The following is a 71,516-nucleotide window of genomic DNA, read 5'->3' as shown; positions in this document are numbered from 1 at the left end:
TTTGTGGGAAAGAAACTATAAATTGACAATGTTAGCCTCCTATGAAGAAAACCTATACAATATGTTTTATAGATGGTACTTGCCACCAACAAGATTAGCAAAAATGTTTAAAAATAGATCAGAGAAATGTTGGAAATGTAAGCATAAACCAGATACTTATCATATATGACGGACATATGTTAAAGCAAGGAGATATTGGACAACAATTCACTGTTAGAAAAATGTTAGAGAAACACATAGACCACAGGTCGGCAACCCACGACTCTGGAGCCACATGCGGCTCTTTGAGCCTTCTTCTGTAACTCCCAGCCTCCTCTGCCATTTGCAGAGAGACACAGAAACAGAGAGAGGCACTTGCACTTGCACTTGCACTTGCACTTCCCTTCTCTCTCTCTCTCTCTCTCTCTCTCTCCCTCCCTCCCTCCCTCCCTCTCTCTCTCTCTCTCTCTCTCTCTCTCTCTCTCTCTCTCTCTCTCTCTCTCTCTCTCTGTAAAAAAGAGAGTGGCCTCACGCTGTTCTCCGACTAGCTGAAAGCTTATTGGGTGGGGCTCCTGCCTTGGCTGTGTCTCTGCAGGAATCAGAAAGCAGGAAGGGCAGGAGAGAGCCAGCCCAATAAGAATGTGTGTCAGCTTGTTGGAGAACAGCTTGAAGCCAGCTTGCCAGGTGAGCAGAAGATGAGAGAGAGGGAGAGAGAGGGGGAAGAGAGAGAAAGAGAGAGAGAGAGAGAGAGAGAGAGAGAGAGAGAGGAAAGAGAGACAGAGAAAGAGAGGGAGAGAAAGAGGGAGGGAGAGAGAAAGCGAGGGAGAGATAGAGAGGGAGAAATAAAAAGAGGGGGAGAGAGAGAGAGGGAGAGAGAAAGAGAGAAAAAGGGAGAGCGAGGGAGAGGAAAGAGAGGGAGAGAAAGAGAGAAAGAGGGAGAGAAAAAGAGAGAGAGAAAGAGAGGAAAGAGAAAAAGAGAGGGAGAAGAAAGAGAAAGAGAGAGAGAGGAAAGAGAGAGGAAAGAGAGAGGGAGAGGAGAGAGAGGGAGAGAGAGAAAGAGGGAGAGAGGGAGAGAGAGAAAGAGAGAGGAAAGAGAAAGAGAGAGGAAAGAGAGAAAGGGAGAGGAGATAGATAGATAGATAGATAGATAGATAGAGAGAGAGAGAGAGAGAGAGATAGATAGATAGATAGATAGATAGATAGATAGATAGATAGAGAGAGAGAGAGAGAGAGAGAGAGAGAGAGAGAGAGAGAGAGAGATCATGCACAACAGCCTCTATTTCTTTTTAATTAAACTCTTCCATCAAGCTTCCCCCCTTGTGCGCGCGCATGCGCACACAGGTTTTGTGGCTCCCAGTGTTTTCTTTTCTCTGGGAAACGGGTCCAAGTGGCTCTTTGAGTGTTTAAGTTTGCAGACCCCTGGACTAGACCTAAATATAAATAACTAAAATGGAGAATATAAATGGACTAAACTCCCCATCAAAAAGAAACAATTTTTTTAGAAAACTACAGAAATTAAATATAGATATAATTTGTTTGCAAGAGACACATATAAAAAGACAATATCATAAGCTGTTGGAATACCCCAAAATTGGGAAACTTTACTATGCATCAGCACAAAAGAAAAAAAGAGGTGTTGCTGTATATATTAAAGAGACAATATATTCTAAAATGATTTATTCAGATGAAGAAGGAAGAATTGTGATGGTAGAAATATACTTACATCAAAAACAAACATTGTTGGTAGTAATTTACGCACCAAATAATAACCAGGAAGAATTCTATCAAAATCTCCATAGAAAAATAATAGAAATGTAGTACCAAAATATTTGTTTAGTAGGAGACTTTAATGTGATAGTGGATGGGACATTAGACTATAAAAGTAGTAAAACAGGAAAAACTGGAAGAGAAAGATTAACTAAGACCATTTTTAATATGATAGAAAAAATTGGAGTACAAGATGTTTGGAGGGAAATCAATCTAGGAAAATTACAATACACATTTTATTCAAACAGTCAAAAATCCTGGTCCAGAATTGACATGATCTGAATGACATCTGAACCAAATATGCAGGAAATTGAAATAGAACCAGGTACATGGGCAGATCACAACCCTTTAAAAGTGACATGGAGAGGAATACAAAAAAAATTAAGATGGACTTTGAACCAATGTATATTAAAAGAAAGAATTTGTAGAACTAGCAAAAAAAGAAATGGAGTTTTTCTTCAAAGAAAACAAAAAAGAATATACAACATTACAAAATTTGTGAGATACATTCAAAGCATACTTTAGAGGTATAGCTATAACATACATGGCAAAAAAACAAACAAATAGAAAAGAGAGCAATATATACTATTAAAAGAAAAATTTGAAAAACTAGAATCAGAACTGCAAATGAACCTGCAAAAGAAGATTCTGAAAAGAGAAATGGAAACAATAAAACACAAATTAAATCTGTTGGATTCAGGAAAATTGGCACAGCAAATAAAAAGAGCAAAGCAAAACTTTTTTGAAAATGCAAATAAACCAGGAAGATGGTTAGCTTATAAACTTAAAAAAATAGAAGGAGAAGAAAATGATAAATAATTTAGTAGATGAAAAAGGTTGCCTACAATTTAAAAATGAAGAAATAAAAAAGATAATTAAAGAATATTACAAGAAACTGTATGACAGAGAAAAAATTCCAAGAGAGAGAATGAGCCAATGTCTGGAAGAAAATAGTCTTCCAAAATTTCAGAAACCTGTAAGATTATGTTAGAGGAAAAAATAACAATGATGGAAATAACAGAGGTCATAAGAAGACAAAAAAAATGAGAAAACATTGGGGCCAGATGGACTACCGGTGGAGTTATATAAAGCTTTACAAGATATACTAAGTGAATCACTGAAAGACATTTGCAATGACTCAGATTTGACACAGATAAAAAATTATAGATCAATATCGTTACTAAATGTGGATTATAAAAATTTTACTTCAATAATGGCAGAGAGACTGAAAAGATTTTAACTGAATTTATAGATTCAGACCAAAATGTTTTTTTTGCCAAGGAGACAAATTAAAAATAGTTTAAGAGTGATAGTGGATGTATTGGAATATTTGTGATTCAGCAATTAAAAATAATGGACTTTGGACAGAACTTTATAAACATGATAAAAAACAATATACAATAAACAAACAATGAAAGTGATTGTGAATGGAGACTATACTGAGAACTTTGAGATAAGAAAAGGCACAAGGCAAGGATGTCCATTATCTCCATTGTTATTTATTTTCACCTTGAAAGTTCTAAATAGAAATATTAGACAAGATATAGGAATTAAAGGACTAGAAATAAAAGGCAAAACATATAAATTACAAGCATTTGCTGATGATTTGGTATTTATTTTAGAAGAACCTTTGGAGATGATTCCTAAACTATTGGGAAAGATAGAACAATACAGAGAAATGGCAGGACTGAAAATAAACAGAGGAAAAACCAAAGTAATAGTTAAAAACCTTACAGATAAGCAAAAAACCCAAATGTCAGAAAAAACAGAATTGCAAATAGTTAAAAAGGTCTAATATTTGGGAATATATTTAACAGCAAGATGTTCAACAATAAGATAATTATACGAAACTATAGAATCAAATAAGACTGAATTTGGAAAAATGGAAAAACTTGCAATTGCCAATATTAGGAAGAATTGCTACAGTGAAAATGAACATACTACCGAAAATCTTATTCTTATTCCAAACAATACCTATAAAACTTGAGAAAAATTCTTTGAAGGCTTAAATTTATTAATCTTGAAATTTATTTGGCAAGGAAAGAAAGCTAGAATTAAGATGAAAATGTTACAAGATGCCAAGGAAAATGGAGGTCTTGGTTTACCAGAGTGGGTTTTATATTATCACGCATCTGCATTAACATAGGTAAAAGAATGGATAACTCTTAGAAATAAAAGGCTGTTATATCTGGAGGGGCATGATTTACAATTGGGTGGCACACTTTTTTATGGTATGGGAAAAATAAAGTTCATAAATTTCCAAAATCACTATATAAGAAATGCATTATTAACAACATGGGAAAAATAAAATGTAAAATATATTTGAAAATTCCAGGGTGGTTGTCAACCATGGAAGCATTTGTACATCCAAATTTAGTGAACTTTGAAAAAATCTGGACATATAGAGATATTCTAAACTCTGAAGAGAATTTTAAATCTAAACAAGAAATGGAAAATCAGGGTATCAATTTATCATGGTGGGCACATTTACAAATGCAAGCTAGATATCATAAAGATGTTAAACTGTATGGATTTTATAAGGAACAAACTGTGTTTGATAAGACTTTGTTAACTTCTGATGAGAAACTAATTAAGAAAATGTATAATTTTCTATTAACTTTGAAAATGGAAAGTGAACAAGTTAAAGAAACAATGATAAGATGGGCAAAACATTTTGAATACAATATAGAATTAGAAAAATGGCAAAATTTATGGGAAAGAAATTACAAACTGACAATGTCAACTTCCTACAAAGAAAAATTATATAAAATGTTTTATAGATGGCACTTGCCACCAGCAAGGCTAGCAAAAATGTTCAAAAACATGTTAGATAGATGTTGGAAATGTAAACATAAGTCAGGCACTCATTATCATGTTTAGTGGACTTGTGACAAAATAAAGAGTTATTGGAAAAATATACATGTCTGGCTAGAAAAGATGTTGGGAGAACATGTAGATTTTAAACCTGAACTTTTTAAATTAGGTATAATGCCAGAAAAGACTAACAAACAAAGCATATATTTGATTTTGCATGTCACAACAGTGGCAAGAATTATATTTGCGCAATACTGGAAAAATGAAGGAATACCATCAGATGAAGAAATAATTAAAAAAAATACTAGAATGCGCAGAGATGGATAGACTGACTATGAGACTGAAAGAAAAAGAAGAAACAGAATATTATCAAACTTGGGACCTATTTTATCAATGGTTAGAGAAAAGATTTAGGGATTAGGAATTTAATTTGTATTATTAATAATAATAATAATAATAATAATAATAATAATAATAATAATAATAATAATAATAATAATAATAATAATAATAAAAATAAAGTTGGAAGGGACCTTGGAGGTCATCGAGTCCAACCCCCTGCTCAGGCAGGAACCCTACACCATTTCAGACAAATGGCTGTCCAGTCTCTTCTTAAAAACTTCCAATGTTGGAGCATTCATAGCTTCTGGAGGCAGGTTGTTCTATTGGTTAATTGTTCTAACTGTCAGGAAGTTTCTCCTTAGTTCTAAGTTGCTTCTCTCCTTGATCAGTTTCCATCTGTTGCTTCTCGTCCTGCCTTCAGGCGCCTTGGAGAATAGCTTGACTCCCTCTTCTTTGTGGCAGCCCCTGAGATATTGGAACACTGCTATCATGTCCCCCCTCGTCCTTCTCTTTGTTAAACTNCCAGTCCCCTAATCATCTTTGTTGCTCTTCTCTGTACTCTTTCTAGAGTCTCAGCATCTTTTTTACATCGTGGTGACCAAAACTGGATGCAGTATTCCAAGTGTGGCCTTACTAAGGCATTGTAAAGTGATATTAATACTTCACGTGATCTTGATTCTATCCCTCTGTTAATGCAGCCCAGCACTGTGTTGGCTTTTTTGGCAGCTGCAGCACACACTGCTGGCTCATATTTATCCACTAGGACTCCGAGATCCCTCTCACAGTTACTACTATTGAGCAACGTACCCCCTATACTATATCTGTACATTTGGTTTTTCTTGCCTAAATGTAGAACCTTATTTTTTTCACCATTGAATTTCATTTTGTTAGATAGCACCCAGTGTTCAAATCTGTCCAGGTCCTCCTGTATCTTAAGCCTGTCTTCTGGAGTGTTGGCTATTCCTGCCAGCTTGGTGTCATCCGCAAATTTGATGAGTTCCCCATCTATCCCCTCGTCCAAATCATTGATGAAGATGTTGAAGAGCACTGGGCTTAGAACAGAGCCCTGGGGCACCCCACTACACACTTCCCTCCATGTAGATGCAGTTCCATTGAGGACCACACGCTGGGCTGGCCGGTCAGCCAGCTACGAATCCATCTGGTGGTGATGCTGTCTAACCCACATTTTTCTATCTTATCGAGTAGTAGGTTGTGATCTACTTTATCAAATGCCTTACTGAAGTCCAAGTAAATTATATCCACAGCATTCCTCTGATCCACTAATTTTGTCACTTGGTCAAAGAATGCAAAAAGGTTTGTCTGGCATGATCTGTTTTTGACAAACCCATGTTGGCTTTTAGTAATGACTTTGTTTGCATCTAGGTGTTCGCTAATTCATTGTTTGATTATCTTTTCCAGAATCTTCCCAGGTATTGAGGTCAGGCTGATAGGCTGATCCATTTTTTCCCTTTTTTGAAAATGGGAACTACATCAGCTCTTTTCCAGTCCTCTAGTAGTTCCCCAGTGCTCCAGGATCTTTGAAAAATATAGTTCAGTGGTTCTGAGATCACATCTGCCAGTTCCTTGAGAACCTTGGGGTGTAATCCATCTGGTCCTGGTGATTTGAACTCGTCTAGGCTGGACAGGTGCTCACTTACCATTTTCTTGCCTATCTTAACTTGTGTTTCTATACTGTTTTTTATGGCACTATTTTTGATAGGTTGGTCTGTTTTTTCCTTTTGTGTAAAGACAGATGCAAAAAACGAGTTAAATAGTTCTGCTTTCTCCCTATTGCTAGTCACCTTCTTACCACTTTCACCCACTAATGCAGGGCTTTTCAACCTTTTCACCCATTGTACCACTTTTAGGATATGGCAACATCCGAGTACCACCAGTCGCCTAGCAAGGTGTCAAAAGCTTGATGACCCCTCCCAAAAGGAAAAAACTGATGAAGTACAGGTAGTCCTCGACTTACAACAATTCGCTTAGTGACTGCTCGAAGTTACAATGGCACTGAAAAAAGTGTCCCCCAAGCCACAGCCGAGCAAGACACCTGCCTGCCCACCCGGCGGCGCTCTTCCTCCTGTCTGAGGTTTTCATTGTTGTGAGCATTTCTGTTGAGGATTGGCAGCGGGGGTGGGGTGGGGGTGTTTGGTTTTTATTCCCCCCATCTGCTGGGTGGTTGCAGCAGGTTTTGGTCACTTCACATGACCCTGGGACACTGTGACCGTCATAAATATGAATCAGTTGCCAAACATCTGAATGTAAATCACAAGACCCTGGAGAGGCTGCAACATTCCAGCTGATCTTCTTCTGGGCTGGAGCTGGAGCCTGGCGCCAATCCTGGCGCTTCCGCTGAGCCCTGACAGCCCTGCAGCTCCAGCCATCTCTCACTCAGGCTTGTGCGGTGCTGCCACCGGTTCAACTCATTCCCCTCCCCCGCTATCACTTTTCTAGAATGGTCGCGTACCACCTGCCAGGTGCCAATGTACTACAGGTGGTACCCGTACCACTGGTTGAAAAGCCTTGCACTAATGGACCAATCCTTTCCTTCACTTTTTTCTTGTTTTTTACATGTTGAAAGAAGCTTTTTTTGTTATTTTTGACTTTGGTCGCAAGCTTTAGTTCATTTTGAACCTTGACTTTCCTCCCTTCATCTTTGCAGACTCGGGCTATTTGTTGATATTCTGATTTAGTTATGTGCCCCTCTTTCCACTTTCTATACTTGTCCTTTTTATCTTTCAATTTGTCAGAGAGTTCTTTATGCAGCCATGCTGGTTTCTTTTGAGAGCTATTATTTTTCCTCTTTGTTGGTATTATGCTAGACTGGGCTTTTATTATCTTGCTTTTCAGAATTTCCCAAGCTTCTTGAGTTGTTTTCCCCTTGAGGATTCTCATCCATCAAGTCCTTCCCAAGCCCTCTCTAAGTTTATTGAAATTAGCTCTCTTGAAGTCCAAGACTCTAGTTTGACTGTGTTCTATTGCTTGTGCTTCCATAATGTTGAATTCCAATATTGCATGATCACTTTCTCCCAAGGTTCCTGTGGCTTCAACACCTTCTATCATTTAATCTCTGTTAGTGAGAATTAGATCCAAAATGGCTAATCCCCTAGTTCCCTTCTCTACTGTTTGGGAGACAAAGTTGTCTGCTAGGTTTGTCAGGAATCTGATCTTCCACTTGGTGCAGAGTTTGTCTCCCAGTTGATGTCAGGGTAGTTAAAGTCCCCCATTACTATTGTGATGTGCTTCCTACATACCTTAGTTAGCTGACTAGCAAAAAGTTCATCTATTTCCTGTGTTTGGTTGGGTGGCCTATAGTATACACCTATGGCAATGTCATTTTTTCTCCCTTTTATATTGACCCAAATGCATTCAAGACAGTTTTCGTCATTGTTGTGCTCTATTTCTGTGGAGATGTAGTTATTTCTTATATAGAGAGCAACTCCACCTCCTCTTTTATTTGATCTGTTTCTTTTAAATAATTTAAATCCCTCTAGCTGTGTGTTCCATTTGTGGGTTTCATCCCACCATGTTTCTGTAATGGCAACAATATCATATCTGCCCTCATTGACCTGAATTTCTAGTTCACCCTGTTTGTTGTTCATACTCTGTGCATTGGTGTATAGACATTTGAGTCCTTTATGACCGACCCTGTGTTTACTTTCTACATAACCTGAGTGGTGCCTGAGTTCCCCTATTGTCTTACTATCTATTTGGTTAATGCACTTTGTGTGGCACTCATTATTAAAAGCTTGATTTTGCTTGACAGCAAGGTTGGTATTTTTGTCCACACACATATCTATGTTACATGCATTGATAGCCCTATTGTTTTTAGATTGCCGGGGACAGGGATGCTCTGTATCGATTAACTCACTGTCCCCGCTGTTTAGTTTAAATATTCCTCCAGAAAATCTGTGAATTTATAGCCGAATAATTCAGTCCCTTTCTTTGATGGATGCAAACCATCTCTTTTGTACATTTTTTCATGGGACCAACTACTGACATCATGACTAATATATCCAAAGCCTTCACCTTTACACCACTCCTTTAGCCACATATTGAATTGTGCTATACGCTGGCTTTTTCCATTTTGTTCTTTATACACTGGTAAAACCTCTGAAAAAGTTAGCCTACAGCCTATTTTGCTAAGTTCCTGCCCCAAGCTCTGGAAATCGTTCTGCACAGAGAGTACATCTTTTTGGGACAGATCGTTAGTTCCAAGATGTACAATAGCCTCCACATCACAGTCCTTGCTGGTATTCTTAATTATTTTAGAAATACGCTTCTTGTCCCTACTGGTAGTAGCACCTGGGAGACATCTGACCTCTTTTGAAACCTCTGTGTCCTTTCCTAAATTTACATCCCTTATAATTGAATCACCAACCAAAAGGTGGCTTCTCTTTTTGGATGCCTTTCTGTTCTTGCATGACTGAATAAGATATTCAGACAACACGTTTTGTTGAATAATTACCATTGAATTCTGTTAAAAAAATTAATCAATAAAATTTTATAAAAAAGATAGAAATGGTATTGGTCATGTTTTTGAATGATCTCTGGCTGGGGCAGGATGGGGGTAGTATATTCATCCTGGCTCTACCTCATCTCTTGGCCGTCCTCAATACCATCAACTATGGTATCTTTCTGGAATGGCTATGTGGACTGGGAGTGGGTGGCACTGTATTGTGCTGGTTCTCTTTTATGGGGCAGACACTGGTTGGTGTTGATTGGGAATGAGAGTCCCTTTATTATGTGGAACGACACTGGGTTTGGTACTTTCTCCATTCCTGTTTAACATCTACATGAAGCTGTGGGGGAATTATATATTTCTACCCCGGCAAACTAAGAAATGCTATTGATGTCCTATGTCAATGCCTGGAAGCTGGGTATATCTGAATGGGAAACAATAGGCTTCAACTCAACCTTGGAAAGACTGAGTCGTTTGGGGTTTTAGGGCCTTCTAGATTTGGGACTTTACCATCTTTGCTAACAGAGGGATAGCACTGCCCCAAATAGACATGGTGCACAATCTGGCGGGGGGGGGATCCTTTTGGGATGCACAGATCCTGCTTGAAGAGCAGGTGGCAGTCATGGATAGGAGGAACTTTGCACAGCTTTGTGTTGTGTGCCAGTTGTGCCCATTCCTGGATGGTGTTTATAGATACTCATGCCCTCATTACCTCTTGAATGCTGACCAAATGGACTATTGTAATGCACTCCAGAAAAGGCTGACCTTGAAGAAACATCTGGAAGCTTCAACTGGTACAAAATGTGATGGTGCAGGCAGTTATGTGTACTCCCAAGAATGGCACATGTTACACCTTTGCTCTGCAAGCTGCATTGGTTGCTGGTTTGCTTTCTTGTTCAATTGAAGATGCTGGCTTTGACTTCTAAAATCCCACAGGCATGAACCCAGGTTACTTGAGGGACTGACTTTCCCCAGTTACATATATCTGTCCCATCAGGCCTGGTAGGAGAGGCATGTTATGGGTATTGTGGATATTGTCTGCTAAGAAGGAAGGCCTTTTCTGCTTTGGCATCCGTTCTTTGGAATGTCAATCTCCCTGAGGTGATATTAGCCCCAATCCTACTGGCATTTATGAAATCCCTCTTCAGCAGCACTGGGGACCCCAAAGAAATGGGGATCTTATGAGATAGTTACACTGTATATCAAATGCTGATCCATTTCTCCCATGTTGTTATTTTAATTTTTATTTAATTGTTTTAAGCTATTGAGTCACATTTGTGAGATAGGTAGCTATACAAACTTGAGAATATACTCTTCCCCCTCCCCGTGTGCGCACACAAACACACACACATACTGTATATAAAATCTTTTCTCACAGGAAACCTCTATCTCGTAGGAGTTTTGCTGACACTTTTTGTATCTTTTAAGCTCTGTAATGTCCTTTTTAATAAAAATTATATCTAGTACTTCAAGAATGTGCTCACCATGGATTTGTGTCAGAACAATTTCATGCTGGCATTTCTGTTTTCAGTGAAGAAAGAGTTTAGTCATAAACGGAATCATCCTGAGATGGCTAAGCAGAGTCAGATTGGGTTAGTAGTTGGATGGGAAGACATGAAAAACTTCTAGGGCTAGGTTGAACAAGACTGGGAAATTAAAAACACATAGAAGGTGACAACACAAGGTCATTTCCATATGTTGGCAAGCAAATCATATAGACATAGCTCCACTGTCACTAGGTCTAACCAGTGGTGGGATTCAAATATGTGAACAACCGGTTCTCTGTGTGGATGCCACTTCCGGAAGTCCATTCTGCGTCTGGACAACAAAAAATTAGCTACTGGTTCTGCTGAACGGGTGCAAACTGGCTGAATCTCACCACTAAGTCTAACAACAGGGTGATTTTACCTTTCATGTTTGTTTCGAAATGATATTGAATTTGTGATGTTTAAACTCTGCATTACAAGGTGGGTTTTTTATGTAACTATTTTTGTTTTAAGTAGAAAACTACTAAAAATTATCCAGAAGATTCACAGCACTGAGGAAGACTTTGTTTAAAATGTCTGGTTTAAGAGTGCCATCAGGGATATTAGACTGCTTTATGAAGGTTACCTTTTTATAATATTTTGATAGATGATATATCAAATTACAAACACACACAAACAGACATATAGATACATATACACAATACATTGACCAATCAATAAGGCATTTTGCTCTTCTACAGAATTTATTTATTTGTTTGCTTATTTAATTATTTATTACATTTATAAAGCTGCCCATCTTTCAATCAACTCTGGGTGGCTCCCAATCAAAAATTAAAAATCATATAAAATCATATCAAATTATGAACCATACCCAATTAAAACATTAAAAACACCAAATCCTGGCATATATTTTGCATGAATGGCATCAGATCAGTTCTAGATTAGTTTTAATATAAGCATTTAAGAAATCCTTGTGGTATAGTTGGAGTGCAAAGAATTTTGGTGATGTTATTTTCAGGCCTTCAGTATTTTCTTTTAATCAACTTTTTTTGATGCTACATAGGCTTGTGATTTTTCCTGTGACCCTTTGAACTTACAGTTTTTATCCCTAGCCTCTACTCCTGCTGATGTTTCCCTTAGGCATTTATAGGACATTCATGCAAAGTATATGAAATCAAATGTCAAGTAAGAATTTGCTGATACTAAAAGATGCCATGATTTTAAGATATTTCCGGCAAAAATAAAAAATATTGAATGGGAAGCCCACTATATTATTTTATTTTGGCAGAAGCAAGAAGCAGGGCATTTTGTCTTCATATTATTATCCTGGCAGCTACTTTGTTGGACCAAACTATTGCAGTTCGAGTACGTATTTTCTTGTGTGCAAGGATTTGCTGAAAATTTTAAAAAGAGAAAAACGTAAATAAAAGTGAGACATCACCAAAAGTACAACTTGCTAGGGACTCTTTTACAATTTTATGCGTTGTTTTAGAGCTCAACATCAAACTTATTTTTTTTCTTAAGGGGTGGATTCAAAGCTGAAGATTTTTAAAAATGAAAATAGTACTTAGAGTAATTATTTAGAGTATATATTAGAATAATTATATGCAGCTGCTGAATTATTACTTTCATCAATAGTCCTGAACAAAATCCAACAAAAAGCTGGTACGGATTTTAAGTTCTTCCTAAGCTGAAATGGATTGATATCGTCCTCGTCTTCCCTGATTCAATTACCTGGGCTCATCAACCACTAGTGTGGGAGCATATAGAAGCACCATTGAGGCAACTCTGGATGTCTGATTATCCCACGATAGCATGCTTCATGTATGTGGTGATCCAGATGTCTTGCCTAGGCCTATCTTACTGGATAGTTGGCTATCTTCCATTAAACCTGTTATTCTACCTAGAGACGATTAGCTCCTCATATGAAATCTGTTCTTTGCTGACATGACCTTTAAAAATGTTGGTTTAATAATTGACTTAAAAAAAAACTTACTGCATAGTCCATTGTCACAATCCGAAGGACAATCCCCACAAGGTGGCCCTGATGTATATGGAGTAGCAGTTTTACCTATCATGTTTCCTCTGGAATGAAAAAGATGACCGGAAAGTAAATTACTTTTAAGGATAGCATTAGGAAATTATATTCTTTCAAAGTGGCAAGGTCAGTAAATGATTTGGGAGATTTTTCATTGCTTCAATTTCATATTCTACCATCAGCCAACTTCAAATGCAGATTTAGAAAAATCACCTACATAGAAAGGATTTGTCCATATGCTTCAGGCCCATTGCTTAGAACTCTTAGAAATTATTTGTTGGAACCCCTATTTCAGGTAATCCTTGGTGTCCTGATATGTTTCATCTTCAATATCTTATATTGAACAAATACCCTCTCCAAAAACTCACATACAATGGCTAAACTTGAATTATTAGCATGCAAAACATATTGCAGTTAGCTAACATATAAGTCTATCTAGGGGTAGCCATATTTTACTGCTACACTCACATTTATTTTGTTCTTTTTATCATACCCTGCTTTATATTTTGTTTGAGTGTAAGATAGTAAACAACATTTGATTTAAGCCCATTGTTTTCTTTTCCAGGGCAATCAGAATCATTCTAATTAGACTTGCTGTAAATGTGACAAATAAAGAAATCATAGTTTATACATACGCTGGGCAGTACTGACAAACATAGAAGTATCTGTATTTTGATGAAGGACAATAGGCAGCAGCACAACCACCACGGTAACTTTTGTACCAAACTATCTGTAGATACAAAAATATGCACACAGGTTAACATGCTAGTAGCTTAATATTGATAATAAGCATACGGATTGTATAGGGGCATGTAAAGAAAATTGCATAAGGGATGTAAGAAAATGCACTATATATAATTGCCTGCTCCTAGCCAGTGAAGTGGGATACCACAATAACAATAACAATGAGTATACAATGAACATTTCCAATCATTTTCTTTCTCTGAATTAAAAAGTGTGTTCATTTCTATAGTTTGCAGAAGCAAAGAAATATTAGAACAAATGAGGCTTCATCCCCTGTGCCTTAAATGTATGTATTTAAAATGTAAAATATGAAAATGCTCCATCCTGAACTTTATAGACCATCTCTTTCTAAAGTGCCCCATCACATCCAAAGCAAGCTGAGTAACTTGCTATTACCAGCAAGTTAGTTCTTCCTTCCTAGCTGCATGAAAGCCAAGATCTGAGGCACTATATGTGAATAACAAATAACAGATTTAGTATGTTTGCAATCCTTTATTTACACTATATCAGAACTTAAAAACAAAACAGTACAACCTAGTCTAGTTTTCTCTTTCCTTAACATGCATTGGGACTATGGCTCTTAGCCAAGATGCTCCTGTGCTCATGTTTATGAAATTACTTAGCGATTGTAAGGACACAGTTGCTTGGTTTTCATGGCCACAGCAACACACATATTTTGCTATTATCTTTTTGTGGGGTGTTTTCTCAATTTTCCAGTCTACCTTCAAGCCATGGCTTTCCTGTGCAGCAGCCAGGCCTGGCTTAGCTCAGTGATTCAGGATCAGCCAAGGACTTGAACTTGATTCAAGGGAGTCTACCTTTTTATCTTATTCATTTTTGTGGGTTTATACCTGTGAACATAGAAATGGCAAAGATATGAAAAAGTACTACCTGAGTGTAATGGCCAGTAACAGCATTTGATGGGACTGCTCCAACGCCATACTTGAAATCTTTGTATTCACCATGCCAAGCGTGAATAATGTCAGTCCATTTCGCAGGATAAGGTGACATATATATATTTTCACCACATTTTATTCCTCCTAAAAGTGGGGAGGGTTAAAAAAAAGCAACAGCAAGAAAACACAGGTGAATACATGTTTTGAAAGAAGCGAAGGACAGCAAAAAAGAGATAACTGAGCATTTCTTATCTCTCCAGAAGCACTGACACATTCGTCTTGCTAAACTATTGGGAAGGAAATGAACATTTTGCACCCAGATTTTTTTTTCTGTGGTGCTTTTCCAGAACCTTTAATTGTGCAAGTTGATAATCATTTGTTTTCTGATGAACATAAAATAATATAGTTTATTTGGAAGGAAATTAGAGCCCAAATGTTAATACATAGTGTGGTACTGAGATTAGGGAGATTAAGGTTTAATTCTCCACTTGACCATGGAAATCTCTGAACATCTTTGAGCTCAGCATCTACCATCACAAACAGCTGTGGTGAGGACAATCTCTTTAACATCATGGGGGGAAGGTGGGCTATAAATGTAGTAATATATAATATTTAAAAAATGAAAAAAATCACTGTTCAAATACTATTTCTCTTGCAAACTAACGGGGGGGGGGGGAAGAAAGGAAAATTAAGAAAATTATTACCTTCTCAATTCTTCTACCCCCCAATTAGAAAAGAAAAAAAAGAAAAGAAGAAATAGGGGTGACATAATAGTAGTATTCCAGTATTTGAGAGGCTGCCACAAAGAAGGGGGGTAAAATTATTCTCCAAAGCACCAGAGGACAAGACAAGAAACAATGGTTGGAAACTGATCAAAGAGAGAAGCAACCTGGAATTAAGGAGAAACTTCCTAACAGTGAGGACAATTAATCAGTGGAACAGCTTGCCTTCAGAAATCGTGGGCGCTCCATCACTGGAGATTTTTAAGAAGAGACTGGATAGTCACTTGTCTGAGATGGTGTAGGTTCTCCTGCTTGAGCAGGGGGTTGGACTAGAAGACCTCCAAGGTCCCTTCCAACTCAATATTCTATTCTATTCTATTCTATTCTATTCTATTCTATTCTATTCTATTCTATTCTATTCTATTCTAATTATCTACATGGGAGTGGCAACTATAGAGTGATTCATAGGTATTACTCTTGCTGCTAATATTGATGAATAAGATTGATTGTAACTGATATTTAATGTGAAATATACTATTAATCCTCTAACCAGTTATAGCCATACTATGCTTTTAGATTGACTTACCAATAACTCTTGAATCGCGTGAACTGTGACTCTCAATACATCTGTACGCCCAACGTTCTGCATTAGCAGCAGCTTCAGGATACCATTCCTGAATAGAATAGAAATCAACAGCAACAATCAATCAATGAAAGAGGCATAATTTAAAATTGCAGAAAATATTTAATCCTTTTTTACTTCCTTTTGGCTTCCTTCAACTCTTGTAGTTAAGAACTCAGAAGTTACAGCAATATTCACTAAAACATCCTTTGAATAGTTGGAGTGGGATTGTATGGCTTCCTTCCCACCCTTTTTGACACCAAATGCAAGCAACCCATGTTGCACCCTGATGAATGCCATTAATGTTTCCTTCTGACCAGCAGTGTTAAAATTCTGATTAAGATGGAGTTCTCTAATGAGTGTATGTTGAATGCTCCTGCATGCAGAAGCCAAAGAAAAAAATATGATATTTTCCAATCCAAGAAAAAATAAGGTTAAGAGATGATAATTATGGTTGGAACCTTTCAACCATTATTATTGTAGCTTGCTTATTTATATTTATATTTCAAATATATATAGCTGTCCATCTCACAAAACTCTGGTGGTGTGCATAAATCATTACATTTGGGCTTTTTATTCTGTTTTCTGGTGATACTGCCATGTGAATCAAAGATCTACCTGGGCCATTTGCTTTGCCAATATGCATTGTTATTTTAATGGGTAAAATACTTTGTAAAACTGGTTTTACTTTTGAAAAAAGCTAATCAAGTTTTTTCATAAAATAAAGAAAAATCAGATTGTACAAAACAGTACAGAAAACTGGTATTATCCTTTTCAAGAACAGACTGGACAGCCATTTTGTCTGGAATGGTATATAGGATCTCCTACCATGGTCAGGCGGTTGGACCAGAGACCACCAAGATCCCTTCCAACCCTATTATTTTATGTTTGATGGCAATTGAAACCACAGTGCATGAATGTAACTGGCAGTATTTTAACTGATTTTCATGTAAAAGAAGGAAAATCCAGATGTCATAGGTATTGTACTATGCTTGTTGTTGTTAATTGCGAAGTCGTGTCCAACCCATTGTGACCCCCCGGACAATGTTCCTCCAGGCCTTCCTGCCCTTTACCATCTTCTGGAGTCCATTTAAGCTCACGCCTACTGCTTCAATGACTCCATCCAGCCACCTCATTCTCTGTCGTCCCCTTCTTCTATTGCCTTCAGTCAATTAGGCCCTTCTCCAGTGAGTCCTATGCTATTTAGGTGCAATTATGTATGTATGTATGTATGTATGTATGCAGCGTAGGTATAATTACTAGAGCACGTGCTATTGATTTCCATGGAATTTATATCAAAGGACTTCACTTGAGACTTCAATTTATGTGAAATGTTCAACTCTGAAAGTCTAGCCTTTGCTGTGATTATGGCAATTAAAGATACAATAGCCAATATTGGAAAAGATATAAAAAATACAGCTATGGGGAGATATTTGATATTGCGGAAGACTCTCTTAATTCCCTCTCAATTTCCTACTTTGATTATATGTTTTCATGATCTTTTTTTTTCATTGTATATTTCTCTGAGTGATATTATAACTGACAGATTCAAATATAAATACAGATGCACCTAAATGCATATGGTCCAAAAAGAGAATCACTCAGTCAATAAATAGTAGGTATGTTCTCTTATCCTATTTGGTAAATCACATAATTTTTATACTAGTAAGAAAATTAAACTTCCAAACTCTCTGACAAATACAATTACATTTAGTTTACCATTTTTAGCATGTTGCTAGCAGTTGGATTCACAGATCTCCTTAAGGAATTGTGCAAGTCAATAATCTCGTTTTGTATTTCTGGTTTCCTGGGTGATTCAGAATCAAAATCAACCTTAAGATAGCAAGCAAAATAAAATAAAAACAATTAAAATTGTATGACTTTAAACAGAACAGGCAACTAGTGGTCTCAGGACTCAGCATCAGTTCTTGTGAATGACTTTGCCTTATCTCTGTCTGTCACCATTCTACTCCGTGCAACTTTCTTCTGATCCCCAGCTATGAAACAGTGGGCCCATTTGTCTTTGTATTTGAAAAGAGACTAGCCATAACATAGGAAAAGGGATCACAGAACCAAGTTAAAATAAATTAATCATTTCCCCCTAATCTATTCTTCAAGGGAATACTGCAATGGTATTTACGTATTTATATAAAGAATTTATATGGATGTCTTTATAATGATCCTAAATGGCTCACAACAGGAATAAAAAAAGAGCCACCCTACCACCAAGTGTCAGACCAAGCAGCCTCATTGAACCCCCATCCTAGCCCAACACTTGGGGAGAGGGGACAGAACCAGGTCTTCACTGCCCTCTGGAAGGCTTTAAAGGGTAGGGATCCCTCAAATCTCAGTTGTGGGGGTGCTATTCCAGCAGATTGGGACTTGAGTTCTGTTATAGACCACAGGAATTAAAATTATTCTTTTCATTAAATCTGTCAGTTTTAATTATATTTGACTGCCCTGTTCAGCATGATTGTGTTTTGCTTTGTGTGTTCAGCTCTGTAATATATTTATGAATTAAAATGAACAGTTAGACTGACCAAGCTTCACTGACCAGTGTTACAGCAAGAGTCTTGAAAGTCTGAGTGCATTTTTCCCAGCCTTCATCTTATTGAGAGCTAAGAGTGGTCTTGTCTGAGAAGCTTTCTCAAATTACATTTCTGCACTGGATTCAGATTTAACTGACTGTTGTCTCAGCTACATCTCTTCCTCTTGCTCCTCAAGGTTACATGACACACATGGAACAATCCAACACACATTAGGCAGTTTAATAAATGATTAATTGTAAGAGGAGAAAGTTATGTACGGTATATATTAAATCTGCTATACGTGATACAAAATTATTAAACTTACATTTCCAGAAGACTGTTGCAGCACTGCAGCAAGAATTGGCAAAACAATGAAGGCAATCATTTCTAAAAACAAAAGAACATTGAGACATATCAATGTTTCATCTCCTTAATGGGATTTATATCAACTTTCTGTAAGTAGTTCAGATATCTCCTAGACACAAAACTTACTCTATGTGTTTTCTCTTTTATTCCCTTGTACTCCAATAGGCATCCTACATATCCATGGTTCATTCCATGGATATGTAAATCATCTATAAATCCACACTAGTTCCTTAAGTTTTCCCTTATTGATTTGCTACAGTAAAAGATAACTTTCACCCCAGTCATTTCCATAAAAGCCAATCAAAAAATCACACCGATCAAAGATTATTGGATCTAAAGTTCAAGATGTCTGAAGGATCCCAGATTGGTAACAGCTCATTTAGAATATGTTGCTTCTCAATCTTTTGCCTTATATCAAGTATAATCAACTATATCAGCAGATGCAAAAGCTACACACTAACACATTTGGCAATAGTGATTGCTCCTGAGGCAATGCAATCAGAATTTGTTCCTGATTGCAAGAATTTGTCCTGGCAGCCTTTATCTTGAAAGCGTGGAAACAGATTGGATTAACATGATACTTAGTTGACTTCTCAGCATCTCAGTGTGTTAAGAAGTGGTGTGACACCACTGTATGTGGAGTTGGCTTTTCTGTGGTTCTTTTCCATGGCTGTAGCATCTAATGAGAAACTACAGGAAGCAGAAACTGAGATGAACTTTAAAATGCATAGCAGAATGAGCAGCGTATAAATTTAATAATTTTTTTTAAAATTAAAATTGTTCGGTTAGAAGGATAGCACTATGCATAAAATATTTGGGGGCACCAAACCAGCTATTTCCAGAGAATCTTAGAAATGTTAGTTTACTAAGGGAAGATCCCAGGGATGCCTAAAAGGATCACTGGAAAACTAAAAAAAACCAGCAGTGTCAGATTTTTTTAAAAAACAAAGCCATGCTATTTAAGCTAGCATAAAACCTAATGTATTATGGTAATAGATGTAACATATTCTCAAAAATAGAACAAAATAAAACAATTTCATAGAAGTTGCATAAATACTAATTGCCTTTCTCCCCCTAAAGTTATCCAAACTTGTTTAATTACAAACAATGGATTTAAACAACCTGCAGTAAAATAATAAATCTTACCTATTGTTTTGAATAAACGTAAAAATAACTTCTTTGTTGCTTTCAGAAAATCGTGGAAGTCAGACAGTCAGTACCAGGTTTATATACGTACCTTCACTGTTTCCTGTAATTCAGAGTGAGCCTTGTAAGACAGAAGTTTGGATTTGTCTCAAGTTCTTTTTTTCTTCTTGGTTGTCAATCAGTCCCTTAACAACTGATGTAACAACAGACTAAAAATAGTTACTTACAACCCATCATTGAAAATATGACTACTACCTGCCTTCCACCTCGGCAACATGATCATATTTTGAGTACGTGGCAACCAGCTCGAATTTATGTCCAGTTACAGTCATTCTCAGTCACATGACTATGATTTGCAACTTTTTTGCCTTTTTCCAGCATAAAATGGCAAAAAATACACATTGGATATACTGAATTTGCTTAACGACTACATGGTTAGTTTAAGCACAATGACGTATGAGCAAAATTTGGGGTCCATTGTGGTTGTTAAGCAAGGACTACTTATAATGTTATCACCCCTGCAGTTACATTTCAAGATAAGGTAAAAATATTGAAAGTATACAAACTGTAGCTTTGTGATCATTCAAACTCTATACTCATATGCTAATAGTGTAGTATGGAGAATGATAACCTTGATTTACCAAAAAAAGAAGTTTGCAAAAGACAAACTAGAAACAAAACTTAAAATAAGCAAGAAAATGATAACATAACACCTATCTGACCTTGACGAATATAAATCACCAGGACCCGACAGATTACATCCCAGAGTTCTGAAGGAGCTGGCAGATGTTATCTCAGAACCATTGCACCACATCTTTCAAAAATCCTGGAGCACCTGGGAAGTACTTGAGGATTGGAAAAGGGCTGATGTGGTTCCCATCTTCAAAAAAAGGGGGAAAAAAACCAGACCTAGGAAACTACAGACCAATCTGTCTAACATCAATATCTGGGAAGATCCTGGAAAAGATAATAAAAAAGAGATCTGTGAACAACTAGAAGCAAACAAAGTTATAACTAGTAGCCAGCACAGGTTTATTAAAAACAGATCATGCCAGACTTCCAGTTTGCCATCGCGGGGCCATGGACGCTAGAAGACAAGCTTCATTTTTCACATCCGAATTTGTCCCGCTGGGGGATCCTGGAAAGGGTAGAAAGTCGCTCTGTAGGGGTGACGAGCAAGGAGGGCCCCCTTCTGTTTGATCCGGGGAAGCCCTCCAAACCAGCGGGGGAAAGACCAGCCATAGCAATATGGCTTGTCACTAAGCTGCTGACAGTAAAAATCACCACCAAGCACTTTTAAAGCAACATGGATGAGGTGAGATCTGATCCTCTCTTTAAGACTTTAAGTATTTTTTCCTGTAAAAGCTGCCCAAAGTATTTTCCCCCCTGTGAGGAGAGAGGGAAGGGAATTTCTACCCCATGCTCTAAGAAAAGCAGCGACTAACTACCTAGGGGAAACAGAGCAACTATAAGAACAATTTTAATCTAATTGGATGTATATGCTTTTGAAACTTGGGGACTAAAGGTTTTCCTATTCTTACTGGAGACGTTTGTTTTTATCTAAAAAAGAAAATAAGACTTGAAAAACTATCATAAAAAGCTTTAAAAGGTGTCGGTGATAGCTTGTGGCAAAGTATGGTATTACAATTTGTTATTCCTGAAAAATACTTGGCTTGAAGCCCAGACTCCAGAAAAAACTTCTCTGACCTTGACAGTTGCCACCTGTGCAAAACTCAGCTGCAAAGAAGAAACTTCTGGGTGGCGTATCTGGCCTGTTTGAACTATGAATGTAAACTTTTACTGACTTTCAGAGCTATACTTGGAGAATTGCTTTCCTATTTCTTTACATGAGAAGCATATGTTATTATACAAGATGATGGAATACCTTGGACTACAAAAACTTACTTGACAAACAATTTCAACTATAAAGACTACCTATAACATGTGAAATAGATCTCCCTATCTAGCTATAAAAAACTATTTTTATCGTTTGATTCTAAAGTCTTCAACTTAACATACTATCAAGAGAATATATATATGATATGGACCCCCTTTTCATTACCGCCCTCAATGTGTTGCTTTCCATAACAACAGTTCCATGTCCTGCCAGATTCAGCTGTTGTAGTTGGCTCTGTTTTACCCCTTGACAAATACCAGGGATACCTCTCTGGGCTTCCCACATTTACAAACCTGAGGTTCATAAATCAGCTTTACCTGCTAAGGATGTCTATCAGGATTGACTCAAGGAAGTCTGAAGGTGTTTCTGTCAAATTTTAGGCTAGTGATCATTGATCCTCAAACACCCTATATTAGTCTGACTATCTCAACCACATTTAGTCACAGAATGGTCACAGTAACCATCTGTCCTAATATGGACCCCAAATACTTGTAACTATTTGGATACTGCTGTCAAATCTATCCATAGGATATTCATAGTATCTTTTGGTCTCAGTACCATACCAGGGATGCTGCCACATCTTCCATCCCTTCTCACCATGGCCATGCTACAAGATCCAGGCTACACCACTCTTCGGGTCTTTGAGTAAGCTTAAGGCTTACAAATCAGAGCAGGTTTACTTAAAGCTTAAGAAATGACATACATGTCATATAAAATCGAACATCTAATATTTTGTAAATATTTGCAAAGTTCATCATGCTCATTTAAGGGAATGTCATCTTCTTTCCAAATTACATCCTTTTTTTTTTTTTTTTTGCTTCTTCTGACAACCTGAGAAAATCTAGAACCAGTTTTTCCTTGTAAAATATAAGCAAGGACTGGGAGTGAGAAAGGCAAGAAAAAGATCAGGTGTGTGTGTGGGGGCTATGTGCTTTTGCCAAATTATATCAAAATAAAGGAAGACTCAGTGTTTCTCACAGGGCTCCTTTTATTACAACCCAGACAGAATTTCCCCGTTCTGAGAGAGGGCATCACCTGCTGGAGATGTACATAACCATTTCGTGGTTATCTCTAAAGGGCAGTCGTGGGATTTCTCTTACGAATGTTCTACACTAAATTGAATAGGCATAAAGAATCAGATGTTTATCAAGCGACTAGGAGCATCCAGAGGAAAGTGCCCTTTCATTCCCATTCTACTATTGCTCCTCCAGGCTTTTTATTTTTAGAGCCACATTTGGCTGGCAACTTACTTGAATTTTGGGTAGGAATAAAAAGATCTGAACCAAAAGAAAGTTAGCCTTTTCCAACTGTGCAGCAATGCGAGAATTTTAAAGCTACCATTGCTTGCTGGGACTGAAGTAATATTTATGAAATTTGTTCTGTACCACTTTTTTACAAATGTAATGTTACTGAAATATTTTTAAAAGAGTAAACATTAATGCAAGCTAAAAATAAGAGTAAAAAGGAAAAAAGAAACGGGAAAGGGAAGCAATGAAAGAGAAATCTAAAATACAAAAAGAAAAAAGACAGAAGAAAAATAGAAAATAACGAAAAAAGGTAAGTGGCTTCCAATCTGCTTTGTAGCACTTATAAATACAATTATAGATTTACCTCTTTCTCAAAAATTATGTTGTGACTCTCTTCTTTGTGTAATCTATCCCACCTACTTGTCAAAACTATAGTGCGTAAGTATGTTTTTCTGCTTTACACAAAAAGTCCATAAGGTTTCCACTCAGCAATAAATGTAGATAATTGTCTTTTCTCTCATCAAACAGGTCAATTTGGCCATCTCATTCACCAACCACTCCTCTGTATTATCAGTTCTTTCAAGTATTCAATTATTGGTTGAAGAAAGGATCAATACTGTCCCAGTCACAGTTTGTAATAATTTTCCCTATCTTCAGACTTGTTATAATTTTATTTAATAACCTAGCTAGTGTTGCAATGGAAAATTATATTGGGACCAAGTCCAATTCTCCTTAAAAAAATAACTCTCCCTACTTAAAGGATCAGAAAGTGAAAGCAGTGGGAAAAGTTATGCAGTAAGTCATGACTTTATGCACATATTAAAAAGATTGAACAATATTATGTACATCAAGCTTCAAGGAAGTATAGCAAGGTCTTACATACAAATTAAATACTCTGCCAATGTTGTGATATCTTTAGCTACAACACTAAACTTACAACATGTCGGGGTAAATTAGGTTGTCTTCATATAAGAGTTTCTAAATAAGTCTCTTATTTATTTATTTATTTATTTACTTACTTACTTACTTACTTACTTACTTACTTACTTGTTTTTTTTTTGTTTATTTATTTATTGCTGATCTTGACAGTAAAAGCTGTAAAATGGTAAAACATTAATATGTCTAAAAAGAATAAAATAGAATAGAATCACAACGAAAAATAAAATTACAGTTGAAAGATGGGAGCAGGATGTGTGTATGTGTGTGTGTGTGACTTTCTTTTAATCTATCAACTACGGAAGTGTGATACTCCTTCCTTACTTCCCTCTTGTAGACCTCACTGGATAAGCTTTTAAGGACTTCTCAAATTTGTGTGGCCCATTTGCATATGCGTAAATGAGGCCGCTAGTGCCGCACCAGTGCGCGTGGTCCCATTTGTGCCCACACGAACACATACACCAATTTGGAAGCTGCTCTCCTTCCCTCTGGGCTGCGAGCCCGGAACGATTGGAGACCTCTGTTCTAGACAGTCTGCATTAGAGACTAGTTGGAGATCCCTCAGTTCCTTTTAATATTACTGATCATAGGAAGCAGTTTTGAAGCAGTTTTGGTGGGTCTGCTCTCATTTCTCAAATGCTACTGGAAGCACTGCTTAAACCCATTGAGAAGTATCCTGAAAAGTACAAGTACAAGTATCCCCTGTACATCTTTTGATAACATCCATGGTAGCACAGTGGTTAGAATACAGTATTGCAGGCTAATTCTGCCAACTACCAGCAGTTTGATCCTGACCAGCTGAAGGTTGACTCAACCTTCCATCCTTCCAAGATTGGTGAAATGAGGACCCAGATTGTTGGGGGCAATGTGCTGACTCTGCAAGCAGCTTAGAGAGGGCTGTAAACCACTATAAAGTGGTATATAAGTCTGAGTGCTATTGCAATTGTTATAATTTAAAAGAGAGAAAGGCAAGCAAGTGTTGAGTTTCCTAGTCAGTATATGTAAAAGAGGTCACATTACTTTATAAAAAAAAAAATCCAGCAACATTTAATAAAGATTGTGTATATACATAGCTATATTTATTTCAGACATTTACCAGTCTAAAATCACATCAAGAATTACAATCATTTCAATAATAGTAACAGAAACTATGAGATAGCAAAGATCTTAATCACTCTGGTATTTCTTTAGTGTGGTAAGGAGTGGTATAGAACCTATTAGAGTGCATGATGGAAAGCATTTTTTTTTATTTCTTGTGCTTGTACATATCTATACTTTGATACTTCAACCTAGTAAATACACATTTATCTTTGTGTGCTTCTGTTTGGGTTTGTTTGATGAGTGCATGCACCCACACATACAGATACATAAATATGTAGATAGATAAAGATCAGTGTGCAGGAAGGAAAGTGATTGGCTGCTACTTTCCTGATCCACAAAGCTGTGCAAAGGCTTTCCTAGCCACCAGGTCTTCTAGTTGGAATTGCAAGGCCAGGAGAAACCCCAAGTTGCAGAGCAGGTCTGTCTGGGTAGTGCAACCTGTCCAGAACTAAGAATGTTAAAATCCTGGATCTTGAAGCTCTATGCACCCAAAGTCATTTGGTCTTGCCGATGTTCAGCCGAAGTCTGTTACCCCCATCCAGACCCCTGCAGCCTCCAAAAACTGTGAGAGGGCAGCAACTGCATCACTTGGATCACTGGTGTGTGTGTGTGTGTATAAAGTTGAGGATTATCATACTGATGATACCTCAGTCTATGGTGGTGAATGATCTTACCCAGTGGCTTCATGATAAAAAGGAGTAGGGAGAGCACCGAGTCCTATGGCATGCCAAAAAGGAATGGCCGTAGGCTGGACCTCTCACTCCCGATCAAAACTGATTGGGACTAGCCTTGGAAAAAGGAGCCAAACCAGTGCAAGACTGTGCTGCCCAACCCAAACCCTAGAGCAGGTCCAAAAGGATATAATGGTTCATAGTACTGAAGGCTTCTGAGAGGTCAAGGAGAACAAGGATGCTTGCACTACTTCCATTCCACCCTCTGTAGCGATCATCAACAAGTGTGACCAATGCTGTTTCTGTCCCATTACCAGGCCTCAATCCTGACTGGAAGAGGTGTAGATAATCTATTTCATCCAATATCCTCTGAAGCTGCCAAGCAACCACCTTTTCTATCATCTTCCCTAAAAAGGGAAGATAAATAACTGGATGGAAATTGTCCAGGCAGGTGGGATCAAGTGATGTTTTTAAAGGAGGGAGTAAACCAGGGCCTCCTTAAAAGGCCCTAGGAACATCACTTCTACAATGAAGGATTTACCACTGCTTGAACTCACCTGACAGTCACCATTCTGGAAGCTTTCATAACCAAGAGGGACAAGGATCTAATTGACAGGAGGTTGCAGTGATAGCCTTGAGGACCCTGCCCACTTTATCAGATCCAAAGGATCAAACTGTTTCCAGACTTTTCCCCAGGCATCTCACATGGACCTGCATCACACATGATTCCAACTGGAAATGAATCCAAGCAACTTTGTTTGTTAGGTGTTGAACAAATTCCTCTGCATGGCGCTGAAGATGATCACCCAAACCCTCCTGTTCCAGGAGGGACCTGGTGGTCTGGAACTGGGCCTCCAGGTGTAGATGCAACAAGAAATAATGCTGTTTCACTGCTCTTATTGCCATTGATAAGCCTTAATAGCAGCTCTAATATGTTCAGTAGGAATCATCCTTTGTTTTCCTACGGTGGTGCTCTAAGTGTCTCATAACATATTTCAGAACCCACATCTCTTCTGTGATGGATTAAGAGAGGCCACATAGGGGTGATCTTTTTCCAGAGCTCGGCCACCCTTTGATTCCAGGATTATATCAAGGCTTCAGCAGGGTCGTGTGGCAAAGCCCCTGGGATATCCCCCATTTCCCTCTGGAACCCATTTGAGTTCATCAGTTGCTGGGGTGGACCGCTTAAATGGATCTGGCTTCCCTATGAAGGGGTAGTGGTGGTATAGGAGAATCCCAAGGATACCAGGGCATGATCTGATCATGACAGAGGGGATAAGGTTAGATTCCCTTACCAAATCATGTTACCATTGCTCTGACAAAAAGATCATATTTGGTATGTGACCACTGTCCTAAGTTGGATCCAAGATGATCTGGGATAGGCCCATGGCTGCCATGGTGGCTATGAACTTCTGGGCTGCTTCCAAAGCCAAACCAAGAGATGATAGGTTGAAGTCCCCCAGAACCATAAGTCTGGGGAACTCCACTGCCAGCCTCAAGATGGTCTCCAGGAGCTCAAGCAGAGAGGTTGCTGTGCAGCCAGGTGCATTAGCAACAATCCAAACTGATCTCATGAGACTTGAGAAGCAAGGCCCCTGAAGGCCAAGAGAGATTCTGGATGACCACTTTCATCCCACCTCTCCTACCCTGGGGTCCCAGCTGGTGCCAAATCCTAAACCCGCCTAGCCACATCTCTGAAAGGGAAACACCTGCCTTGTTTTGACAAATAAGATGTTCTTTAATAATTATGATCATCAGCAAAAAAAATGCAACAAGTGTTTCTTATTTTGAAATGAATGTCAGGCTGGCTGGGCTAATACATTGCCAAATCAGACAAGCACTTTAATGATGTAATAGTTAATTTTAATTATAATAGTACAATCTTTCTTTTTAAAAAATTAGCAATGATCTTGTTTAGCTTCTTTTTGTGCCTGGGTGAATGTTGCATCAATCTGATGGCAAGATGAGGCATTTGTAAGCTTGTATAAAGTGGGACATACATGGAAAACTGTTTCAAGCTAAACTATATTGATCAGACATAAGTAATGGTTACCAAGGGATGGATAAATACCTCATATCCACCTGCGACATTAGATAAAATCTATTCCTTCCCCTTAATAATCAGGCCTGCCTTTGGAAAGCTTCTCACGGTCAGATTTCCATTTAATGCTTCCAGCTTTTAACAGAAATGAAAAAAACAGTTCATGATGTATAAGAATTTGTGGCTATATACAAACATTTCCAAGAAGTAACCCAGTAAATGTGTAATGTGTGATATCCTTCCTTGAATGCTTTTTTACACCCATTGAAGTTTTATGTATTTCATGTTTTTGACCTGCAATCATTGGAATCAATGCCCTACCTTTCCTTTGCTTTAAACAATTAGCTAAGATCTTGCCAGGTCTTTCACTGTGTTCCCAGGGTCTCTGTCATAAACATGTCAGCATGAATTCTGTCTGATATTATATTATAGCAGCTAATTTGTATTTCTTTTTCTTTATTTTTCTGTACAAAATATGGGCATCTAATCATCTGTGCTCATAAATGCTTCAGTTGCTGTCAAGCAAAATCAAGCTTCTAATAGCGAGTGCCACACAAAGTGTACTAACCAAACAGGTGGTAAGAAAATAGGGGAACTCAGGCACCACACAGGTTATGTCGAAAGTAAACACACGGTCAGTCATGAAGGACTCAAATGTCTATACACCAATGCACAGCATATGAACAGCAAACAGGGTGAACTAGAAATTCAGGTTAATGAGGGCAGATATGATATTGTTGCCATTACAGAAACATGGTGGGATGAAACCCACAAATGGAACACACAGCTAGAGGGATTTAAATTATTTAAAAGAAACAGACCAAATAAAAGAGGAGGTGGAGTTGCTCTCTGTACAAGAAATAACTACATCTCTACAGAAATAGAGCACAACAATGATGAAAACTGTCCTGAATGCATTTGGGTCAATATAAAAGGGGGGGAAATGACATTGCCATAGGTGTATACTATAGGCCACCTAACCAAACAGAGGAAATAGATGAACGTTTTGCTAGTCAGCTAACTAAGGTATGTAGGAAGCACATCACAATAGTAATGGGGGACTTTAACTACCCTGACATCAACTGGAAGATAAACTCTGCACCAAGTGGAAGATCAAACAGATTCCTGTCAAACCTAGCAGACAACTTTGTCACCCAAAAAGTAGAGAAGAGAACTAGGGGATTAGCCATTTTGGATCTAATTCTCACTAAGAGAGACAAAATGATAGAAGGTGTTGAAGCCATAGGAACCTTGGGAGAAAGTGATCATGCAATATTGGAATTCAACATTATAGAAGCACAAGCAATAGGACACAGTCAAACTAGGGTCTTGGATTTTAAGAGAGCTAATTTCAATAAACTTAGAGAGGGCTTGGAAAGGATTCCATGGATGAGAATCTTCAAGGGGAAAACAACTCAAGAAGCTTGGGAAATTTTGAAAAGCGAGATAATAAAAGCCCAGTCTAGCACAATACCAACAAAGAAGAAAAATAATAGCTCTCAAAAGAAACCAGCATGGCTGCATAAAGAACTCTCTGATAAATTGAAAGATTAAAAAAGGACAAATATAGAAAATGGAAAGAGGGGCACATAACGAAGGCAGAATATCAGCAAATAGCCCGAGCCTGCAAAGATGAAGTGAGGAAAGCTAAGGGTCAAAATGAACTAAGGTTTGCGACCAAAGTCAAAAATAACAAAAAAAGCTTCTTTCAACATGTAAAAAACAAAAAAAAAGTGAAGGAAATGATTGGTCCAATAGTGGGGGAAAGTGGCAAGAAGATGACAAGCAACAGGGAGAAAGCAGAACTATTTAATTGATAGATTAAAATTGATAGATTCTTGCTAAACTACCACATAAACATAGGAATACCAAGGTATGTTCTAGTAATTTCCCCATCACTAAAATCAGAATGAAGAGTTTGTAATTCCTTGGGTTATAGAACATAGAATATTAGAATTGGAAGGGACCTGGGAGTTCTTCTAGTCCAATGCCCTGCTCGAGCAGGGGACCCTATACCATTTCAGACAAATGGTTGCCTGATCCCTTTTTGAAAGTCTTCAGTGATGGTCCGAGCACCCACAACTTTTGAAAGCAAGCCATTCCATTGGCTGATTGCTTTCATCATTAGGAAGCTTCTCCTTAGTTCTAAGTTGCTTCTCTCCTTGGTTAGGTTCCATCCATTGTTTCTTGTCTTGCCTTATAGTGGTTTGGAAAATAGTTTGACCCCCTTTTGTCTTTGTAGGAACCCTTCAAATACTGGAACACTACTATCACGTGTCCCCAGTCTTTCTTTCCATTGGACTAGACATATCCAATTCCTGTAACTGTTCTTCATATGTTTTAGCCTCAGCCTCCTGATCATTCTTTTGCTGCTCTTCTCTACACTCTTTCCAGAGTCTCAACTTCTTTTTTATATTATGGTGACCAGAACTGGATACAGTATGTGATCTTACTAAGTCTTTGTAAAGCGGTACGAGAACTTCATATGATCTTCATTCTATCCCTCTATAAATGCAGCCTAGAATTTCATTGGCTTTCTTGGCTGCTGCTGCACACTGTTGGCTCATATTTAAGTGATTGTCCACTAGGACTCGAAGATCCCTCTCACAATTGCAGGCATTAAGCCATGTTTCACCTAATCTGTACCTATACAGTTGGTTTTTTTTTGCCTAAGTGTAAAACCTTACTTTGATCTACACTGAATTTCATTTTATTAGATAAGGCCCACTGTTCAGGTCTGTCAAGATCTTTTTGGATCCTGAGTTTGTCTTCTAGGGTGTGAGTTATTCCTGCCAGCTCAGTGTCATCTGCAAACTTGATGAGTTCCCCTTCTATTCTCTCATCTATATCATTTATGAAGGTACAGCAGAGTACTGGGCCTAAAACGGGTCTTTGGGGTACCCCACTGCTTACTTCCCTCCATGTGTATGTAATTCCATTGAAAGCTACAGATTGAGAACAATTTGTCAGCCAATTACAAACCCATCTGGTGGTGGGTGCTGTCTAACCCACATTGTTTTAGCTTGCCAAGAAGTAGGTTGTGGTCTATTTTATCAAATGCTTTACTGAAATCTAAGTATACTATATCTGCAGCATTTCACTGATCCACTAATTTAGTCACTTTGTCAAAGAATGAACTAAGATTTGTTTGGTGTGATTTTGATGAACCCATGTTGGCTTCTGGTTACAACTGTTTGCTTCTAGGTTTTTTTGCTTGATTATCTTTTCCAAGATCTTCCCAGGTATTGATATCAGGCTGATTGATCTGTAATATCCTGGATTTATTTTTTTTCCTTTTTTGAAGGTGGGAACCACATCAGCTCTTTTCCAGTCTTCAGGTGCTTCAAGAAATTTGAAAGATATGTTTCAATGGTTCTAAATCATGTCTGCCAGTCCCTCTAGAATTCTGGGGTGTAGTCTATTAGAATCCAGTGATCTGAATCTGTCTAAAGCTGACAGGTGTTCTCTCACTTTATTTTTGCATATTTTATTTTGCATTACTAACCTGTCATTTACAGTTCTGTTTTTGGTAAGTTGAGTTGTGTTTTCTTTTTGTGTGAAGAAACATGCAAAGTATGAATTAAGCATTTCTGCTTTGTCCCTATTACCCATTATTTCTTTGTCATCTTCTCCTAATTGTTTCTTTGACTTTTCTCTTGTTTTTTATGTGTTGAAACTTTTTTTTATTGTTTTTGGCATTTGGATCAGAGAGTGGTGTAGAACCCATAAGATGGCTGTATTGTTTTTAAATAGCTATGCTGCCTCAGGGATTGTCCTGTATGCCTTTAATTGTTTGATTATTTTAATTCCTGTATTGTTTGTATGGCTGTTTTATTTTTTATTTTTTGGTACCACTTGTGTTTTGAGTTATGAATGTGAGCTGGACAATTACAGAAATTGATTGATTGAATGAATGAATGAATATTGCTTGACGTCTTCATCTCACTAGCTTTGGGAAAGCCAAGATTAAAAGCAGATAAAGTCTGATGAATTGGAGACTGAGGACTCTTTGGGATTGGGGAGTATATGACAGTTGGATGCTTTTGTCCTTCAATGTACAGAGACTTTTTCAGATTGGATGGCCTTAATGTGTTTTGTTTGACAGCATTTCATTTATTCATAACTTGTACCAAATCATACAGAGATGTCAAAAATACCTTTAAACATTTCCCCATAAATATTATCAAGTCATTATCAAGCCTTTTATTTCTATCTGTTCTAGTGTGAAATGGATCCATCTAAGTTTAAGATGGCTACTTTCTTGATTTGTACATTGAAATCTAAAGAGCAACTACCTACTGTCTACTTAAGAGGACTCAAAATAAAGGTCATCTTCTGTAGGAGAAAAGGCTTTTCTGTTCCATAAAGTTTTGTTTTTGACATTTTACTGAAGCCAGATCCATATATGTTCTGCCACTTGCAAAACAACACATATAATTAATAACAAAAACTACAAGTTTCTATTGTTACAAGTGACATTTTGTGCCTATAGTTCTGTATCAATGGAACTGAATACCCAGGTGTTTGCTTCCATCCGTGAGTTCTGAAGCCAGGCCAATATTAAGAAATGACAATATTTGAAAATCTTGTAATAATAAGGATGTTTTCATAGAAAAAAGATTGATCTGTTTATTTTTTTTTCAGAGATGTCACATCTAGTGGCACTTTTAACTCTGGCTGTTAGCCTATATCAAGTATGAGCTTTGTGACTGAAATCTGGAAGCAGTTTGAAAAGCAGCATCCAGTAGACAGGGATTCCTTTATGGTAGTCTCAAAGAATTGTTCTAAGGAAATGGTTAAGAGATGATATAGGGACACATTCTGCCACTCACACTTTCTACTAAAGTAATTGGCAATCTGAAGCCCCTGGATAATATTTTGGTGGCTTTCAGAACTCCTGACAAACTTATGACAATTGGCTATTTTGAGTGAAGAAATACAAAGAAATTGTTGTAGAAATTTTAATATAAACTCCATAAGTAAACTCTCTTCCCAAACAAATAGTAAAGCCTCAAAATGTCTTCCTTTAAACTCAATAAAAACTGAACATGTTGAACTAGCACATATAATTTGATTCAGTCCTGTCTAAAGCCAAGTCTGGACCTTGTTGAACCTGCCCATCCCTTATTAGTTAGGCACTCTGGAATCAAGAAAGATGGTAGAACAATGAAGCAGAAGCAGCACAGAAACACAAAGCATTGAGTTTAGAGCAATGTAACAGACATGAAGAGGTACTTTAGAACAGGGTCCCCAACCCCTGGTCCATGGACTGGTACCGGGCTGTGACATGCCTGCAACTGGTTCGCACAAACAAGCAAAGTCCCATCTGTGGGATGCAGGCAGCACACAAAACCATGCACTCTCTGGTCTGCGGAAAAACCTTTCTCCACAGAACCGGTCCCTGGTGCCTAAAAGGTTGGGGACATCTGCTTTAGAACATTACCTATAGTCTAGATCAGGGCTTTTCAACTGGTGTACCACTTGTGGTACTTTGCCACATGACAGGTGGTACACGATGGCTAGCCAAGTGTAGCAGGGGAGGGGAATGAGCAGAAGCGAGCCAAGCCTGATGGAGAGGCAGCTGCAGAACTGTCTGGGCTCCGCAGAAGCCCCAGGAACCGGCAGGGCTCCAGCTGATTGGCGCTTCCAGAAGCAGCTTGGAGCTGGAGGTGAACTGAAGGGGGGAAGAGAGGAGAGGCTATAAAAAAATGTGGTTTGGGTGGGGGAAGGGGGAAAAGACAACAGGAAAGGTTTAATCCCTTTAAACAAATGTAATTAGTTTTACCGCCTTTAATTGAGTCTGTGGCTTTTAAAAAGTTTTCTTTGAAGGTAAACTGGCTTAATTTAAAGCTAAAGCGTTTCGCAATTGCCAGAGCCTTTCAGTCTAGGATTGCAACATTGTGACGTATGACACGCCTGAGGCAGCTTAAAGAGGAAAAAAAACGGAGTTTGTGTTTCTTTATTTTCTTGCTTTTCACTTGATTCCTGTGTCTTTAAGGGTACAGGGAAGGGATTGGAGGGGTGCATTCTTACTACACTGTGGAAGAGCTCAGAAGGGCCAACCAGCTAGCTCAGGAGTCTAAATTTAGCAACTTTAAGAGGGCTGAGGAATTCTGGGAGTTGAAATCCACAAGTCTTAAAAGTCCCAAGTTTGAAGACCCCTGAACTAGCTGCTAGTGGTGCATATTAATAAACATGGATAAATTCATCATATATTTGTCAGTGCAAAGGGAAAGTGATTCAGCAAAGGAACAGCCACTGAAGAAATTAAAACTGGTATTTTTTTATTTTTTTCCACAGTTTGTAATATTTTATTAGATTATAGAATAAAATACAAAAATACAAAAGCAAATAGTAAGACACAGTGGGGAAGAAAAAAGGGGGGAAAGTGAGGGGGAGAAGGGGAAAAAGAACATACTTCCTCTGTTGCAGTAGAAGGAAGCATTATTTATTTTTTTATTGAACCTCAACTTTTTGCTTTTCCATAATATTATAAACTAGCCATTTCTATAACAACCAACGAATCTAATCAGTAAAACCCAAAATCCCCCCTTTTTTAGTCATCAAGTTTTTGACACCTTGCTAAGCACTGGTGGTACTCAAATATTGTCATGTCCTAAAAGTGGTACAATCTGTGAAAAGGTTGAAAAGCCCTGCTCTAGATCAGTGATACTGAAACTGTTTGAATCAATTACTCCCTTCCCCAGTTTTTAATAATGCTATTAACCCCTCCCCCAACACTCCCACATAAATTCCGTTCTTCTACCCAAGCAGGTTAGCAGTGGCAGTCTGGAACTGGATTCTTGACTCACAAGCATTTACAAATTATTTCACTATCTCCAACTGCCCAAATTACTCTCTAAATTACTTTCTAAATTAAGATCCACACACTTTCCCTAAATATTGCCATCTGATGGGAGCTAGGAAGCATGCCTTTTCTATGGCAGCCCCTGCCCTACGGAACACTCTACACCCTGAAGTTCAGCAGGCCTCCACCTTTTAGACTTTTATAAGGGTTTGAAAACCTGGTTTTCCCTCCAAGATCTTGGAGAAGGCTAGCACTTTGATTTGGCACCAGGATTTTGTTTTTAATTTTTAATAGGTTTGGTTTTATAGTTTTAATGTGATTTTATGTGTTTTTCAGTCTTTGATTAGAAGCTGCCAAGAATTGATTGAAAGATGGGTGGCCGTATAATGGTTATAAACAAACCAATCAACCATTGATCGAGATTCTCCAATTATCTTCTTCTTTGTACTCACAGTCTACCCTGAGCTCCAATGCAAATGAAGCTAAGACCATTGGTATAATAGGCCAGATCCATGTTACAGACCAAAGCTACTTTCTACCTACTTTCCAAAATATGTAAACCAGGCCACTCATTCTTGATATTGAAACCATCACAGCTGGAACATCAGCTTTTATGGATTTGGTGCTCAGACTTTATGCTGCTTAGTGTATCACACATGCAATTTGCATCTGCAGAAACACTGAGTCTTCCCCACCCTTCCTTCTTCCACCTTCTCCTAATTTACATCCTACACCAGTTTAGCCGCATGATATATCAGGTGCATACCATGCTACTTTTCAAGCTTCTGAGTTTTGGCCATTGTAGAGTAACATGGGTATCCTGTAACAATATCAATCATTGAATGTAGTGATCATACAATTGATTTAATTTTATGCAAATCAATGCAGTTCAGGTAAATAATGTTTTTATTTACAATACCTCCATCTAGACTGCCTATCAAGATTTTCATAGGGAGGTTCATTTCTTATTTCTCTCCTCTATCCCAATCTTCCCCAGCCTGGCCCTTCCAGATATGAGCTGGGGCTTCAGCTCTCACTATTGTACATTAGCTCCTCCTATTTGGCAACCCACAATTTAATTAGATGTAGGGGACTAGTCGTTTTCTCCATACTACTTCCAGTACCCCTTTACCAGACATGAAGATAGTGATTGAGAAGAATTGCAATTTAGCAACATCTGAAGGAGTCCAGATTCTTTACCCTGTTTTGCATTACTGGGAGAAAGTACCGTATGTGGGTGGGTAGGTATAAGCAGGGTTTTTTTTCTCATAGAACGCCCAGAACGGAGTTCCGGCACCTTTTTTGGATGGAACCTTGTAGGGTAGGCAAGGCGGGTTGTATGACGTGTGTGAGTTCTGGCACCTTTTTTTTTTTTTTTTTTTTTTTTTTAGAAAAAAAGCACTGGATATAAGATCTACACTTACTTCAGAGGCTCTAGAGGGTATACAAAATCTTTCTACTCTACCCAGACTTACTGTTGTGAGATGGGCACCCATATAAATTATTTATACATTAAAAAAAATCAAACAGAATGCAAAATACAATAAAAACACAAAAACTGTAGGAGTAGCAGACAATAGTGTTTTGAATCTTTCCTAATTGCTTTTAGTTGATTCTAGGGGTTCCTCTCAAAACTGAGTACACCTTGTTATACAAGTTACTTACTTGTTACTTACACCCTTGTAAGGTCATTGCTTTATGGATTAGTGCTTTAGTGTTTAGTCAAAATTAATAAAATGAGAGAAGCTGAAAATGAAGTTTCCCAATAAAGGTTTACAAAAATCTGGCAATATTATGCTGTGTGATGTTTAAGAACTGCAGTAGGTGGGCACAAAGTCTTTTCCCCTGATCCATCAAGTAAAAACACATGGTGGGGAAAGGTCAAGGGAGCGAAAAGCTCTTTTATTTTACTTTACAAGGCTGTGAGCATTCTAATAATGGAGGCAGGGAAGGAAAATTAAGGAAATAACTTTGGCAATGCAGTGCTGTGGTCTGAAAATACAGGGCTTGAATCCAATTTGGATTCAGATCCTGTTCCCAAGGTTGGGCCCATGCCAGACTTTTCTCTTTGACGTTTTATTCCCCATTCCAAATTAAATAAATATGAAGCTACTCAGGATTAACTATGTCCTGTTACATGTACTCTGAAACCAAACATTTGAGGAATAAATAGGGAATTATATCTGTTAAGCTTTTTTATACTGCTTTTGAAAATTACAGAGCAATGAAAACATGAGTAATTACTACACATTGCCTGCAAAGAGGGAAATGTACTTTTCTTAATATTTTATTAAAGTTTGTTATAGAAATAAAAATGAAAATTAGAAACGTTAAAGAGGAAAGAAGATATGTTCAGAGGAAAAAAAGGAAATAAAAATGTAGTGACTTCAGCAATACAGTACAAAAACAGTTTTAGCCTCAACCTTTTGCTTCACATTTCTGAGTATTTCAAGCTCTTTCTATTACAATACAGTCATTCTAGTCTTAAAAAAAATAAATCAAAGTTTTATGTTTTTTCAGGTACAAGCAGAAAGTGCAGAAAGGGTTTCCAAGTAGCAACAAAACTAGATAAATTCTGCTCTTTAATTAAAACAGTCAATTTTTCCATCTCAGCCAGTTCCACCACCTTCACTGTCCATACTTTCTTCTGAATCAAGATAAAAATCCAATCCCAGAGTATCTTGGCTTTGTCACACGTCCACCAGAGATGATAAAATGTACCCTCTTTACACTTGGCATTTCCAGCATGCATTTGAAACTCCTTTATATATCTTTGACAATTTCTGTGGGCATTAAATACCAAGGATACATGGCCCAAGTCTAATAATCTCTTATTTCTTAGGATCACCAAAAGGTAATTGTAATTACCTTGTAATTAAATAAGCTGTAATTTATCCCACCTTAATAAATCTTTTGCAAGGAAGGAAATGTGTGATTGTCCTAGAAATTGCGGCAATCCAGTAATACAAATGGTATGATTGTGAGGTTCAGTCTATGGATATATTGAGCCATATGACCAAAAATGTATCTATCTATCAAATTTATATAGCTGCCCATCCCACAAAAAGTGATTCTGAGCAGTGTACAACAATTAATTAAAACAAAGTATATATTAAAAAGTCAATATTAAAATGTAAAAAATGGCAAATGCAAGAGAGAGTTATTCACCATGGAACTGTCTCAGGGTTTTAGTCCCCTGGGGATGCCATAGCCAGCAGGGATGCAGCTAGCCGCAGTTCAGGAGGAAGAATGTTCGGGGGGGGGCGGGAACTTGTATGGCAGACAAGGCCCACCTCCTGGGCCCGCCAAATCTAATTTCCTTGCAGACGGGATACACAGCATGCCCTTCCTGCTGGATCTAATGGAACAGGCAGATGTGACTGGGGAGAGGCAGTCCCTCAGAGAAACTAGCCCCATGCCATGAAGGGCTTTAAAGGTTGAAATATTTGACCTTTGTCCCAGACTTTTCTCCTTTATGGTGGAAATGATGCATATAGGTAAGAGGACAAGTCCTGGCTTAAAGGATTTGGGTCACCCACCACTTATTAATAAAGTAAGCTGGGATGGCCTAGAACAAGTTACGGATGGAAAGTAGCATCAGGGGAAAAGGCAGTCAATTTACTGATTGGTGTGTATACAGTATATATATACATAGGGCTGACCAGGCGGAATGAGGCTGATATTTTGTGGAAAGGAAATATCAAGTGTGGGCATCAGTAGCAGCACTTTTCTCAGTGTTGAGTAACTTCACTTGCTTTGAAGCTTTGGATTTTTAAATGCATTCCTTTTTTTATAATATATTTTATTAATTTTTTACAATAACAATCTTTAGTGCTTGGTAAACAACGTGTTGTCTGGATTCATATATTTAACAACAATCAATAATAGTTAATCAACATACTAGTTAATGATACATTTCCATGATCTTCTCTTCTTCCAATAGTATTTTCCTTTTGCCAACATTGAGTAAATACAATTCTTAGTATATTCGATAGTAAACATTTTTCTAGTGTTTATACAAATAACATTAACATCAGTGTATAACATCTTTTCTGATCAGCTTATGTTTCAGATGTATTTGCGAAGAGTCATTTTATTAAATCACTATAGGTCCTGTTTTCAAAGTTCTTATTTAAGTTTAATTTCCTGTAAATATTCAAAACATTCTTATCAGTTATAATTTTCTCAAAATTAATTACATTTAAATGTCCAGACATTTCGTTCACATAAGTCATCCCAGTATTTTTACATTTCTCATATCATAAAAAAGTACTATACTACTTATAAATCACATCCCCATTTATATCCAAAATGTATCTATTCTTTTAACCATATTCAAACAAGTATTTAGTCATATAGTACTCTATCTGGTAAATCAAGTCATCTGATCTTTTGAATTTAACTCTAGCCTTCTTCTTTTGCCAGAGAATTCTTCCTGTATTTTTTATAAATGTTATTAGGAATGGGGAAGATGGATTAGGTGGAGTGTTTTTGAGGAGGCATTTCACCCATTTATAATTGTTAAAGAGCTTCCACTTTCTTCCTCCCTCAATTTCTCTTTTCATTTTTTTGTCTCCCAAACTCTAGTGGTTCTCCTGGCATCTCTATAATCCATTTTGTCAGATCTTCTTTCTTATCCTCTTGTTTATTTTGAAGATAAGATGTCTTTTCCCTTTCCAATATTATAACAGAATCTTGCAGATTTTCCTTTGCCTGTGCTAAGCTGTAATTCCTTTTGTTTGTAGCCTCTATCTTTGGGTCACTTTCCTCTAATTTGTGTTTTATTGTCTGATTTATTTGTTCATATCTTTATCATCATTTTCTGAGAGTTTTTTTACTTGTGAGCTTAGATCAGTGGTTCTCAACCTGTGGGTCAGGACCCCATTTGGGGTCGATCGACCATTTCATGGGGGTCGCCAAGCAAGGCTGTCTGCCATTTTTTTGTCCGCCATTTTTTTTGTCCGCCATTTTCCCCCCCTTTTCTGGCGGGTGCCTTACCTCCCTTGGGCTGGGCCAGCTGGTGGTCGGCCTGCTCCATCTCTGCCACTTGCCAGCTACGCCTCGGCCGGCGCAGGGGGCAGAACCACGCATGTGCGGCACTCCCGGGCAGGGAAAGTCCTCGACTTATGACCGGTTTAGTCCTCGACGTATGACCGGTTCAGTCCTCGACTTACGACTGGTTGGGGTCGCAGCATTAAAAAGGTTGAGAACCACTGGCTTAGATCAGTGGTTCTTAACCTTTTTGAACGAATCGCCCCCTTGAGCCAATGAGGAAGTTGTCATCGCCCCCCTCCCCCAACATAACCTCTCAATCACAACCTAGGAAATAATTCTTCAATTTATGCAAACCCTTTTTTTGTTTTCTTTAAAATTGGCATCAGGACAACATATTGATGCAAATAATTTCTTTCGAGTCTTTTCCTCATATCTCCCATATTCTGGCCAATGGCGCGCCATTGTATGGGTAGAGGCTGCTGCGCAACACGCATGAAGATAAGCTATGTGTATTCACATATGTATGGCGTTCTGTACTGAAGGTAGCTGGAGGAACATTTGAAAACACAATTAATCCGCTAATAGCGAGTGATCTGATGTTTTTGTACAACAGATATACAGCAATTCACTGTACGAAAAAGTCTCAAAAGTGTCCCCAAAACTTCTCGCTCCATCGCCCCCATATCGCCCCCTTTTCATTCCTTCGCCCCCGCATCGCCCCTTTTCATTCCATCGCCCCCCTGAAAAACAAAATCGTCCCCTGGGGGGCGATATCGCCCAGGTTAAGAACCACTGGCTTAGATTAAAGATGTGCTCATTTATGTCATCTAAATTATTTTTAATCTCATCATGATTTGAAACAATTGTCATTTGAATTGAATCAATTTGAATTAGTTGCAACATAGCATGTATTTCCACCTGGAAGATATTTGCCTTATCTTGAAGTATTACTCCTGCAGATCTCTGATGTTCCAGGCTGGGAGCTTCAGAAAAGAATCTTGGGTGTGGTTTCCTACCACTTTTAGTTAGCTATGCAACATCCATTTTATCTCGCCCCTCCAAATAATCTTTCACAGGTACCATAATCCCTGTATATTAGTCTTATCCAACCAACCAATCTTAAGGTCCAAACAAAAATGTCTTGTATAGTTCTTATCCTTATTTATGGCCTTTATAGTCCAATGCATTTCCAATTGTCATCCACCACTAAAAGCAATATTTTATAACAGTTCTTCTGCTCAATCAGCCAAAATTTGCAATCCAAAATGTTCAACCACCTAAGAGCAATTCAGGAGCTTCCCCCCCCCAGAAGAGTAGCCAAATGTCATTAAATGCATTCCTATGTTTTGCTTATTTGGTGTTAAACAGCTGCCGAGTTTCTCCTGATTATACTTTCCTACCAGTTGTCATAAAAGCTGATAATTGGTAGACTGTTGCAATTCTATGGCCTTTTAGAAACTATTTCATTCAGGTTTTGTTCTTCTGTCCCTCAAGGACAATCCCAAAAGCAACAAACAAGCTGAAAGCAAAAACAGCAAGCAAGCAAGCAAGAATACCTTACTGGAAGATCAGGAGAATTTGCCAGATATCAAGAACAAAAACTTTGAAGAAAAAAGTGCACAGAAGACCAAAGTAACTGCAACAAAGGTGTTACTTACAGTCCCTGAAACCCTGCAAGGACGTATAAATAAATAAGAGAAACAGGGTGAAGTGGAGAAACTAAAAATTATATAAAGTGCTGCTGCGAACCACAAAAAACATGAAAAGCATAGTGCTTGAAGCCAGTTCAATTATCTTCTTTTGCTGTTAAGAATAAGATCCCAGTAGTCATGGACCTGCTCACCTATTGGGTATAGTTAGCATCTTTTCAGGGAGGGGGCTGTCTATGTTTACCCAAGGAAAGGACATTCCTCAGGTCCTACTTCATTATGGTTGGAGCTGTAGAAGCCAAGTTCATTGTACTATGTGTAGCTATGATGGCGAGTTGCAGCATGTAGGGTTTGGATGTGTAGCTATGATGGCGAGTTGCAGCATGTAGGGTTTGGAACCTTTTTCTCTAGCCCATTATGTACTTGTTAGGCAGCCACTGATACTGGATCTCCTGTAAAGTAAAGGCTTCTTTGGAGTCCAGTAATGAAGGAAGAGATTTGCTCCTCTTGTTCCCTTTAACGTTGAGTGGATATTTTTACGAGTCAAATGGTGGGTTGGTTAAGGAGAATGGAAACTTTTAGTTTTTCTAGTTTCCAAGATAGGTCTGTCATAGTGGGATATCTTTTCTTCCCTCCCTTTTAGCTCACTGAAGTCCAACTGGAGTTTCCAAGTGTCTCAGCAGAAGTTTTGGATGCTGAAAAAAATGTATGATTACATTAACAAAAGTAATTTTATTTGTAAGGAAAAGGGATAAGTCTATTTAAGGTTCAGGTTGAGAAAGATTGGAAAAATGAAAATTGACAGTGCAAAGCCTAACTTTTGCAGCCCAGACAGGTCTGTGTTTTCTGGAAGAAAATTCCTAATAACCTCTTCAGAGTTGAATTATGCCCACTGAACTTTCATGAATCTGGACTTTCTTTATGGTTTTGATATTTTTTTCCATACCCAGATGGCCTTTGAATATACGAGTTTTCATCTCCCTCAGGGTTACCCTGAATGGTCCACAGCAGTGTAGAGATAGATGCCAGACTGATTGGTCTGTAATAGCAATAGCACTTAGATTATATACCACTTCATAGTGCTTTACAGCCCTCTCTAAACAGTTTACAGAGTCAGCATATTGCCCCCAACAATCTGGGGCCCCATTTTACCAACCTCGGAAGGATGGAAGGCTGAGTCAGCCTTGAGCTGGTGAGGATTGAATTCCTGGCAGTGAGCTGAATTAGCCTGCAATACTGCATTCTAACCACTGCGCCACCATAGCTCCTCCAATAATACATATTAGCATTATATAAGTACTTAAGTGTACATGAATAGAGCTCCTTGAGACCTCCCAGAAGTGCTAGAAGTGAGTTAGGGACAGGATGGATATTAGAGATGAAACCCAACCTCTGTGCTGAGGGTCTGTATGTGCTTCCTCCTATACTCCTAGTGACAATGGTGAAATCATCAATTCATACTGTGTTCAACGCAACTCCTATAGTTTACCAACAAAACTACATGGATAGAAATTATAAAGTGATTGATGATATAAATGATGATATCTTGGTTGGATGGCACTCAACATGCTACTGAGGAAGTGCTGGGGATCTTTCAGAGAACCAATGGTGTTTATGACATGGCTAAACTAGACTCTTCAGGATATCTAGTTGCTGAAGTTGCCATGCAGGAAATGAAAATCCGAAGTAGTGAGAACATGGGATGTAAGGAGCATAAACATGAGAAAGCTCAACACAATAAAGGATGAAATGAATTGACCACACACTAATATTTGATATGGAGAAGAACTGGACACTTTCAGTCAGAAGAGCACATTGTTTGTTACTCAGGATATGAAAAACAGTGAAGGAAAGGCATTGCTTTTATAGTTAAGAAAGATTTAGCAAAAACAATATTGTAGGACAGTGATGGCGAACCTTTTAGAGACTGACTGCCCAAACTGCAACCCAAAACCCACTTACTCATCGTCAAGTGCCGGGTGGGTGTGCCCCATTGGCTGGGTGTGGCTACGGTGGTAATGGCAGACTGGGTGGGACTAAAAAGTTCAATCAATCAATTTCAACTTTGCAAGATCTTTTTTTTTCCCCACGAGAAGTTGAAATTGACTGATTGGACCTTTTTTTTTTTTTTTTGCACACGGCGGCAGAGGCCTAAGGCGAAAAGGTTTTATAAAACCCAGCTGAAGGCCTAGGACTGGGGCAACGGCGCGCATGCCCACAGAGAGGGCTCTGAGTGCCGCCTCTGGCACCCGTGCCATAGGTTCGCCACCACTGTTGTAGGAGATGAAATGTTTGACCCCTCCCTCGGGCTCAGCCTGGTCATCTTCTACAAATACTTGGCTATAATCCAGTCAATCACTAAATAATAATCTATTTTGGACAGTTCTTTAGTATGACGATATACAAATTAATGCTCCAACCACTGATGCAGAAGAACAGGAGTCTGATGAGTTTTGTAATCAAGTTCAATTTGAAATCAACAAACATACTGTGCTGTGTATGTTTAAATGCCATAATTGAAAGTATTAATGAGGAAAATATAGTTTGAGTATATGTTTATGAAACTGAAATGAAGCAGGAGAACAATTTATCAATTTTTGTCAATCCAACAATTTCCTCCTTGCTAATAAAGTCAACATACATGACATCACTCAATGGTGTATGCAGAAAACAAATTGATTATAATCTTGATACAAAAAGGTGGAAATATCTGAATTATAACAAAGGGTAGAGACTGACTATGGAACAGATCATGAACTTCTCACGTGCAGATACAAGTTAAGCTAAAGCAGGACAAAAATGCCAACAATTTCCATGATATATACCCAGGAATATTGTACACTCTCCACTTTTAAGGGGAACATTAGGAATAGCTTTGAAGTCATGAACTTCACTGACAGAGAAACACGGGAATTGGGGAATGAACTTAAATTGTTAGATGAATGTGAGCTGAGACTGCCAAAGATCAAGAAGCAGAAGAAAATATATGTCAGAGCAAGCCATGGAAATTGCCAAGAAGAGAAGAGATGCCAAAGTCAAGAAAGACAAAATCCTCTTAGAAGAGATAAAAAGCAATATTACAACATCCATACAAGGGAGAAGCATTTTCAGAAGTGCAAGATTAATGTCAACTTTTTGAGGGAGTCTGGGCAAGAAGCACCAACCATGAGTATTTACACTACCTATAATGTAAGGTCACAATATAAGAATGCGAAAGTACTTCTACCCTCCCTTACTTTTACTTTCCTGAAAATTAGGGAGGGTCCCTTCTGAGATGCTTTCTCCACCCCATCCCTCCTTCAGACTCAGATTTCATTTGACACACCCTTGACTGGGCTTCAGTTCTTCCTTCTGTCTCCCAAATCATTCCCACGTACCATTACAATACCAAATAATACCAAAAAGATGTCAGCATGTGCTTTATTGATTATAAAAAAGTATTTCATCGTGTCTATCATGTCAACCTGTGGAATGTGCTGAATACTTTATTTCCTCATGTGAAATTTGTACACAGGCCAGGAAGCCAAAGTACAGACAGAACATGATGAAGCAGACTGCCTCCAGGTTGGAAAAGAATCATGGAAGGGACTTCGGTGATCTTCTAATCCAATCCCTTGCCCAAGGGAGCCTTATTCCATAATAACAAATGGTCATCCAATCTTTTCCTGAAAAGCTCCAGCAATGGAGCACAGATAGCTCTAAGAGGCAACCTGCTCCATTGATTGTCACTAATTTCTTCTTAGTTCCAGATTAGATATCTTTTTAACGAGTTTTCATTAACCCTTGTCCTGCCCTGTGCTTTGGAGAATAAGTCCACCCTCTCTTCTTTATGACAGCCCCTCAAATACTGAAATATAGCTATCACGGCACCCCTAGTCCTTCTCTTTAATAGATTAGACATATCTAGTTCCATTACAGACTCCTTATCATTGTTACTCTTCTCTGCACTCTTTCTAGTTTCTCACGTCTTTTTTGTTTTGTGGTGACCAGAACTGGATACAGTATTGCAAGTGTGGTCTTACCTGTGCATTATACAGCAGAACTATCACTTCTTGTGATCTTGATACTATTTCTCTGTTGACGCAACCTAGGACTGTATTAGCTTTTTTGGCAGCTGCACCATACTGCTGGAACATACTTAAATGATGGTCCACTAGATCACCTAGATCCCTCTCACAGTTACTACTGCTGAGTCAGATATCACCTATTTTATAACTGTGCATTTGGTTTTTCTGCCTAGGTTCAGCACCTTACTTTTCTCATGAATTTTAGCCTTATTTATTCAACCTGTATGTGGAATATAAATTCAGGAATGGAAGAAGACGAGTGTAGTTTTAAAATTGGTGAAAGAACCTTCTATATAAACTGCTATGCTGTAACTGACAATGTAAATGATCTGCCAAGTGTAGCAATGAATGTAAGGAGGAGAGAATAACAATAAGATTAAGATTAAATATAAAGAAGGATCAAATTAATGATAACAAATATAGTGATCAGCCTTAAAGAATTTTGATGCTGAAGAAAACTGTTGAGAATGTTTTGGATAGGGAAGAAAATAAACAAATGTATGGCTGAACAAATCAACCCAGAGTTCTAACTCAATGCACACAAAAAATCAAATTATGATTCTTTGTATGCATTAAGTTCTCTGCATAAATCTATAATTCTGGGAATGGTAGAAGAAAAAAGAAGAGCACCAGCAAGGTAGATGAACTCAGTTACAATGGTATGGCAATGGGTATACCCATTGGAAGACCTGAAGGACCAGGTTGGGAACAGATCCCCTGGAGAATATCTGTGTGGTTGCTAAGAGTTAAAAGTGACTTCATGACTCATCATCATCATATGTGAAATACGTCTATTATCTTAGCTACATTTATGATTCCTTAGCTATAAATAAATTACAGTACTCAAAAAGAGTAGCCCAAGTGTCTAATTCTTAATTTGAAGGATAGAAATCGCAAAGTTTGTGTGGTGGGAATTTTACATTTGTGAAGAATGAAATGTTTCATTATGTTAAAAATATGTTTCCTAGCCTGTCAACTGTTTTTTTTCCTAATGCAACAAATGCATTAAGATCGATGCATGTGACTGAGGGATTATATAGTGGAGGAAGACTTCCCTTATCACAAATTATGTCCTATTTTCTTTTTCTTGTTGTGCCATATCCGTTATTGGAGAGATGACCAATGGAGCTTCAAGGCAATTTTGACTATTTTTACACTGTAAATCAGCATGTCACAACACATGCAAAAATAAAAACTAAATTCTTCCAATACTGAATAATTTCTAGCTCTGGGAAAAAGTGTTATCGCTAATAAAACTACCATTTATTTTATTGCACTGTTTTAACACTTAAAAAAAGTAACAATAAAATAAAAACTAGAGCAGTTGACATCTTTTGCACTCTCTGGTATATGATGGAAAAGGTCACTTTCTTTGCCTATGAATGCCAGGGCCCCCTCTAGTGGTAGTTTTCAGGTCCATACGGAGTCTATAGTAAAATTAGACACCCACATATAGATATTAATTTGCACATGGACATAGTGAATAAGAAAGATGATTTTGTTATGGTTCCAGTGATGCTATGATAAATAAATATTTTAAATACGCAATCATGCTTTTTTATGCAGACTTATTCTGTCCGCATACACCATGAAGGTTTTCTTTGTTTCTCCTGTTCAATTGTCTTCAATTTTCAAAGATTACCTGGAGATTTTTTTGGTATTTTCAAAGTGATTTGCTGTTGCCTCCTTCCTAGGGCTGAGATACGTGACTGGCCCAAGGTGGGACTAGAAATCAGAATCTTACTCAAAGCCTGTGCCTGGATTTATCCAGTTCCAGCTGACTGAAGCTTTTAAAATCAGTTGTATGCTGCACTATTTTTTTCCCCTTTCTGGATTATTGAATATAAATTATGTACCTATGCACAGTTGAAGTGAATGCTCAGAAGGAATAATTTAACAATTTGCATGACATAAAATTAAATTGCTTAAGGCAGTACTTTCCCCCTATCTGTTTAAGGTACTATGAAATGTGGAAAAATTGTACAAACCAAGGAATTAATATTTGTAAAAGAGATTCTCCCAAGGAAGGTATGGGAAGTGGCAGAGAATATTGCATAACTCTGAGCTGGTTTCTATCGTACTGTACAAAAACTGATCACAATACATTTTCAAAACTGGTATCTTTCTGAATGCTAGCATAGGGCCCTTTTACTGTGTGCATTCATTAGCAGCCTAACTATGTGCCCAAATATCACATAGGCAGGCTATAAGTTACTGTTTCTAACTTTGCATATATTCTTAGTTCTTATTTTGCTTGCTTTGCAAAATGTTGCTGGCTCCAAAAGATAATAACATGTATGTGTGTGTGTGTGTATTTTTACACATAATTATTCCTAATATTTACATTGTATGCAGAAAGTATTGAGCACTCTTTTACATGCACCTTTTTCAAACTCTTTTTACAGTTTTTTGGGGATTCATATTTTCCAAGTATTCATATTTACCAAGTAAAGTAATTTTTGAGGAGGAAATGATGGATTTTGGGGAATCTGTTCCCTGCTGACAGTACCAGGTGGAATCTGCTCTGACACAGCCACCCAATTTTCTTCCACTGGAACCCATATTGGGAATTTTTTACACTCCTACTCCTCACATCTCTTTATTTGCCTTATTAGAAAATTAACCACAGTTCCACTAAAGGCTAACTTAAAAGAGCATGACTTCAGTTATCAGAGTTGTTCTGACAGCTCTACAACCTATGTAGGCCTCTTAACTTTTCTGCCTACAGAAAAATAAAAGAAGTGATGGGCTGCCATCTAGTGGCTTTTCTTTAATTTTCAGCCACTTGAAGTAAAAGGAGCTGTTCATTTTGTCATATAACATGTCAGAATACAGAAGGTCATATGAGAAAGTAGAAGGGAATCGGAGAAACCGGTACAGCTAATAATTAAAAGTGATGTGGTTCAGTGACTGCCTTACACGTCAGAAAACCTCTAGTTTAAGTCTCATCTCAGGTAAAATTTCTCTATCTTTTAGCAAGATAGCATTTCCTCAGTTTCAGATTCATAGAGAGATCTGCAAAGCCTTGGGTGCAACTGGAAAGTTTAGTGTGGCTTCCTTAAATACCTGATAAGTAATCATATTAATATTTGGTTAATTTTAATCTTATTTGTATTTAATTACATTTAATATTGTTTTAGGCCCACCCACTTCTTTGTTTTCTAACATTTGAAAGTGTGGTTCCTAAAACTGCAACCTCACATACTCTTCTTTTTTCAGTAAATAAAGCCTATTTATTCTTGGTCTGGATTTGTTCAGCTATACCACATGGATTGTGTTCACAGCCAATGGTAAAAGAGAAAGGCTCTCAAAGAAAAAGTTCTTGAATATTTCAATATTTGGCCTATAATACGGTCGCAAATTTTATCATCTGAGAGGCAAGAAATAGAACAGTAAGGATAAGAATCCAAGATAGCTGAGTTAAAAATCTCTCCTTAAATAACAAGTGGAAATGCTGAGTGGTCAATAGGACAATCAAATTATTATAAGGTAATAAAAATGCAGAATATTTTTGGCAAAATAATTCAGATTCCTGAAAGGGATTAGGTAATTTGCAGTAAATAATGTCCTACTCATCTCATAGGATTCTTGCGTGGATATGTTTGCAGAGAATCCAGATATGTTATCTTGAAGTCTTTGGTAGAAATATCTGAAAACCCTCAAATAATTAGAAGGCTTCTAGAACATTTCTTTTTAGCACTAGAATCTTTAACATCCACTCATTTCAGAATTTGTGCTTCAGCGAAATGTTCCTTCTTCAGAAAGGTGTAATAATTCCAGCGTAGCTGCAGTGAAGCCAGAGGAAACTCACTGTCACTCCATTTCTTCTCTCCCTGGAAGTCACTCTTATCATTCTTGAATTGCATTGTGTTTTCCTATCAATTATTGAACAGACCATTATAATTATAGGCTGAATACTTAGTTTTTCATATTTATATATGGACCAGACCTGACCCCCATTTATATTTCCAGATCAACTTGAAATATTAAATTTACTTGATTTGGATGTGTGAATCCATTTGGAACATCAGAAAAAGTGCATGCGTGCACAAAACCTGTCAAATTTCACTCTGGTATTTGAATTTGTTTCAGAGATTCCTTTGGAAATGGAATTAATTCATCAAATTGATGTTATTGCTTTTGAAAACAATTTCCAACTCAAATCTTTACAGACTTATACTCAGTGGTGGGATTCAGCCAGTTCGCACCAGTTCGGCAGAACCGGTAGCTAATTTTTTGTTGCCCAGGCCCAGAATGGACTTCCAGAAATGGCATCCACACAGAGAACCGGTTGTTCACATATTTGAATCCCACCACTGCTTATACTGTTTGTGAAGGTATATCAGTCTTTAAATTAGGATGCTTCTCAAGATACTTGATAGTGAAACAGAAAACTGGAACCAATACACAAGTTTGTTTGCATTGCCTTTTTCCAGTTTTTTTTTTATTCTCAATCTAGGGCCTTTCTCAAAGTAGCTTCTCTTCCTTCATTGTATTTTAGCCTTCTGTAATTACCTTGGGATAGTTCAGTTATAACTTGGTGTCAGCATGTTTCGCAGGAAGACCTTCCTTTCTTCCCTAAATCTGCTCTCTAATTACTGAGCTATCCATGTTAGAAGGTCCAATTTCCTGCCTCTTGCCATTTATCAAGGCACTTCATTCTTCGGTCTTTTTATGTCTTGTACCCAATTTTCTTGCAAATTAATGAGTGGCATATATTTGCTTGAATTCCTTCATAGCCTTTTATTAAAAATATTGTACTTTAGTATGAACTGGGAATACGTATGTCATATCTCGTTGTAGCTTTTCCCCCCAGCAAACATATGTTTTATCTATCTCCTTTAAAATAAATTATAAGTAGGCCTGCTTTTGAATTAGCTTCTTGTTCTTTTATTAGTAGCTTTGTCTACAGTCCTTAAACAGTGATGATAAGGTGAAAATAATAAAAGATTTTACTGCTAATTTCTGCCTATAAAATCTATGAAAATTGCTGAGAAAAGATAAGGTATATGGTTATTATATTTAAGGCAATTGGCCTTATAGAATACAAGAAAACTTTTGTAAAGAATATAAAATTGTATATTCTGATGTTCCCCGTAGAAATGACCACTATACTTACAAATGTAGTAAATATTCCACAAACTATGTGGAACTTGGCTTGCCAACATGATTACAAAATATTGTAATGACTGGTTTTGTGTTTCCATGTATTGGATACAGGTCATTTCTCCAAATTGTAAAATATATATGTGTTTGTGTGTGTGTATACATTGTGTGTGTACACGTACACATACATACAAACACACATACATAATCAGTCATTACAATATTTTGTAATCATGTTGGCAAGCCAAATTCCACATAGTTTGTACATAAATTTGTGGATGTACAGTACTGTATGTGTATGGATTATTTATGCATACAACATATTGTATTGTTATCAACATATTTGCATATGTTGATAACAATAATTCTGTACTCTTAATGACTTGGCCTCTGAGCATTTAGGAGACTACTTCCTTTAGGTTGACTTGACCCATCCAGTGGATTCAGCACTAACTGAAGTTTGAAAGTCCTTGTTATCAAGTGACGAAGGTACATGTTTTTTTGTATAAATTCCATCCCCGTGAAGAGATGCCATACACCTCTATGAATATATGGGTTGTACCAACTCCCTCTGCTATTTAGAAAGGTGGCCAAAACAGACTGGAGATGTTTTATTCAATAATTTTTATTTTATTATGATGTAATCATTGAAATGAGGTTTTTTTTAATTATGAGATCATTGCTGTTGTGATATTTCTAGTTACTGATGTTGTGGCTATGGGCTTTTAAAATGTTTTATGTGTATTTTAACTGCTGAGTGCCCATGTGGAGTAAGCAGTGCACAAAGACTGCAATAAATAAATTCCCAAGGATGGACTTGGGCGTTCCCCACTTTTTAAAGTTATGAGGTAGCCAAGGGTTGTTGGCCTGTGTGTTTCTGAATCTGCAATCTTTTACTGCACAATCAGCATTTAGAAGACAAGGAAGGGAATGCTGGTCTTAAACTTTTCCAAACCAGGAAGCACCAGGAGACAGAGGTTTCAGAATGATGCAACATATATAACAGAAAGCATGAACTTTCTTATTACCAGCTCCAGTGTTATAATAAACTCAAGAATGACCCGGAGAAATTTGAAAGAAATTCTCAAGCACCCGGAGAATAAGTCAGAAAAACAGAAGCTTCTTTCACAGGGTAGGAAAACTTTTGAAAAATTGCCAGGCACAGTTCAGCACACCCTTTCTTCTTTGCTTCACTGAACACATTTCTGACGCACAAGTGTATAACAGACTCTATGCACCATAGTTTGCTAAGAGATTGCTCATCTGACAAGGTTCCTTGCGTCATTACTAAATAATAGTTGCAATGCCTGCATACAGAACAGCAGCTACTATTAGCAGCAGGAGAGGGAAGGGGAGCCAGGCTCATCTCTTCTCAAGGTACATTTGCCCCATGTGCTCTTAACTCTGAAGAGGAGAGGGAGGAAAAGCTCAACTTGTGGGACTCTAACATGCACCCAAGGACACTTAACAAAATGGAAGCATTTCCTGAAGAGGTAAAACAGAGGCAGTGATTTACCAGGAAGAGATATAAAAAAAGCAAGAAGTTACGATGATGCTGAATGCTGTCTTTTAAGATTCCAGGGTTCCACCTTCTGAAAGCCAATCCTTCAGTTCTACAGAGCCCTTTAACCCAATAAGCCATTTCCCCCGTGTGGAGCTCACTACAAAAAGAGCTGCAACTACTAAATTGAAGGCTGTCTCCCAAATTCATGGGAGTGAGACATTTAGCAGCTTTGATGGGAATCTTAGCTTTGGCTTCACAGCTCTAGTCCATTCCCCCCCCCCCACAAGCACAATAATTGTAATAAGGTAGAACTAAAGTACCATCAGAGTAAATATCTAAATAAATGAAGGAAGAATAAATGATCCCTTCCCTCTACTCGCCTCACCATAGATTTGTATAACAGCAATTTCATACTGGCAGTTCTGTTTTCAGTGAGGAAAGAGTTCAGTCATAAATGGGGTCATTCCTGTGCTGGCTAAGCAGAGTCAGACTGGGTTAGTAGATGGATGGGAAGCTGGACATGACTGGGAAGTTAAAAACATACAGAAGGTGGCAATATAAGGCTATTTCCATTTGCTTATTTGTTAAGCAAATCATATATACATATCTCCACTGTCAGTAGGTGTTGAGTCTGACAACAATATTTATTTCCAAATGTTATTGAATTTGTGATGTTTATGCTCTGCATTACAAGGTGGATTTTAATGTAAAAATTCTTGTTTTAAATAGGAAAACCCTAAAAAAACTTATGCAGAAAAAAACATTTACTACAGCGAGGAAGACCTTTGGTTGAATGTCTGGTTTAAGAATGTCATCAGGGATAATAGACTGCTTTATAAAGGTCACATTTTTATAATATTTTGATAGACTGTTACACCAAATTACAAACACACACAAACTCACATATAGATGCATATACATAATACATTGAACAGTCTTTGCTCTTGCACAGAATTTATTTATTTAAAACATTTATAAAACTGCCCATCTTCTAACCAATTCTGGGCAGCTCCCAATCAGAAATTAAAAATCATGTAAAATCATATCAAACTATGAACAATAACCTATTAAAACATTAAAAACACCAAAACCTGGCATATACTTTGCATGAATGGCATCAGATCAGTTCTAGATTAGTTTTAATATAAGCATTTAAGAAATCCTTGTGGTATAGTTGGAGTGCAAAGAATTTTGGTGATGTTATTTTCAGGCCTTCAGTATTTTTTTTTTTTTAATCAACCTTGCATTGTGGCCCTTTTTTGATGCTACATAGGCCTGTGGTTTTTCCTGTGATCCTTTGAACTTACAGTTTTCATCCCTAGCCTCTACTCCTGCTCACATTTCTCTTAGACATTCATAGGACATTCATGCAAAGTATATGAAATCAAATGTAAAGTAAGAATTTCCTGATACTAAAAGATGCCATGATTTTAATAGGAATTTAGATTTTTCAGGCAGAGATAACAAACATTGAATGAGAGATCTGCTATTTTATTTCATTGTGGCAGAAGCAAGAAGCAGGGCAATCTGACTTCATATTATTATTCTGGCAGCCAATTTGTTGCACCAAACTATCGCAGTTTGTGTACCGATCGATATGTTTGCAAGGATTTGCTGAAAATTTTAAAAAGAGAGGAAACATGAATAAAAGTGAGATATCACCAAAAGTACAACTGCTAGGGACTGTTTTACAATTGTATGCAAAGTTTTAGAACTCAGAATCAAATATATGTATTTTTTTAATAGGATGATTTATAGCTGAAGATTTTTTAAAATGAAAATAGTACTTAGATTATTATTTTAGAGTATATATTAGAGTAATTATATGCAGCTACTGAATTATTACTTTCATCAGTCCTGAACAAAATCCAACAAAAAGCTGGTACGGATTTTAAGTTCTTCCTAAGCTGAAATGGACTGCTATTGTCCTCGTTTTCCCTGATTCAGTTGCCTGGCCTCATCAACCACTCGTGTGGGAGCATATAGATTTGAGGCTGGCCATCTTCCATTATGCCTGTTATTCTACCTAGAGATGGTCAGCTTTTCAAATAAAATCTGTTTGGCATAATCTTTACAAATGTTAGTATAATAATTGACTTTAAAAAAAAAACTTACTGCATAGTCCGTTGACACAAGCCGAAGGACAGTCCTCACAAGGTGGGCCGGATTTATATGGAGTAGCAATTTTACCTATGATGTTTCCTCTGGAATGAAAAAGATGAACGGAAAGGTGCCATATATTATTATAGTTACATTTGTGATTCCTGAACCCCCATGCCATATCAATAGATAATTGACTTGGTTGCATTGTCTTGGTCTCTCTGGTTTGGGTCTCTAATTTTGAGAGAGCAGATAACACCACCGTCGGAGGGGAAGACTTGACTCTGAAGTAAACCCTGTCAAGTTCTATGAGAGAGCAAAAAAGGATTTCCCTGGCTTTTTAGAGAGAGAAAGAATTGAGGGAAAATGTGACTTTCTCCTCATGTCTGTTTTCTTTCCCTCTTTCATTTCCCCTCTTTCTTTGTAACATTCTCCTTCTCCTATCTCTCTGTCTTGATGAGACAAATCATAGTTGATACATACGCTGGGCAATAGTGACAAACATAGTAGTAGTTGTATGAGGATGAATGACATCTGGCAGCAGCACAACCAAGAAGGTAACTTCTGTACCAAACTATCTGTAGATATAAAAATATGCACACAGTTGACATGCTAGAAGTGTAATATTGATAATAAGCATATGGACTTCAGAGGAGCATATAAGAAAATAAGCCCAAATGTGAGCATGGTGCAGTATATATAATTGTCTGATCTTAGCCAGTGAAATGGGATACCACTATAGCAATGAATGTACAAAGAACTTTTCCAATAATTTCATATAAAAGTTTGCCGAAGCAAAGAAATATTAGAACAAATGAGGCTTCATCCTCTGTGCTTTAAATGTATATATTTTAAATGTAAAATATGAAACTGTTCCATCCTGAACTTTATAGATCATCCCTTTCTAAAGTGCCCCACCCATCCAAAGCAGTCCACATGTCAAGTGCTATGACAGCAAGCTAGTTCTTCCTTCCTAGCTGCATGAAAGCTATGATCTGCAACTATCTGTGAATAACAAATAACATGTTTAGTATGTTTGCCATCCTTCATTTACACCATCTCAGAACTTAACAACAACAAAAAACATTGCAACACTTTAACCTAGTCTAGCTTTGCCGTTCCTTAACATATCCTGGGATTATGACTCTTAACCAGGATGTTCCTTTGCTCATGTTTATGGAATTACTTAGAGATTGTAAGGACACAGTTGCTTGGTTTTGTTGGCCATAGCACAAAAATGTTTTATTAATATCTTTATGTGGGATGTTTTCTCAATTTTCTAGTCTAACTTCAAGCCATGGCTTTCCTATGTAACAATCAGGCCTGGCTTAGTTTAGCTTAGGATCAGCCAACAACTTGAGCTTGATTCAAGGGAGTCTACCTTTTTCATTTTATTCATTTTTGTGGATTTATACTTGGTGAACATAGAAATGGCAAAGATTACAAAAAAAGTACTACCTGAGTATAATGGCCAATAACAGCATTTGGTGGGTTTGCTCCAACGCCATGCTTGAAATTTTTGTTTTCATCATACCAAGATTGAATGACTCTAGTCCATGGGAAAGGATGACTCGACATAAATAGATTTTCACCACATTTTAATTTTCCTAAAAGTGGGGAAGGTTTAAAAAAAAACAGCAAGAAATCACAGGTGAATACATGTTTCGAAAGAAGCAAAAGGACAGCAGAAAGGAGATAGTTGAGCATTTCTTATCTCTCCAGAAATAATACAATCGTCTTGCTAAAAATTGAAAGGAAATAAACATTTTGCACCCAGATTTCATACTGTGGTGCTTTTCCAAAACCTTTAATTGTGCAAACTGATAATAATTTGTTTTCTGATGAACATCAAATTATATATTTTATTTGGAATAAATTAGAGCCCAGATACCCTAATTTGTGGGGACATCTATACGTTAATACATAGTGTGGTATTGAGATTAGGGAGATTAAGGTTTAATTCTCCACTTGACCATGGAAATCTCTGAACATCTTTGGGCTCAGCATCTACCATCATAAACAGCTGTGGTGAGGATAATATCTTTAGCATCATGGGGGATAGTGGGCTATAAATGTAGTAATAAATATAAAAAAGAAATAAACAAATTCATTGTTCAAATATCATTTCTCCTGCAAACCCATGGGAGGGGGGAGAAATTAAGAAAATTATCAACATTTCAATCCAACCCAATCATCTACGTGGGAGTGGTACAAAGTGATTCATAGATAGTACTCTTGTTGTTAATACTGAAGAGTAAGATTGATTGTAAGTGTTATTTAATGTGAAATGTACTATTAATCCACTAACCAGCTAAAACTGTACTATGATTTTGGACTGACTTACCCACAGTTCTTAAATGTCGTGGACTGTGATCAAAAGAACATCTGTCTGCCCAACGTTTTGCATTTTGAGCAGCATTAAAATTCCATTCCTGAATAGAAGTTGACAGCAACAATCAGTCATTGGAAAAAAAGCATATGTTAGATTTGCAGAAAATATTTCTCTGATCATTGTTTACTACCTTTTGATTCCTTCAAATCTTGTTGTAGTTAAGAATTCCGAAGTTACACCAATATCTAAAACATGCTTTGAATAGTTGGATCTCCCTCCCCATCCCTTATATATACTGTAGCTGCCCTTCTCACAAAACACAAAACTCTGGGTGGTATACAACAAAGTTAAAAAACAGTAATTCACATTAACAGCAAAAGTTATTATTAAAAACATTACCAACTATAAAATATAGCCAAAAGGAAGTGGGACAGGAAGATTAATTGGGGAGAGGTGGTTTCTCCAATAACCTGCTGTGCAAGTGGCAGGTGAGTGTGTGTGTGAGCTCAGCTCTACTCATGTGAGAGGTGGTTGAGCAAGCGGGTACGCAACTCCATTAGTGTGTGGGGTGGGCACTTGAGAAGGCAACTCCCCTCAAGCGAGTGGCAGGTGCTTGTGTTTGTGCATGAAGGTTCATTCTGCCCCTTACACACCAACATCCCCTCTTCCCCCCCACCGCGTTGGGGCACCAAGCCAGAAAGGTTGGGGACCACTGATGTAGGACTTTAAAGGTCAAAATAAGCATTTTGATTTGGGCCTGGAGACAAAGTGGTAGCCAAGGCAACTTGCTCAGCAGAAGTATATTATTTGTTCTATGAAGAACACACATAACTACTCATGCTGTTGTATTTTGCACCAATTGAAGTTTCTGGGTATTCTTCAAAGGCAGCCCCATGTAAAACACATTAAAAAGTCCAACCGGGAGGTGACTGGGGCATGAGAGACTGTGAACAGGGCCCCTCAATCTAGGAAGGGGCACAACTGATATACAATATGAAGTTTATGAAGACCCTCTTAGCCATAACTGCCACCTGCTCCTCAAACAGGAGCTGTGAATCCAGGAGGATCCCCAGATTGTGCACAGAGTCTGCTTAGGGCAGCAAAGATGTCATAGTCCCAGAACTGGAGCGTCCAAAGCCCCAAAGCCACTCACTCTTCGCAGGTTCAGTTGAAGCCTATTGTTCCTCACCCAAACCCTCACAGTCTCCAGACACCACAATAAAACATCTACGACATCACTTAATGTGCCAAGGGCAGACACGTGCAATTGAATATTATCAGCATATGCCAATACCTCATTCCATGGTGAGGGATAAGCTCACCTAGCAATCTCATTTAGCAGTTAAATAGGAGAGGAGAAGCACCAACCCCTTGAGCCCCACACATTAGGTGCCCAGGGCAGATTCTCTCCTCCCCAAACTTATCAAGGTTCCTGCATGATGAGTTCATGTGTGACTCTTCTGTGATAATTTACACAGTAGCACTCACAGGATCTTGTGATGCATGTAGAAAGGGATGAGGCATATATCATGACAGTGTCATTTATGTCACTCTGACATAAACTGGCAAACTCTCTTACAAGGACACAAATACAATTATATTTAGCTTACCATTTGTAGCATGTTTCTAGCAGTTGGTCTCACTGATCTCCGTAAAGCATTGTGCTTGTCAAGAATCTCCTTTTGTGTTTCTCTTTTGTTAGCTGACTCAGAAGCAAAATCAACCTTAAGACAGAAAGCAAAAAGAAAAAAAAGAAAAAGACTTTAAATGGAACAGGCAACTAGTGGCCTCAGGGCTGAACGGAGACCCAAACTTCTTTTCTCCAGGTCCAGGAGGACCTCTCTTACAACCGTTGTTGAAAACTGGTGGCATGATTTCTCACTATTCTGAGACAGGAAGGACACAACTCTCGCATATTCCCTAAAATAGCCCTAATGTAAGTTTAATAGCAGAAATACTGGCTCACGCCTTGTGAATGGACTTTGCCTTATCTCCTTCTATCACCATTCTACTCTCTGCAACTTTCTTCACTTGCCCCAAATGGGAAGTGTGACCCACAACTATGAAACAGTGACCTCATTTGTCTATGTATTTGGAAAGAGACTAGTCAAAACATAGGAAACAGGGGATCACGGAATGAAGTTAAAATGAATTACCGTAATCATTTTTTCCTCATCCATTCTTCAAGGGAATACTGCAGTGACATTCATGCATTTATATAAAGAACTTATGTGGCTGTCTATCTCATATAGTGATCCTAAGCAGATCAAAACAATTGATAGAAACAGGAATAAAAAATCCTACCCACCAAGTGTCAGACCAAGCAGCCTCATTGAACCCCCATCCTAGCCCAACACTTGGGGAGGGGGGCAGAGCCAGGTCTTCACTGCCCTCCGGAAGGCTTAAAAGGGTAGGGATCCCTCAAATCTCAGTTGTGTGGGGGGGGGGCTATTCCAGAGGGCTGGGGCTTGAGTTCTGTTATACAGTACACCATGGACATTAAAATTAGTAAGATTCTTTTCATTAAATGTGCCAGTTTTAATTATATTTATTTGGCTGCCCCATTCAGCATGATTTTGTTTTCTTTGGGTGTTCAGCCCTAGAATATATTTACAAATTAAAGTGAACAGTTAGACTGACCAAGCTTTACTGACCAGACCAAGAAAGCAGAGTAATGAATGCTAATTCCATTTGATTACAATGTTACAGTATCACATCAACAAAATCTTGCAAACCTTCATTTTACTGAGAACTAAGAGTGGTCTTGTCTGAGACTCTTTTTCAAATTATATTTCTGCACTGGATTCAGATTTATCTGACTGTTATCTTGGCTGCCTCTCTTCCTCTTGCTCCTCAATGTTATTTCTACCACCCAGCACACATATGGAACTGTATCTACATGGAGGGAAGTATGCAGTGGGGTATCCCAAGGCTCTGCTTTAGGCCCAGTACTCTTCAATATCTTCACCAATGATTTGGAGGAGGGGATAGATGGGGAACTCATCAAATTTGCAGACGACACCAAGCTGGCAGGAATAGCCAACACTCCAGAAGATAGGCTTAAGATACAAGAGAATCTTGACAGACTTGAACATTGGGCGCTATCTAACAAAATGAAATTCAATAGTAAAAAAGTAAGATTCTATATTTAGGCAAGAATAACAAAATGTACAGGTATAATATAGGTGGTACCTTGCTCAACAGTAGTAACTGTGAGAGGGATCTTGGAGTCCTAGTGGACAATCACTTAAATATGAGCCAGCAGTGTGCTGCAGCTGCCAAAAAAGCTAACACAGTTCTAGGCTGCATTAACAGGAATAGAATCAAGATCATGTTAAATGTTCATACCACTTTATAATGCCTTGGTAAGGCCACACTTGGAATATTGCATCCAGTTTTGGCCATCATGATGTAAAAAAGATGTTGAGACTCTAGAAAGAGTGCAGAAAAGAGCAACAAAGATAATCGGGACTGGAGGCTAAAACATGAACAGTAGCTGGAATTGGCTATATCTAGTTTAATGAAGAGAAGGACTAGGGGTGACATGATAGCAATGTTCCAATATCTCAGGGGTTTCCACAAAAAAGAGGGAGTCAAGCTATTCTCCAAAGCACCTGAGAGCAGGACAAAAAGCAATGGATGGAAATTAATCAAGGAGAAAAGCAAGCTAGAACTGAGGAGAAATTTCCTGACAGTTAGAACAATTAATCAGTGGAACAACCTGCCTCTAGAAGTTGTGAATGCTCCAACAATGGAAGTTTTTAAGAAGAGAGTGGACAGCCATTTGTCTGAAATGGTATAGGGTTTCCTGCCTGAGCAAGGGGTTGGACTAGAAGACCTCTAAGATTCCTTCCAACTATTCTGTTCTGTTCTGTTCTATTCTATGGAACAATCCAACACATTAGGCAGTTTAATGAAGCTTTCTCAAATTACATTCTGCGCTGGATTCAGATTTAACTGACTGTTGACTCAGCTACATTTCTTCCTCTTGCTCCTCAAGGTTACATGACACACATGGAACAATCCAACACATATTAGGCAGTTTAATGAATGATTAATTGTAAGAGGAGAAAGTTATGTACTGTATGTATTAAATCTGTTATATGTGATACAAAATTATGAAACTTACAGTTCCAGAAGATTGTTGCAGCACTGCAGCAAAACATAGCAAGGCAACGAAGGCAATCATTTCTAAAAACAAAAGAACATTGAGACATATCTGTGCTTACCTTGCTTAATGGAATTTGTGCCAACTTTCAGTAAGTAGTTTAGAATGTTTGCAAATGGCTCTCTGAAAATATATATCTCTTAGACTACAAAACTCACTCTAACTCTTATGTGTTTTCTCTCCTTTACTCCTTTGTACTCCAGTATGCAGCCTACATATCCATGGTTCATCAACAAGTCATCAACAAGTAGAGAAAATATGGCACAATAATATTACCAAGAACTTGACATCCCTCCAAAATTGATCAAAAAAAATAAGAAAACTGGTCCAAGAGGCTGCCACGATGCCTACAGCAACATTAAAGGAGCCGCAGGAGTTTCTGGCAAATATTGGTTGTGTACTACATGTGACTAAAATCCCAGCATTATGCTTTGGGGCTGCTTTTCTTTAGCCGGAACTGGGATTTTAGTCAAAGTGGAGGGAAAGATGAACAGTTTCAAATATTGGTCAATTTTGACATAAAACCTTCAGGCCTCTGCTAAAATGCTGAAGATGAAGAAGAATTTTACCTTTCAACATGACAATCCAAAGCATATGTTCAAATCAACAAAAGAATGGCTTCACCAGAAGACCAAATTTTTCGAAGGCCCAGGAAGAGCCCAAATCTGAATCCAACTGACAATCTGTAGGGCAGGGGTGTCAAACTCAATTTCACCGAGGGCCGCATCAGCATTGCGGTTGCCCTTGGGGGTGTGTGTGTGGCCATGGTGGGTGTAGCCTACTTGGTGGGCGTGGATGGAGTGGGTGTGGTCTACTGGGTGGGCATGGCCAGCTCTACATCGTTCGCGTCAAGGGTGCCTGTGGGGGCCTGGGCAGGAGTGGGACAGATCTGAGGGTCTCTGGCAGAAGGGGGTGGGACCAGGGCAAGTACCAAGGCATGGTCCACTGGAGGAGCCTCACTGTTCCTCTCAGGCCAGGTGGAGGGGGGCTGGATGTTGGTGCGGGCTTCCCGGAGCCCTGGGCAGCAGAGGTCAAACACCCAGCCTGGCCCTTGAGCACCCATGGCACCAAGCCCAGCCCCACTTCCCCAAGGGGGCGCCCAGCTGCACTTACCTCCTCCTCAAGGCTGCTGCTGCTGTGCTTGCTCTCCTTAGCCAGGTTGCTCATGATGGGTATGAGGGCAAAGTCAGAGGGAGGCCCATTCCCTCTCCATGGGAGGAGACCCAGCTTTGTATCCAAAAGTTCCTTAGCAATAGGATGGGAAACCCCCAGGATAGGCCAGGAGGAGGGGGCAAGGGGATGGTGAAAGGGCAGCAGGGCAGGACTAAGGCAGGAGTTCCCTCAGACCCTCCCTCTCCTTCTTTCCTTCCTTCCATCCTAAGTACAGAGTGGTGGGAAAATATTTGAGATGAGTGAGGGAGAAAAACAGGCAAGAAACGCAGCTGGGGAGGTGTCACCCTTCGTTAGGAATGAAGAAATGCACCATCACCTGAAAGTGGCCAGCACATGGCCCTCACCTATTTCACATATCTGGCTTGGTGGGCTCTGGGAGAGGGGATGCCATGAGCAATGTGAGAGTCAACATTACCTGCGCAAGGCCGCTCAGCCCCCAGCCTGCCCGGTCTCGGCAGGCAGTGGGGCGCTCACCTCACAGCACCGAGAGGCTGAGCCAGGCGGTGCAAATCCAAAAACAAGCACAAGGCTGCCCAGCCCCCAGCCTGCCCAGCGCTATGAGAAGAGCACCCCGCTACCTGCCGAAACCGGGCAGGCTGGGAGCTGGGCAGCCTCACGCTTCTTTTTGGATTCGCGCCGCCCAGCTCAACCTCTCGGCGCTGTGAGGAGAGCGCCCCGCTGCCTGCTGAAACCCCTCCCCCGGAGCCCATTAAGCCGGATAGGTGAAGTAGATGAGGGCCATTTGCTGGCCACTTCCAGGCGATAGTGCATTTCTTCATTCCTCACAAAGGGTGACACCTCCCCAGCATGCACCCAGGGGTCGGGGCCGACACGGCAAGGGCTGGTTCCTCGCTGTTTCCAGGCGGCCTTGTGGAGCTAAGATTGAATGCGTTTCGGCATAGATGGCCACCACAAAATTGTACATTGGCTCCCGGCCGGTCTGGGCCAGGGCCAAGGCAGAGGGGGCTATTCCCTCACTGTTTCCAGGATGGCTTCACGGGCCACATGAAACCACTCCGTGGGCCGCATCCGGCCCCGGGCCTTGTGTTTGACATGTCTGCTGTAGGATGTCCTGAAGAGGGCTACGCACAGGAGAAGCCCTTGCAATCTGACAGACTTGGAATGCTTTTGCGAGGAAGAGTGGGCAAAGGTCCCAAGGCAAGATGTGCCATACTGATTGGTCAATTGGCTTCTACTCCAAAAGACTGAGTGTTGTCATAAAATAAAAGGGTGCTTCAACAAAACATTAGTTTAAGGGTGTGTACACTTATGCAACCATGTTATTATAAGTTTTTTTTATTTTTCCCCTCTAAAAGATTACAGGTTTTTTTTTCAATTGAATTGTACAGTTTGTATTAAAGGTGGAAAAAATCTGAAGTGATTTATCTTGATCTGATTTTTTTTTATCTCAAAAACCTGGCATTTTAACAGGCTGTGCAGACTTTTTATAACTACTGTATCATTTATATATAAATCTATAAACCTACAATAGTTCCTAAAGTTTACTCTTATTGATTTGCCGCAGTAAAAGATAACTTTCACCCCAGCCCTTTCCATAAAAACCAATTTAAAAAATCACACTGTTCAGAGATTATTGAATCTAAAATTCAACGTGTCTGAAGGACCCCAGGTTGGAAACAGCTTATTTAGAATATATTGCTTCTCAGTCTTTTGCCTTATATCAAATATAATCAACTATGTCAGGAGACGCAAAGGCTACACAGCTTGGCAATAGTGATTCCTCCTGAGACAATGCAATCAGAATTTGTTCCTGATTGCAAGAATTTGTCCTGGCAGCCTTTATCTGAAAGCGTGGAAACAGATTGGATTAACATGATACTTAATTCTCAGTGTCTCAGGTGTACTAGGAAGTGATGTGACACCACTGTGTGTGGAGTTGGCTTTTCTGTGGCCCTTTTCCATGGCTGTAGCATCCAATGAGAAACTACATGAATCAAAAACTGAGATGAACTTTAAAACGGATAGCGGAATGGGCAGCGTATACATTTAATAATAATTTTTTTTTAAAAAAATAAAATTGTTGAGTTACAACTCTAGCACTATGCATAAAATATTGGGGGACACTTAACCAGACTGCCAAAATCCATAATATCAGGGAAGGAGGAAATAGAAAAAATAGCTTACTTTATGAGCTCAGTTTCTCTTAGGGAAAAGTATTAAGCCATCCTGAGTCAAAAAGGAAAAAGGGGTAGGATTAAGTTTAAATGTTTGAGGTCTTATGTATTGCAGTATACATTTACAGACCAGCAGTACAAATGTTTATTTGGAAGTCAGCCCCATTGAGTTCAATTTGCATTTCATTCATATAAATGCACAAAAAGGTCTGTAGCCTTGAAACAGTTTTAATTCAAATTTCCTCTTTTCAGGAAATCTTAGAAATGTTAGTTTACTAAGGGAAGATCCAGGGATGCCTAAAAGGATCACTGGCAAACTCAAAAAATATCAGTGTCAGATTTTTGAAAAGAAAGCCATGCTATTTAAGCTAATATAAAACCTAATGTATTATGGTACTAGATGTAACATTCTCAAAGATAGAACAAAACACAATAACACTGCAGAATGGCATGAATTGTAACTAATCCTAAATTACTTTTTTTCTAAAATGATCTCAGCTTGCTTAATTAGAAACAATGGCTAACCAAGCTACAGTATATAATAAATCTTACCTATTGTTTTGAATAAGCCCCAGTGTAACTCCTTTGTCGCTTTCAGAAAATTGTGGGAGTCAGACAGACAGTACCATGATTATATACCTTCACTGCTTCCTGTATTTCAGAGTGACTCAGTGCTCAACTGTAAATTATATCCGTTAAACCTTGTAAGACAGAAGTTTGGATTTGTCAGAAGTTCTTTTTTCTTTTCTTTCTTCCTCAGGTTCATGACTTCTCAGGTGAAAAACTGCTCCTGAATCTATTTAAAGCTACCTAGTAACTTATATAAAGAAATAAATGGATATTTATCTGAACTGTCTGAACATACCTGGAAGTAAGTTCCAGTTGTGTCAATTAAGTTCCACTTTTAACAATAGAATTTAGCTAAAATGTGTTTACAACTGCAGACAAGTTTCTGTTTCACAGTTGATTGTTCTTAGAAGCTGAAATAAAATGTTCCACTAAACTATTATTTTTGTAGTGCTACGTTGATTGCACAATGTGTTTGCACAAATTTACATATGAGTCCAAGGTAGAAACATGTATTCCTATTTCTCAAGGTCTCTGTGAAATTATGAAAAAGATTTAATTAATATTTATAGATAAATCTATTTGAAGAAAAGTTTTTATTATTTATTTATTTAGGAAAATTTATAGGGCGACCCAAGTCACTCTTAGTGACTATGGGTGGCTTACAAAGATAACAATAAAATATAAAAACAATAAAAAGCAATAACTCCCACTCCCTGCTGACAACAATCAGTCAATCAAATAAGCCATTTGATGGGCTCCATCCCACTCTGGGTTTCCCAGGCCCCCTGGCAAAACCAGGTCTTCAGGGTCTTGCGAGAGAGTGTCAAAGTGGAGGCCAATCTTAACTCTGTGGGGATGGTGTTCCACAGAGAGGGAGCCAGCACAGAGAAGGCCCTTTATCTTGGTCCTGCTAAATATACCTCCTTTGAAGAGAGGATCCATAGCATTCCCTGCCTTCCCACTCTGGTGGATCAGGTAGATGTGACTGGGAAAAGATAGTCCTTTAAATAACCTAGTCCCAAGCCCTGTAGGACTTGAAAAACAACAACCAATGCCTTGAATTGAACCCAGAAACAACTTGGCAGCCAATGCAGCTTCCACAATAGAGATGACATAGGTGCACATCTATGCCTGCACAAAACCATTTTGAACTAATTGAAGCTTCCAGATACTTTCAAGGACAGCCCCATGTAGAATGTATTACAATAGTCAAGACACGAGGTGACCAGGGCGTGAGTGACTGTGAGCAGGTATTGGTGCAGGAAAAAGGCATAACTGACACATAACCCACAGTTGTACAAAGGCCTTCCTCACCATGATTGCCACCTGCTCCTTGAGCAGGAGTTGTGAGTCCAGGAGTCAAGAGTCTAGATTAAACACTGGGTCTATCTGGGGCAGTGGCACCCCATCCAAGACCAGAGATGGCAATTCTCCATGGACCAGAGAACCCCAAACCCAGAGCCATTCCAATTTGCCAGGGTTCAGTTTCAGCCCTTTATAGCCTCCAAGCACTGCAAGAGGGAAGTCATGGCATTGCTTAAGTCACCATATGCTGAAACATATAGCTGGATGTTATCAGGATGTTAATGTGATTACAGTCCATGATGGTGGATGATCTCATCCAGTGGCTTCATGTAGATGTGAAATAGAAGCGGGGAAAGTACCAAGCCCTGTGGGATCCCCCAAACCATGAGGTTGGACCTCATGGTTTGTATCAACATTGACTGAAAGCGACCACAGAGGAAAGAAGTGAACCAAGACATCACAGAAACCCCCCTCCTCAACTCCCAAACCCTAAAGCTGCTCCAGAAGGATACCGTTGTTGATGGTATCAAAGGCCACTGAGAGATCAACTAGAACAAGGATGGATACACTACCCTCATCCCGCTCCCACCAGAGACCATTAAAAAGTGTGACCCATTCGGTTTCCATCCACTTCACAACAACATTCCGCAAAAAGGGAAGATGGGAGACAGGATAAAAATTATCCAGTAGGGTGTAGTCTAGAGATGGCTTCTTAAGAATAGGCAGATCATGGCCTCCTTAAAATGTTGGGGCAACATGCCGTCCCTCAGAGAAACATTAATCACCACCAGAACCCATCCGTATGTTACTTCCTGGGAAATTTTCACAGGCCAGGAGGGGCTTGGTTCTAAAACCCAGGTGCAAACATCCAATGTTTAGTAAATATTTGCAAAGCTCACCATGCTAATCTAAGGGAATGTCGTCTTCTTTCCAAATTACATCCTTCTATCTGTTTGTTTGTTTTTTGCTTCTTCTGACAACTGAGGAAATCTAGAACCAGTTTTTCCTTGTAAAATATAAGCAAGGACTGGGAGTAAGAATGGCAAGAAAAAGATCAGGTGGGGGGGGGACTATGTGCTTTTGCCAAATTATATCAAAATAAAGGAAGACTCAGTGTTTCTCACAGGGCTCCTTTTATTACAACCCAGACAGAATTTCCCCGTTCTCAGAGGGGGCATCACCTGCTGGAGATGTACATAACCATTTCATTGTTATCTCTAAAGGGCAGTCGTGGGATTTCTCTTACGAATGTTTTACACCAGTGGTTCTCAACCTGTGGGTCGGGACCCCATTTGGGGTCGATCAACCATTTCACGGGGGTCGCCAAGCAAGGCTGTCCGCCATATTTTTTGTCCACCATTTTTTTTGTCCACCATTTTTTTCCCCTTTTCCGGCGTGTGCCTTACCTCCCTTGAGCTGGGCCAGCTGGTGGTCGTCCTGCTCCGTCTCTGCCGCTTGCCAGCTACGCCTCGGCCGGCGCAGGGGGCGGAACCACGCATGTGCGGAGTTCCCGGGCAGGGAAAGTCCTCGACTTACGACCGGTTGGGTAGTCCTCGACTTACGACCGGTTTAGTTTTCGACTTACGACCGATTTAGTCCTCGACTCACAACCGGTTTAGTCCTCGGTTTATGACCGGTTGGGGTCACGGCATTAAAAAGGTTGAGAACCACTGTTCTACACTAAACTGAATAGGCATAAAGAATCAGATGTTTATCAAACGACTAGGAGAATCCAGAGGAAAGTGCTTTTTCATTCCCATTCTACTATTCTTCCTCCAGGCTTTTTATTTTTAGAGCCACATTTGGCTGGGAATTTACTTGAATTTTGTGTATGAATAAAAAGATCTAAACCAAAAGAAAGTTAGAAAATTTTGCACATCTATCAAGCATGATAAAATAGCCCTTCTTGTTGTCCACATTCCAATATAGATTTGAAGTACCTTTATGCATTCTAGATAATTTTTCTTCTGTCATATAGCAATAATACACCGTAATTTGTTCTGTACCACATCTGAGAAATCTAAAATGTATAGGTTTTATTTTATGAGTAATAACGTTTTCAAAAAATGCCTTATACTGAAATCTTCCTAGGATTCCATAATTAGAATGAGGATGGAAATGTAATTTCTGCAATTTTTTGTGCTGAATTGTTACTACTACCTACTTTGCTAGATTGGAGATTCATTAGATGGCAGGAATTTATTATGAAAAACAAAATACTAGGATAACCTTATGTTGCAAGGATATAGATATTCTTTGGAATGTTACCAATCTAAAATCCAATTATCAGAATTATTGCTTGAAGAAAAGATCAATACTGCCCCAGTCATAGATTGTAATAAGTTTTCACTGTCTTTAGACTTTATTATAATTTAATTTAATGTAATATCTTAACTAGTGTTGCAATGGAAAATTTTACTGGGATCAAGTCCAATCCAGATGTTAACCCTGTTTTTAAAAAACCCTTTTTACATAAAGGATCAGGAAGTGAAAACAATGGGAAAAGCTATGTAGTAAGTCATGACTTTGTGGACACATTAAGAAGGATGAAGATTATGCAAATCATATTTAATGTATGTTAAAGGTTTATATACAAATTAAATACTCTGTTGGTGTTATGACATCTTCAGTTTTGACAGATAGAACTCTAAACTTATTAATTTAAATTAGGTTGATTTCATAGAAGTGTTTCTAAATAAGGCTCATCCATATTTTTTCATATTGGAAAATACAACTAATTAAGATGGATTTAGAAAGATAACTATTTCCTTTAATGTGGAATTTAGAATAGAATAAAATAGAGCTGGAAGGGACCTGGGAGGTCTACTAGTCCAGCCCCCATTCAAGCAGGAGAACCTATAGCATCTAAGACAAATGTCTGTCCAGTCTCTTCTTAAAAACATCCAGTGATGGAATGCCCACGATTTCTGGAGGCAAGCTGTTCCACTGGTTAATTGTCCTCACTGTCAGGAAGTTTTTCCTTAATTCCAGGTTGCTTCTCTCTTTGATCAGTTTCCAACTATTGTTTCTTGTCCTGCCCTCTGGTGCTTTGGTGAATAACCCCCTCTTCTTTGTGGCAGCCCTTCAAATACCGGAATACTGCTATCATGTGTCCCCTATTTCTTCTTTTCTTTAGACTTGCCAAACCCAAGTCCCGCAGTCATTCTTCGTATGTTTTAGTCTCCAGGCCTTTGATCATCTTAGTTGCTCTTCTCCGAATGTTTTCCAAACTCTCAACATCTTTTTTGTGATATGGTGACCAAAATTGGCTGCAGTATTCCAGTATTTGTTTTGAAGTTACACAAACTAGCCATATGCATTTGAGTCTGGGTTTAGATAATGATATGCTCAGACTGTAGAACTAGTTATGGCTGTTGTTTATTGCTACTGTATGCTTTAAGAGTGTATTAAATGTAGCATGATTATCGCAACAAGCCGTTCAGGTCTTTGAGACATGGAGCAAACATCCATTAAAATCCAGAAACTTTTATGCATGGTAAATATGCTTTCAGTATAATAAGAACAATAACACATTTTAAAACCTCAAATTTACAAGTATTTCCAATTTGTTATTTCTAAATCTAAACTCTGCACTATACCAGAAATAATTAGAAAAAAACAAATGCATTATATCTCTAGAGAGAATCAGTCTGTTGCCATTATTCAAAGTACAACTGGATGGCTAGATGAAGTAAAATGTCCTCATTTAGTTTTTAAAACCTTTCTACACAACAATTTTGAGTACAATTGACATCAAAATTACACACACACACATACACACACACCTACACACACCAAGTATAAAAGTGATAGTCATTTTTCTGTCAACAGGTACCTCTTTTTTTTTTTTTACCAGATTGCCAGAAATGTTGGATGATACATATATATTTGATGTCTGCATGGGTTACTTTTCATGCACCTGGGATACAAACCAACCTGAACAAAGAAACTCCAGAAGGTATGAAGGGGTCACTCATGCCTAAAGAAGAATGTTGTGAGGAGAGGGGCCAACAAGGAGATTTGTTAACCCTTTTCAGTCCTTTCTGCAAAGAGTATGTCTAGCCTAATTGTAAAACTCTGTATTAGCCTGGTGTAGTACACAAAATTAAATGTTTAAATACTTAAATACATAAAGTAAAATTTCAGAAGGTACAGAAAAAAAAGAAAAAACAAGAAAAAGAAAAAGGCAACAAAGTCAATAAATGACAGACACTTTATTTCAATCATTGGCCAATAAAAATACATTCAATAAAGCAAACAAAACAAAGTTAATCCCTAATTTTAATGGTTATTGGCAACTACTTAATGGATGAAGCTTGCACATAACGTAGCATAATAGATTTATCCTGGTTGCCTAACAAATAATGGAAGTAAAAATTACCATAGTGTCTTGGAAATTTAGATTAAAAAGTGGTAATTGACTGATGGCAAATGTCTCTATAGAACTGACAATACAAAAGAACATGGGCTGTGGTTTCTATGGCATCTGTGTCACATAAGGCTCTTCAAGTTACACTTAGCACAAAGAAAGTTGGAAGGTTTCTTCACACCAAGCATAATCTAATATAAGCCTTCCTAGCGTAAATTGAAGTGAAATCTGAAATGTTATAGCATCAATCCCTTTTACTTATCACTGCTATCTCATCTCTTCTGAAAAAAAGATGAAACTATTTTTGATGAATACTTTATGAATCCTGGAATTAGAAGAACTGCATTTTTAGATGGGGCCACATTTTTTCTCTGATGGAATGAGTCTTCACTTTGGGAAGATCTTTTGGATGTGTCATTGCCACTGAGGACTCAGATATGGCTAAAGAACCTGTTCTTAGCTTAGACTGCAACATCGGTTGCATCCATTCTGGAAGTGGGTAGCTTGGCCATGAAAATTAATGTTTGAAATACTCAAGACTATTGCACTTTAAATGGCCCCTTCCATTGGGTCTGGTTCAAATGCAGAAAGCAGCAGCTGGATTCGTTTGCCATGCACATATAGCATCTGTGCCAATTGATTTGCACTGCCTATCAGTCTGTTTCCAAGGCTGCCAAGACATTGGGCTTATTACACAGAGCCCTGAGCAATTCGGGACCAGGTTTCATTAAACCATTTATAGTAGCCATCCAGCCATCTATAGTTTGTCATTTGGTTTTACAGGGAAGCTGATTTTCTCTTTACCTGTGGAATGATCCAGTATGGGGAACAACTAAAATGATTTTTCAGATAATTATCCGAATCCTATCGTTATTTGTCTATGGCATTTTGTAATGTCATATTTTGAAATATACTCTTCTGCTTTAAACAGTTTCCTTCCTTTGTGTAAATGACACCTGCCAATATCCTTCATCATTGGCCTGGGTTGGTAGTTCAAAAAGACCCAGAAGCTGAATTCAATTCTTTAAAACAATGTTCTACATTTGGGAATATTCTCCATTTGGGTTATGCTCATTCTACTGTCGTTTAATTTATTTTTATTTTTATTTATTTATTTATTTTTTAAATTTATATCCCGCCCTTCTCCTTACGGACTCAGGGCGGCTAACAACCGGATAGAAATACAAAAATAACACACTACAAGTTTAAAAATTAATTAAAAGGGAAATATTAGTAATTTGGTCTAATTAAAATTATAATTAAAACCCCCTCTAAAAGTTTCCCCTAGGCCAGTCCCGCAAGCTGGAATAACCATGTCTTAAGGGCGCGGCGGAAGGAAGGGAGATCAGGGATCACCCTGATCTCTGGGGGCAGTTCATTCCAGAGGGTGGGAGCTCCCACAGAGAAGGCCCTCCCCCTTGGGGTC

At 38.3% G+C, this 71,516-nt stretch overlaps 2 protein-coding genes across 2 annotated transcripts; both read right to left on the bottom strand.

Annotated features, from left to right (window-relative positions):
* Window positions 1-11,851: 11,851 nt before the first annotated feature.
* On the bottom strand, window positions 11,852-36,758 carry LOC107293726 (cysteine-rich venom protein-like). The gene is made up of 10 exons (XM_015822888.1): window positions 36,755-36,758; window positions 34,356-34,360; window positions 19,917-19,970; window positions 18,730-18,791; window positions 17,596-17,709; window positions 15,841-15,928; window positions 14,528-14,676; window positions 13,528-13,622; window positions 12,851-12,939; window positions 11,852-12,248 (listed from the first exon to the last, which is right to left on the bottom strand). Coding segments are annotated over exons 1-10 (786 nt in total). The 5' UTR covers window positions 36,757-36,758; the 3' UTR covers window positions 11,852-12,120.
* Window positions 36,759-53,127: 16,369 nt separating this feature from the next.
* Window positions 53,128-60,559, bottom strand: LOC107293725 (serotriflin). Its single transcript, XM_015822886.1, has 7 exons — window positions 60,500-60,559; window positions 57,981-58,094; window positions 56,383-56,470; window positions 55,497-55,645; window positions 54,522-54,616; window positions 54,054-54,142; window positions 53,128-53,552 (listed from the first exon to the last, which is right to left on the bottom strand). Exons 1-7 carry the CDS (start codon window positions 60,557-60,559, stop codon window positions 53,425-53,427), a joined length of 723 nt encoding a protein of 240 aa, XP_015678372.1. The 3' UTR covers window positions 53,128-53,424.
* Between the last annotated feature and the right edge of the window lie 10,957 nt (window positions 60,560-71,516).

This window comes from Protobothrops mucrosquamatus, unplaced genomic scaffold (assembly GCF_001527695.2).
Source record: "Protobothrops mucrosquamatus isolate PMUCROS unplaced genomic scaffold, P.Mucros_1.0 scaffold1717, whole genome shotgun sequence".
Taxonomy (NCBI): domain Eukaryota; kingdom Metazoa; phylum Chordata; class Lepidosauria; order Squamata; family Viperidae; genus Protobothrops; species Protobothrops mucrosquamatus.
Note: the sequence above shows the minus strand (reverse complement) of the source record. Positions and strands in the feature narration are given on the sequence as shown.

What these genes read in the sequence shown, in the direction of transcription:
- LOC107293725 (XM_015822886.1), bottom strand. Translation starts at nt 60,559, where the DNA reads ATGATTGCCTTCGTTGCCTTGCTATGTTTTGCTGCAGTGCTGCAACAA. An exon ending in CTAGAAACATGCTACAAATG is followed by an intron (nt 56,471 to 57,980) that starts GTAAGCTAAATA and finishes ACTTCTATTCAG; the next exon opens with GAATGGAATTTTAATGCTGC. An exon ending in TTATTGGCCATTATACTCAG is followed by an intron (nt 54,617 to 55,496) that starts GTAGTACTTTTT and finishes TTATATCTACAG; the next exon opens with ATAGTTTGGTACAGAAGTTA.
- LOC107293726 (XM_015822888.1), bottom strand. An exon ending in TTACTGGCCATTACACTCAG is followed by an intron (nt 13,623 to 14,527) that starts GTAGTACTTTTT and finishes TTGTATCTACAG; the next exon opens with ATAGTTTGGTACAAAAGTTA. An exon ending in GTTTGTCAGTACTGCCCAGC is followed by an intron (nt 12,940 to 13,527) that starts GTATGTATAAAC and finishes TTTTCATTCCAG; the next exon opens with AGGAAACATGATAGGTAAAA.